General features: G+C 42.1%; 2 protein-coding genes across 2 annotated transcripts; one reads left to right on the forward strand and one right to left on the reverse strand.

Moving 5' to 3' along the window:
* The first annotated feature begins 21,548 nt into the window (after positions 1-21,548).
* Positions 21,549-41,870, forward strand: adgrd2 (adhesion G protein-coupled receptor D2). Its single transcript, XM_020465064.2, has 26 exons — positions 21,549-21,868; positions 22,118-22,185; positions 22,447-22,507; positions 22,703-22,939; positions 23,099-23,728; positions 24,817-24,942; positions 25,098-25,192; positions 25,418-25,717; positions 26,595-26,706; positions 27,989-28,123; positions 29,581-29,689; positions 29,950-30,055; positions 30,209-30,264; positions 30,382-30,508; positions 30,637-30,740; positions 30,990-31,092; positions 31,335-31,488; positions 31,809-31,942; positions 32,169-32,284; positions 33,523-33,643; positions 34,218-34,259; positions 34,404-34,457; positions 34,610-34,757; positions 37,577-37,629; positions 37,765-37,795; positions 38,785-41,870. Exons 2-26 carry the CDS (start codon positions 22,141-22,143, stop codon positions 38,790-38,792), a joined length of 3,207 nt encoding a protein of 1,068 aa, XP_020320653.2. The 5' UTR covers positions 21,549-21,868; positions 22,118-22,140; the 3' UTR covers positions 38,793-41,870.
* On the reverse strand, positions 41,859-58,007 carry nr5a1a (nuclear receptor subfamily 5, group A, member 1a). Its single transcript, XM_020470067.2, has 7 exons — positions 57,817-58,007; positions 55,634-55,758; positions 55,390-55,531; positions 53,848-54,506; positions 50,329-50,448; positions 45,046-45,193; positions 41,859-43,855 (listed from the first exon to the last, which is right to left on the reverse strand). The coding sequence occupies exons 1-7, from the start codon at positions 57,836-57,838 to the stop codon at positions 43,602-43,604; spliced, it is 1,470 nt and encodes a 489-aa protein (XP_020325656.1). The 5' UTR covers positions 57,839-58,007; the 3' UTR covers positions 41,859-43,601.
* Between the last annotated feature and the right edge of the window lie 14,082 nt (positions 58,008-72,089).

The raw sequence follows: 72,089 nt of genomic DNA on the forward strand, positions 1-72,089 counted from the left end.
TCAGCTCCTGGAAAAGAATAGGACATGGCGGTGGACAGAGCAGTGTGAAAATGCATTTCTGGAGGCAAAACGGCTCATAACATCTGAACAGGTCCTAATGCATTACGACCCTGAAATGCCAGTGAAGTTGGCTTGTGATGCGTCCCCTTATGGGTTAGGGACAGTCCTTTCACACACACTGAAAGATGGGTCAGAGAGGCCAGTTGCATTTGCGTCACGAACATTGAATGATGCAGAGAAAAACTACTCACAAATCGACAAAGAAGCACTGGCACTAGTGTGGGGCATCAAGTAATTCCACGCATACCTATATGGCAAGCGTTTCACACTGGTTACAGATCACCAGCCGTTGCTTTCCATTTTCAGTCCAAAGAAAGGCATTCCGGCAATGACAGCAGCCAGGTTACAGCGATATGCCCTGTTCCTTGCCAGTCATATGTATGACAATAAGTTTACGCCGTCATCCCTCCACACAAATGCAGATGGATTATCTAGACTGCCATGTACAAGAGAAAGACAAAGGAGGGTGGATGCAGTGGACATGTTCCATATCGCTCAGCTCGAGGCACTACCAGTCACAAGCACAGTTATCAAACAGGAGACAAGGAAAGATGTGACCTTGTTAAAAGTGTACACCTACACCATGTCAGGATGGCCAGCCAATGGCAGAAAGGAGCTGACTCCGTATTTCCAGCGGAAAAATGAAATTACAACGTACCAAGGAAGTTTGATGTGGAGAATGAGAGTCATGATACCCCAGAAATTCCAACATCTAGTCTTGCAGCAACTACATGAAGGTCATGTTGGAATCGTCAAAATGAAGCTGCTCGCAAGGAGCCACTTCTGGTGGCCAGGTCTGGACCAACAGATAGAAAACATGGAGAAGAACTGTAGCGGATGTTTGGAAACCCTTCACATGCCTGCTCCTGTCCCAGTCCACCCATGGGAATGGCCCGCAGAGCCATGGCAGAGAATTCATGTGGACTACGCTGGTCCCTTTGAAAAGCACATGTTTCTGGTTATAGTTGATGCCCATTCCAAATGGCCAGAGGTGTTTTGCACTGACTCCTCCACCTCAGCTCAGATGATAGAGTGCCTCAGAACAACGTTTGCACGCTTCGGTTTGCCGCTGCACCTGGTAAGTGACAACGCACAAGCTTTTGTAAGTGACGAGTTTACAAGATTCATGTCAGTAAATGGAATCAAACACTCAACCTCAGCTCCGTACCACCCTGCCATCAATGGGTTGGCAGAAAGCTTTGTGCAAACCCGAAAGCAAGGACTCCGTGCAGCAAAACGAGACAAAGGGACTTTGCAAACAAAACTGGCCAAGTTCCTGGCCTCCTACCGAAACACCCCACATGCCACGACAAATGAAAGCCCAGCCGCACTGATGTTCGGGAGGCCTCTCCACACACAGCTGGACATCATGAAGCCAAACAGGCGTAATGAAGTGCTGAACAAACAAGCCAAGATGCTCTCCGGTGGCCAGGAGCGCCATCTCCAAACAGGACAGGAGGTGATGGTGCGAGACTACAGAAGAGGAGGGAGAGGAGCCTCTAGACAGTCCGAGGCATCATCCAGAACGAAGGCACTGTCCACCAGACAGACTAGACTTATAAACAAACAAACAAAAACGAACTGTTCGAGTTCAAATTAAAAGATGCAAAATAACTGCAACAAGTTCTGGGAAATGTTTCAGTTGTGGTTTGGTAAAAGTAACTGATTGTATAAGAGAAGGAATGTTATGTTCTGTTAATTACTGATGTCCCCTTTAAGGATGGAGCACCCTTGGTCATGCGCAGTGTTGTTCTATGTTATTCTGGTACTAACTCGTTTGAGTAAATGTGAAGCTCCAGTTCAATTGCTTGTATTCAGAGTCTTTCTTATTGTATAAATAAGTACTAAGTGTTAAGACACTACAGAATCAAAAATGACTTTAGAAAACTACTTTGACGCCGCCTCCTAAAGAAAGTACCACCGTACACAGAAAGGCTGGATTTAGGCAGCACTACAAAGACAGGGCAGGCCAGGGCTCATGTTTGGAGTATTCATTGCAGTGTGTAATGCAGTGTAGCCTCGCTTGTTTTACACCATCCCAAAAGGGCAAAAGACTCTGGCCTGAGACAAAATCATTCGGGGCTGAAGTCCCGAAAGCCCGGGTCTGGTCATGCCAATGGGTAGCACATCTGGTGAACAGGTCAGTGTTCAATAGCCACAGGCAAAACAGCAGAAACTGGATCAGTAGCACAACCAGGTAGACTGGGGACAGCCAGGAATCATCAGGCCAGATAGTCCTTAGGCATGGTCCTAGTTCTCAGGTCCTTCCAGAGGGAAGAGAGAGCGAGAGGAGAATTAGAGGGAACATACTTAAGTTCACAAAGGACACCAGATAAGACAGGAGAATTGTACCAGATAGGACAGACTGACCTTAGCCCCCCAGCACATGCACTATTTCAGCATAGATACAATGTAAAAAATGAGTTGTTGAATATATTTAAAATATTATAGGCAACAAAATGACACATAATATTACTGAGTAGATACTGTATTTCCCTTTGTTTTTGTGAGTAGATAAGCTTGAGTAAGTTGTTTGGATGGGGTCAAATAAATTGAGTAAAGATTATAAAAATAAAAATAGTATATTAAGTTGATTGAACTCAAATAGATCCATGAAATTGTGTTATTGTAACTGAATGATTAATCCTATTATATACTTATTGTTACATGATATATTGATCTAGACCAACTCAGAAAGGTTATCATTTTTACTTTGGCTTTACTCGATCAGATCACTTAAGAGAAAACATCAACGGTTTGCAAAACTGTAGAATTAGGAACTAGAACACTAACACCAGTAATAATAGGATCTCTGTGGGCAGAACCATCTACTTAAGAAGAGAGAATGGAACTTCAACTTCATAGACCTCATAAGGACCCAAATATTATCATAGTAACCATAGATAACTAAGCAAATGGGGGCTCATGGAGGCTTAAATAGCTCACGTTTGCACTATCTCAGCCGGGTCGCCAGGCTCCCACACCTCTGCCGGTTCGTCAGGCTTCTACGCCCCAACTGGCTTGTATGGCGCCCATGCCTTGGCCGGCCCATCAGGCTCGCCCAGTTGGGACGCCGGATGGTGCTCCTAGAGGGGGGGGGGGGTACTGTCATGCCTGCTCCCTCTCCCGTTCCCCCACCCTGAAGCTCCAGGGCGCCAGGCTACCCGTCATCATACACACCTGTTACCAACATTACAGCAGCTGCGCTCATTGGACTCACCTGGACTCCTTCACTTTGTTGATTACCCCCTGTATATCTGACTGTTCCTTGGTTGTGTTCCCTGTGTCCGTATTATACCGTATTGTGTTTGTTATGTGTTCCTGTCCAGACGCTGTTCCTGTTCCGTTTCATGTCCGTCAGCTAATTCACTCCCTGTACCTGCTTCTCATCTCCCGAGTCACTCTTTTTCAGAGTAATAATGCACTTTTTACTCCATACATTTTCCCTGACACCCAAAAGTATTCGTAACGTTTTGAATGCTTAGCAGAGCAGGAAAATGGTCCAATTCATGCACTTATCAAGAAAACATCCATAATCATCCCTACTGCCTCTGATCTGGCGGACTCACTAAACACAAATGCTTTGTTTGTAAATTATGGCTGACTGTTGGAGTGTGCCCCTGGCTATCTGTCAATAAAAAAATAAAAAAATTGTGCTCTATGGAATTTGAAATGACTTATACTTTTGATACTTAAGTATAGTTTAGTAATTACAGTTACTTTTAGACTTTTACTCACGTAGTATCTTACTGAGTGACACATTTACTTGAGTCATTTTCTATAGAGTACCACAGTGTGATTCATAACACCCATAAAACCTAGTGGTCAAACAGGGAAATGGTTCCAATCGTTTTTCCACTATTCATTTTTCCCATAGAAGATTTTAGAAACAATTAAAATAAGGTCTGTGTTTTAGGCTTACCCTAGCGTGACGTTTTGATAACCGAGTAAATCTCTCTCGGACAAGGTGACTTTTATCAACATATTTGCCTGTGTTTATCCCAAACAAATGAAATGCTAATTAGCTGCTCATGTGGCAGCTGAAAAACTACAAATACCATGATGATCTGAACGAGGTTGCCGAATCGAGGCAAAGGTAAGAATCTCTGCATTAACTATCTAATCTTAGCTAAATATAGCAATGAATAAATTGGCAAAATTTCTTTAAATGTACCTGTTAGCAAAGTTTCCAGCTAGAGATGATGTGCAGGAGCTTGCAGGGATTTGTAGTCTTGCATGATGTCTACTCTGATGTTAATTAGCATTTTATAATCTGAGTAAATAGAGCCGAATATATTGATAAAGGTCACCTTGTCCGAGAGAGATATACATGGTTATCAAAACGTCAGGGTAAGGCTACCCGAAACACAGACTTCATTTGAAGTGTTTCTAAAATCCCCTGTGAGAAAATGAATGTTTGACCGCTAGGTTTTATGGGTGTTATGACACCTCCACTGTTGGGCTCTGTTAATTAAGGTATCTTTACTTTTACTCAAGTATGACAATTGGGTACTTTTCCCACCACTGCCAATGGTAAATAAAAAATGTATGTTCCAACAACTTCCAAGGAACCAAATGTGCTAGCTGGGTAGGGATATTATTATGACGCATATGTTATCATATTTTCTTGACTCTCTGTCATGTGTTGGTTAATCCATCAATGCCCACATGACAGCTGTCTTAAATCTCTAACCAGGGATTTCTGTTGACTGTTCATTTGGAATTTGTATTGCAAGTTTGGAGTTACGTCAAGCTCCCCATTCTCTATGAAGTAGTACAGTCAGCTGTGGCTGAATGTGCTGTGCATTTCAGCATTACAGCTCATCCACAACACAACACTGGGGAGTCCAGGAGATCTGAAGGCCCAGCGCTAACAGCGTCCTGTCACTGGATCCTGGAACCTGGGCTGGAACAGATAGAGCAATTAGCCCTGAGAGAACATGTTTATCTGTGACAGCAAAGCAGACTCCCAATGTATGTATCCTAATAGGCTATTTCATAGAACTCATTTTGGGGGAACGTGTGTGCTTCCGTTTCTCTATCCAATTAGGAGAGGATATCCTCTCTTCAGCATTTATTAGACCTACTCAGTATTCTTTACGCTGCTATCAGTTTCAATAACTAGACTGCACAAAGAGCAAATGCTCCATTTGGTGTGATTTGTTGCCTCGCTTGACCACTTCTTTGTCTGGGGCCGGAACGAGGGCTGGCTGGTTAAGCGGTATGGAATGGGGTAGCCCCGCTGTTTTATCAAGTCTGCTGAATCTGTAATGAAATAAGTGGGGATGGTAGTGACGCGGGGAGTGAAGGAGGAGAGGGAAAGCAAAACAGACCGCCTTATTTCAACCTGGTCTCAGAGTATTTTGTATTATTCTGTATGTAAATCTGTGTCATTTAGTATGATTTGTTATGTTTCGTTTGCTATGTATTCATTTGTGGATGTTCATCACCCATGATACGTTCCTATGATACGTTACGATTTCCAATTCATATTATATGTTACGAATTTGCAAAACATATGAGTATGTTATGAATTCTAGCTAGCTGGCTAGGTGGCTAATGTTATCTACTGTAGGTGGCTAACATTAGCTAGACTAGGGGTTAGGATTAGGAGTTAGGGTTAGGGGGAGGGTTAAGGTTAAGGTTAAGGTTAGTGTTAGGGGAAGGGTTAGCTAATATACTAAGTAGGTGAAAGTAGGTAAAAAGTAGTAATGAGATGAAAAGTTGCTAATTAGCTCAAATTGTCCGTGATGAGAAAACCTATGGGTTGCTAGATGTTCGTGTTATACGGCCATTCATTCATCTCGATCAACCACCCTACAAAACTTAACATACTGTATCATGAGTGTCCCAGATTTACATTTACTATGTTACATCTTGTCTATGAGACCAGGCTGCTTATTTGAATCATTTAAGCAAGACCCAATTATGGCAGGGCTTCATGTGTAGGAAATGGCCCATTTTAAAGGCAGCATAAATCAATGAGCATAGTGATGTGTTTGACAGAAATGCCTGTTAGTGTGTATAGCAGCGCACGAGGATCATTACACACCCTGTATCCAATACATTATCACCAAAATGGAGGAATGAAAATAAAGAGAAGTGGGGAGGCAGGGTGGGAGCACTGGACCATCTGTATCATGGGCTGTGACTGCTCTTTTTCAGCCTGATAGCAGCACAGAAACTCTATTTCTAGCCCTTTAACTTCCAAAATGCCTGCAACACTCTTAGGAATAATATACTAGGATTCTAGCATCTTATTTGCATGATTCTGCGACATCATATTTAATCTAATATCAAATTACAAATGGGGATGGTTTCGAGAATTGGCTCTAAACCACCTGGGAGTGAGAGCAAGCTAAAACCTATTAGATTTGATCAGGCTAGAGCTCATGATACTCTACAAAGCCCCTTGACATAACTGCCAAAATCCTCCAGTTTGTCATTGCATCAAGAAGCATTAAGACCCATCTGTAATGTTTTGGATGTAATAACTCTGGAGATTTCTCTCAGTCGTCCAACTCTGGGCTGCCTGAGTTCAGCACCAGTGCTCCCCCCTGGGCACATACTGGTTGAATCAATGTTGTTACCACGTCATTTCAATGAAATTACGCTGAACCAACTTGGAGTAGAGGTTGAATTGACGTCTGTGCCGAGTGGGCCCTCTCCCTCCCTCCCTGCCTGCCCGAGGAGGCCAACTGGCCCAGCCACTGTCTGGCTGGTGACTGGCGCCATTGGGCCAGCGTGTCGAACACATCGCTCTGTATTGGCCTGGGAGCCCGTTGATCCCCTCAACAGAACATTTCCACTTGTACAGACCAGCTGTGCAGACAGGCCCAATAAGGAGCATCATTAATAAAATTATCATTTCAAATTATACAGTATGAGGCTGAGATGAACTATGGTGGAAATGATCCATTGCTGTGTTTGTCGGCCGGCTTGGCCTTCAACTCTGAGAGAAAGGACACTGGAGATTGAGCAGTAACTGTGAGAACTTGTCAGAGTGAATTAAAGAAGGTTTGGGGCTACGGACTTACTGCCCGGGAACCAGAAATGAGAGGAGCCTCCAGACTCCAGACCAACTGGCTGGTGAAAAAACATACCACTCAATTCAGGGTCCACTGGCCTGTTCTCTTAGCTTTACTGATCACGAGACCTGCAGACTACAGCCGAAGAAAGAAGTCAGGAACGTTCACTGGGCTACTGTACCTACAGTACCTACCTACCTACAGTACCTACCTAGAGTACCTACCTACCTACAGTACCTACATACAGTACCTAACTACCTACAGTACCTAACTACAGTACCTATCTACAGTACCTCCCTACCTACAGTACCTACCTACAGTACCTACCTACAGTACCTACCTACAGTACCTTCCTACAGCACCTACCTACAGTACCTACCTACCTACAGTACCTACCTACAGTACCTACCTACCCAGTACATACCTACAGTTCCTAACTACTGTACCTACCTACAGTACCTACCTGCCTACAGTACCTACCTACAGTACCTACCTACTGTACCTTCCTACAGTACCTACCTACCTACAGTACCTACCAAAAGTACCTACCTGCCTACAGTACCTTCCTACAGTACCTACCTACCTACAGTACCTACCTACAGTACCTACCTACAGTACCTTCCTACAGCACCTACCTACAGTACCTACCTACAGTACCTACCTACAGTACCTACCTACCTACAGTACCTACTTGTAGTACCTACCTACAGTACCTACCTACAGTACCTACCTACCTACCTACAGTACCTACCTACCTACAGTACCTAACTACCGTACCTTCCTACAGTACCTACCTACCTACAGTACCTACCTACAGCACCTACCTACAGTACCTACCTACAGTACCTACCTACAGTACCTACCTACCTATAGTACATACCTACCTATAGTACCTACCTACCTACAGTACCTACCTACCTACAGTACCTAACCTCCGTACCTTCCTACAGTACCTGCCTACAGTACCTACCCACCTACAGTACCTCCCTACCTACAATACCTAACTAAAGTACCTTCCTACAGTACCTACCTACATTACCTACCTACCTACAGTACCTAACTACCTACCTACAGTACCTAACTACCGTACCTTCCTACAGTACCTTCCTACAGTACCTACCTACCTACAGTACCTGCCTACCTACAGTACCTACCTACAGTACCTACCTACAGTACCTACCATACCTTTCTACAGTACCTACCTAACTACCTACCTACAGTACCTACCTACCTACCTAACTACCTACCTACATACCTACCTACAGTACCTACCTACAGTACCTAACTACCGTACCTTCCTACAGTACCTACCTACAGTACCTACCTACCTAACTACCTACCTATATACCTACCTACCCTACCCCTCTGTGGAGAAGCCTGGCTGGCCATTGAGCCCCAGCCCGGCCATCCCCTCATCTATCAGTGACACCACTGGCTGACAGAGCACTTATTCACACTCACTCATGAATATTCAATTTACTCCCACTTCAAGGGTACAAAATATATATCTATACACAAGAGAGAGAAGGAGAGACATCCCTCTTTCTTTCTCTCTGTCTCCCTCTCTTCCCCCCCTCTTTATACCTCTCTCTCTGTCTCTCTCTCCCTTCACTTTCTCTCTCTCTTGCCTCAGCTTGCATAGCCAAAACACAGCAAGCAAATGTGGGCTCTAATTTCATGTGCATGTTTCATTAGAGGTGTCGACCAGTAGACATTTTTCCTGACACTTTGAGCAACTCCACACAATCCTGCACCATTTGCTGAAAAAAAAATCCCATTTGTCCTTTGTCAGCACAAACACTTTAATTTGATGCTTTCACTCTTGAGTAAGCAGCAGATCTCCTCAGAAGCCCTCAGAGACACAGGAAATGCATGTGGGTCCTTTCCTCTACCTCATCAGCAGCTCACCAAATACTACATGGCCTCTATGTTTTATAAATCATTTGAATCATGCATAAGTGGAAATACTGTAGAGGGCAAAAGTGCAGGTGTGTCAGTTTTCAAGTGGCAAAAACATCACAATAACTATGTCTTACTTTATAAAATGGCCTTTGGTATGCTTAACTGGATTCAGTAAAAAATATATATGGTATGCTATACTGCATTCAGGAGAAGAAAAAATGGTATGCTATAGTGCATTCAGTAAAATATATATATATATAGTATGCCATACTGAATTCAGTAAGATGTATACAGTATGCTTTGCTGCATTTAGTTAAACGAATATATACAGTATGCTATACTGCATTCAGTTTCAAAATATACTGTATGAAAGTAATAATGTACTGTAACATGTCTTATATTTTTAAATGAGGAAACATTGACATACAGTACTGATTGTAACAGTGATTGCATTTATGATCTCAGAAAGACTGAGCTGTACATGTTTGGTTTTTCTCATCATAGGAAGTATACGACTGAGATGTGAGCCCACTCCATACTCTGGGCTGATCCCTGCCAGGACCTGCAGTCTGAGAGGAGCTCAGATACAGTGGTCATCAGGTTCATGAAGCTGCTCTCTGTCCATCTTCTCTCTGTCCTTCCTTCCCCTTTAGTGTTTCTACGATGACTGGAACACTGTGCTTCTGAAACTCTTAAGAAATGCGATCATTTAGCAGACGTTTTGATCTGAAACAACTTCCAATTAACAGTAACTCATCCAAACCATCCAGATGGTATATTTGAAGTGTAGCCCATATGGGAATCAAACCCATTGCCTCGGTGTTGCCACTTGCCAGCGCCGTACTCTAACCTACTGAGTCCTTAGGACCATGAACCATGTTCAATGTACAGTATATTCACACACACAGGGCTTATAGTACAGTATATACTGAAACCTCCAGTAGGTCTATGGGGAGTCGTGGATCTGTCACAGCACACTGAGCTGCCAAGCCCCCGATGCCCCCTCTGCCCTATCAGACACAGCCACAACATAGCAAGTGCCACTGTCTGACACAGTTCCACCACACAGCCTGTCAACCACAGCCAATCACTTCCACTGCGTTATACATAGCATAACGTTACACAAAGAGTGACAGAGGGTGGGGACATACTCATCAGCTGATATGTAATAACAGACCTACTATACAGTACCTGAACGAGAGATTCAGTACCATTCAGTACCATTCCTACCAACATCAAACATTGTATAGCTTGCCTGGACTATTAAGGTTCTAGGATTTCCTCTGTAATGGATATAGCAATGAGGGGTAGATGTTTGGCATTATAAAACTTGTCAAGGTGTGCAGAATTGAAATATCCCATTCTGACATGTATTTTATGGAAATCAGCATGTTACTCTCCAGGTGTGATGAGGCCTTAATTAGCTGTTTGTGATGGCTGCTGTGCTGTGGGTTGCAGCACGAGGTGAGCCACGTCACCGGGGCAATGAGCGGGCGAAGTGCAAACCTCTGTTCTCAGTATTTGCACAGCTGTTTCACAGTGTTGGCGAAAGGTAATTGTTTCCTCCCCATCTCATTCATATCCGCAGTAGTCTGTGACTGCAGGTGACACAGTCAGAGCAGGTAAACCTGAACAGGGAAACCTGTCTCTCCTGTGATCTCCTGAGAAGTCTACAATAATATCTCATTATTGACTCACAAGCCAGTGCCACTGAGCATTGAGTCCTTACACAACAGCAGCACCTAGTGGACATGTGCATAATTTTAGCTGGGAATTGGTGGCTCTGAGGTAGTATAATATTGTCTGCAGTTAATCGTAAATTTCTTAAGGTGTGGGAATTTCTTTCATAAATTTCTATCAAATCAGCGCTCTTCGATTTCTCAGTCAGAATTGATCATTTGTAGTGTATACTGTAGGTGGCAGGTGCTGGTCTTGTGGCCATGTATACAACGTCCTGCCACTTGGTGTCAGTGTGTCAATAGGAATTGCTGTCATGCTCTGTGACTGTCCCTTGCATAGCTCAGAGTTTAGTGATATCCTTATCACATGTTATATCTCGTAATGTTTTTTACATCCGCCAAGCCTGCAGTGACAAACTCAGTTCAGTGTAACTTTTCTTGACAATAGAGATTTACTGTACCTGATAACTAGGAATAATAGTTCAAAATTGAGGGTGCAGTTAGAGAGTGACACATTTGATCATTTTTCTATACATTATCATGTGCACAAAATATTTTATTAAAACGCCAAAAGCCAGTCCATTAATCAGCTGTAGAGATCCCCACAATTTGATGGGAGAAATCTGCACTTTACTAACTCATTCAAAATACGAAGTATCATGTGTTTTACTCAAGTGGGGGCCTTGGGGTGCCTGAAAAGTGGACAGACCTTCACACATAACATCCACATACCTCTCCTTTCTAACTACAGCTCAACATATTATCATCCAGGAATCCTCACAATGACAGTCACCTCTTTACTGTAAGAATTTGTTCTATTTTCAATACGTTCTTCAAGAATGCAATTTCCAATGGGAAGCCTTTCATTTGGAGTGGCAGAGCGCACTAAATGTATGATAGATGTGGACAGAAAGACACAATAGTTCACATTCAGAGAGAGAGAGAGGGAGAGAGAGAGAGAGAAATGTCATAGATTAACAGATTACACCATTTCAATTGTTCTCAGACCATTCATCACACATCTCTATTGTGTATCTGTTTCTTAGCTATTCTACCTCAAAATCCTATTAAACCTTCCCATAATAGGTTTGTATTGAAGTGGCATAGGGAGGAAGTGGCTGAACATAATGTTTTAACGCTCCATGATTAGTTGCTGAGGACCACAACCGCCAGTTGAACAAGCTCACCACTTTTGGTTTTCCTTCATACAAAATGCGAAGGAAGCATTTCTATGAATTCAGGAAGTGGCCAAGGACCAAAGTTTGAGTTCAGTTTTAAACTTTAAAGTTTGTCATTTAAGTTTAGAATGTACGGTAGTCTTTATCAACAGAAGTTGGTTAGCTCTACCACTGACTGAGTGAGTCCACAGTAGAGTCCAGCACAGTTTACATTATGCATTGGTGCGTTTTAGTGAAAAAGAGGTCTGAAATGAGCAGCGGATATGTATAAGAGGTAAGTAAGGTCAAGCACGTCAGTGGCAGAGTGCTCTGAGATAAAGCTAATAGCTAATGTTAGCCTACACCAAGTGACTCCACCCCCCCCACCCTTCTGTTTTTGTCTCAACCTAATGCCCGTACAACATTTATGGCGCTGCTTTTAAAGGCGGTCTCCATAGCGACGGTGTGAACCCCTCTCCAACACTGACCCTTTCCCCAGCAGAGGTTCTGATTGATGGTTAAAGGGGCGGTCATCAAGACTATCTGCTCTGGCCAGATTAGGCCGGACAAACATGCCCCCGAATGGCCGGCCAGGCAGGAATGTTTGTTAACGAGGTGAAATTCCACCATTTTCTGAACCGCAGATTTACAGACATGTACCCTTTAATAATTGCATAAATCTCATCTGAATGTATTCTTGTCTTGAGGTTATTTTTTAACCTTTGAATCATCGCTTAATCTGAATACAGGTTTGTCTTGTCTGTCAGAGGACTCACACAGTCGTTGTTAGAATTTGCCATATGGGCTCCCGAGTGGCGCAGTGGTCTAAGGCACCGCGTCGCATTGCTCGTAGGCATCACTACAAAGCCCTGATTCGATCCCGGCTGTATCACATGATCGAGAGTCCCATAGGGTGGCCCACAATTGGTTTAGGGGAGGGCTTGGCCAGGGTAGGCTGTCATTGTAAAATAAGATTTTGTTCTTAACTGACTTGCCTAGTTAAATAACAACAAATGCAAGTAGCTTTGTAGAGAATTTACTGGACTCTGGATGGTTAATTTACTGCAGAGTGCTAAATCAGGGACACACAGTGTTTCTTGGTAGTCTTAAACAAATCTACTTTTTTTCAAGTATACACTCACACACATGGTTATGGGCTTACAAAAAATAAGACACCTGTACCATGTCAGATATAGAGATAAAACGTATTAAATTTTGAGTTTACATCACAATATTACACTTTAAATATATCACAGAACACTGAAATATAGCAAAACTGTTTGACATATAAACACCGGATTTTCTGTGGGTTTTTTGAAGTAACGTTTATTCATTCTGAAAAATATGAATAACGTTCCACCCATGAGGCCACTAGGTCATTTGACTGCAGGAAAGGATTACAGTGATCTGTCCAGACATTCCTGAGCAAAATGTCCAGACTCCTTCTGTATCCCATGGATCTACCACTTCTATCACCTCTTTGGAAGATATCAGTCAGCAGCCCATTGTAGTAGAAATCACTCTGTAATGGAATGGCACAGCAAAACTGTGCAGGTATCCCCTCAACTCTCAACACATTGTTGCCCATTTTACATTCAAATCAAATCAAATGATATTTGTCACGTGCTTCGTAAAACAACAGATTACTCATGGGTCCTTTTCCAACAAATAAGTCATTTGACACTTTGTTGCAACTCCAGGTAGCTTTACGTATTACAGGTATGTGCAGTTATGTAATACCATTCAGCTTCATCATATAGAATCTTATTGCTGAACAAGACAAAGACTTTGGGGGTGTCAGTATCCCAGGGTGCCTGGGCATGCAACTGTGGGCTGGTGCTTCTGGGAAAAGTGTTCATCCTCTCACCACATGTAGCTCACTGGCTCTTTGTCTCCTCTGATGTGAGCCTGCCGAGCCCACTGTTTGACGTTTCCATGCCGTTCTTACAACCCCCAGGTTGTCATGGAAATACACTGGGTGGCAGTTGCCACAAAGTTAGAGTGGGGGAAAGGGGAGAGACAAGATGGTGAAAGGGGGGGTTCAATTATTCCAGGCTCTTTTGTGTACTTCTGCGACATCATAGTCAAACGTTGATTAAAAGAAGCTGTTGACTGCTTTACTATGGATATTTGTTGACACCAAGCTAAAGAAGGTGTGTCCAGAATATTCCGTGCAGTTCAGAAGTCTAAATGTTGTACTTTATTAGTTTTATAGTACATGGATGTCTTAATGAAGGTAAATGTTTAATGTGATTCAGTCGCATAGATAAAATATGTTTGATTTAAGTGTTGTCATGGACTTCTTGACGTTGTAAAACAGAGAAACTTGAATAGCCTCACAGTCTCTCTATCCCCATCCTAGTCTCTCCATCTGTGTAGAGCAGTGTTGACTTTGTTTGAAACAAGGCTGCTCTGAGGAAAAGCCCACAGTGGCCAGACTGAACACGTAGGCGCTTACATAGGGAGCCCAACACAACCAGCTTACAAAGCCTTCAAAAACACAGCATTCGGTACAGTGTAGACCAACAAACAACATAACATCTATTGTCTGTGTTGGTGTTATGTTTGTACTTGACGTGTATATGAGTGGGTAGATGTGCTTGGGATGTACTGTATTTTCCCACTCCAGACCACAAGACAGACAGATATTTCTCCACCATTTCTAGTGTAATTTAGAACTGTAATCATTATGTCCTTCAGTTTGCAACATTCCAATAACAACATCACTGTTTTCAGACCTTCTCAGGTTCCTAACCTTGTCTGATGTATTGTACAGTATCTGACTAATATCGATTGGGAGGTTACTGAAATACTGTCAGCAAATCAGTGACACTCTCGTCCCCATATCTACAATGACAGTTATGATCTGACATAGCTTATCAACCACAGTTTGTGTGGATAGGATCAGAATCAGGGTACACAATGTCACATAAAGTGCATCGGAGCCTCATCCAAAGTCCTAGGCTCTTTCTTTACCATGAACATGCAGCTGTTAGAGAGGCGCTTTTTCAACCACACGTTTCTCTCCTTGCTCCTGATGTGGTTAGTCTGTTGCTCTGGGATCCCCCGGACAATGCTGTGGTTAGTCTGTTGCTCTGGGATCCCCCGGACAATGCTGTGGTTAGTCTGTTGCTCTGGGATCCCCCGGACAATGCTGTGGTTAGTCTGTTGCTCTGGGATCCCCCGGACAATGATGTGGTTAGTCTGTTGCTCTGGGATCCCCCAGACAATGCTGTGGTCAGTCTGTTGCTCTGGGATCCCCCGGACAATGCTGTGGTTACTCTGTTGCTCTGGGATCCCCCGAAAAATGCTGTGGTCAGTCTGTTGCTCTGGGATCCCCCGGACAATGCTGTGGTTACTCTGTTGCTCTGGGATCCCCCGAAAAATGCTGTGGTCAGTCTGTTGCTCTGGGATCCCCCGGACAATGCTGTGGTTAGTCTGTTGCTCTGGGATCCCCCGGACAATGCTGTGGTTACTCTGTTGCTCTGGGATCCCCCGGACAATACTGTGGTTAGTCTGTTGCTCTGGGATCCCCCAGACAATGCTGTGGTTAGTCTGTTGCTCTGGGATCCCCCGGACAATGCTGTGGTTAGTCTGCTGCTCTGGGATCCCCCGGACAATGCTGTGGTGCCTCTTCCACATTATGTGTTCACCAGCACTGCTTTTATCACTCTGTGAATCATTGCATTGTAGTTGACATACCAGCGTACCAAGGTAGTCATGCCTCCACTGCATCCCACAACTCCTACCTCAGTCCTACTCTGTTAACAAGGCCGTCTCCTACACACCACATTCTCCTCACACTCTCAGCGTGGTTGTCACGCTGTCACCCTATAGTACATCTCATCTCAGTACCTTTTCAACAAGCCCTGCAGTTAACCCAAATTATATTAAGAACAATATGGATTGAAGTGGAATAAAGATTGATAAGTGTTGCTCATTAGTTGGTATGAGTAAACCATCAATCAATATGTTTTTGAAGGGTATATAACCTGTCTTATGCATACAGAGACATTTCTTTAATGCAGTCAACCAGGGTAGAGATGGTTATCACACCCCTGTCTCCCCAACACACAAGATCCCTTCTCTACCTCTCACAAACATAACAATGGGGTTGACTCATAAAATGTAACCACCATGTTAAACGTACTACTTGTTTTGTAAAGCCAAATGACATAATCAATACTCCTCTAAAGATCATGAGTTTCAAGTATCTGCTTGTGTGTCCTTTTTCTGACACACTGAGTCGGGGGAAACATCACAACTGTACCCATTATTTTTGTCAAGTCAGTGTGTAGAGCGAACAGGTGGTAGTTAAGTTTTATACGTCAACCCCTAATGTGTTTTACTGCATTGAGTCAGCAACACAGGGCTTAGCATTATGCTCTAACTATACCGTTTACACAGAAGGTGGACAGAGACACACACTTAGAACCACATTAATAGTCTTCCTAAAGCCTGTTGAGAATTATTAATAGTCAATACAGATGATGGTGATCTACACTGTACATTTTCTTCAATGAACTGAGTCATTTTAATTATCTGAAGGTGAAAGAAGTATCCTGTTCTACTTCTTCAATTGATCAGTACAGATGTAGGATCTTAACTTGATCACCCTGTTGCAGGAGGAATGTTCTGCAATGTAGGACATTTAAAACTTGTAGTGTGTTTTAAACCTCAAAAGGCTTCGGAAGTTTGTCATTTCCACTTTGACATTTCAGACTTGATTTACCCTTATGATGTGTCAACTCCTACAAAATGTCCATGAATTATAATCCACATAATTATTCACATTTCCTGTTGCTGCAGGATTATTTTCCCACTGTAGCAAAGTGGCTCAAAATAAGATCCTAAATCCACACATTTAGTTTACACAGGATTGGTGGATCCCCCGTGGGATGGTTGAGCTAACATGGGCTAATGTGATTAGAATGAGTTTATAAGTAACAAGAACATTTCCCAAGACATAGATATATCTGATATTGGCAGAAATCTTAAATGATTGTTCATCTGACATACCAGTAAATGTAAATGGTAAATGTACTTTCCAATTAACAGTAGCTATTACAGTGAAAGAATATCATGCTATTGTTTGAGGAGAGTGCACAGTTATGAACTTGAAAATGTATTAATAAACCAATTAGGCACATTTGTCACGCCCTGACCTTAGTTATCTTTGTTTTCTTTATTATTTGGTTAGGTCAGGGTGTGACAAGGGTGGTGTGTTAAGTTGTTGTATTGTCTAGTTTTTTTTGTATGTCTAGGGGTTTTTCTAGTCTAGGGGTATATGTCTATGGTTTATATGTCTATGGTTGCCTAGGTTGGTTCTCAATCAGAGGCAGCTGTTTATCGTTGTCTGTGATTGGGAACCATATTTAGGTAGCCATATTCCTTGGTTTATCTGTGGGTTATTGTCTATGTATAGGTGCCTGTGTCAGCACTAGGGTTTATAGCTTCATGGTCATTTTGTTAGTTTGTTTAAGTGTTCTTCATTTAATAAAGAGGAATGTATTCTCATCACACTGTGCCTTGGTCTCCTCATTACAACGAACGTGACACATTTGGGCATTTTGAAAATAAATGCAATGGTTCATTGGATCAGTCTAAACCTTTGCACGTACACTGCTGCCATATAGTGGCTAACATCTAAATTGCGCCTGAGCTGGAATAATACATTATGGCCTTTCTCTTGCATTTCAAAGATGATGGTACAAAAAGTAATACAAAAAAAACCATGTTTTTTTTCTTTGTCTTATCTTTTACCAGATCTAATGTGTTATATTCTCCTACATTAATTTAACATTTCCACAAACTTCATAGTGTTTCTTTTCAAACGGTATCAAGAATATGTATATCTTTGCTTTAGGCCCTGTGCTACAGGCAGTTAGATTGCAGTATGTCATTTTAGGCGAAAATTGAAAAAAAAAGGGGCAGATCCTTAATTAAATAGTTTCAAACGCAAACTTGCAAAAGATGCTTACATGTTTAAACCAATGTGTATGGTCTGGGTGAAGGGAGAGGCCGCAGGCTGCTGTTCAGACAGCAGATTAAGGCGAGTGGTGCCCAGTTTGGTGCAGCAGCAGGCTTTGTTAATCTGGGTCTGTGGTGTGGCTTTCAGTCTGTGTGTTGGTTGGTGCTCAGGGGAATACTAATGCAGCTCTTTATCTTCCAGGGCATTAGTGATTAGTGGCTTTTGTGTGGGGTCTTACACTCAAGCACATGTGTGTGGGCTTGGGGGCACACGGGAGGCTACCTCTACTAAAACCAAAAACTGAGAGTGGTCCATACTATTTATTTCATTTCATATACAGTAAAGGAATGTATTCTGGTTGTAAATGTCTATGTATGCTGTTCACTTATGTGCATCTAAGAAGAAAGTATGTGTCACATGCAGTATGTTAAACGCTCAGCATACAAAACATTAAGAACACCTGCTCTTTCCATGACATAGACTGACCAGGTGAATCCAGTTGAAAGAGACAAGATTGTGTCGAGGCACAGATCTGGGGAAGGGTAACAAAAAAAGGCTGCCTCATTGAAGATCCCCATCACTCTTAAATGGAAGAAGTTTGAAACCATCAAGACTCTTCCTAAATCTGGCCTCCTGGCCAAACTGACCAATGCTGCCTTGCACACTCTTAACTGCATCTAGCTGATAATGGGTGTAATCATTAGTTGAGCCGTTGCAAACGAGAGTTTCTATTGGACATATTCAGGTATGTTTATCCCCTTTTTGTTCCGTTTGCTTCTGTTTAAGAAACGTTTTTTCAACAGAATCGTCAGAATGAATACACCCCTGATCACCCTTAAACACAGTTCACTGTATCCACGTTGTATTCCTTCTCGCGTCTACGTTATGCGCTCTCCTCCTTTCACCTATTCCGTTCTATTCCCTTCAATGCACAACACATCAGCTGTATGTGACCAGGCGAAAAAAACTTTCCAAGACATACAGCCTACAAACCCTAACCTGGACGACACTGGGCCAATTGTGCACTTTTTGTGACTCTCAATCACTGACAGTTGTGATTCAGCCTGGAATCCAACCAGGGTCTGTAGTGATGCCTCTAGTGCTGAGATGCAGTGCCTTAGACCGCTGCACCACTCGGAAGCATCTCTGGAGAGACCTGAAAATAGCTGTGCAGCGACGCTCCGCATCCAACCTGCCAGTGCTTGAGAGGATCTGCAGAGAAGAATGGGAGAAACTCCCCAAAAACAGGTGTGCCAAGCTTGTAGCATCGTACCCAAGAAGACTTGATGCTATAATTGCTGCCTAAGGTGCCTCAACAAAGTGCTGAGTAAAGGGTCTTAATACTTATGTAAATGTATTATTTATTATTATTTACATGTTTCTTTTATATAAATTTGAAAACATTTCCAAACAACTGTTTTTTTATTTGTCTTTATAGGGTATTGTGTATAGATTGATGAGAAAAAACAAACATTTAATCAATTTTAGAAAAGCGCTGTTGTGTCACAACGTGTGGAAAAAGTCAAGGGGTCTGAATCCTTCCCGAATGCACTGTATGTGTGCCATTCAGAGGGTGAATGGGCAAGACAAAAGATTTAATGCCTTTGAACTGGTAGTAGTATGGTACTAGTGCAAGGTGCGCTCAACAGTTTCCAGTTTTATTGTGTATCAATATTGGTCCATCACTCAAAGGACATCCAGCCAAGTTGACACAACTGTGGGAAGCATTGGAGTCAATATGGGCCAGCATCCCTGTGGAACGCTTTCGACATAGTGTAGAGGCCATTCTCCAGCGAATTGAGGCTGTTCTGAGGGCAAAAGGGAGGGTGCAACTCAAATTTAGGAATGTGTTCTTATTGATTATATATATACAGAGTAACCTAAATAAAATAGATGATGCTCTATGGTTTACCGTAGAATTGGAAGTCATTCATTATCATCATAATATTTTTTAGTATGTTTTTTATTTAACCTCATTTATTGTGTTAGTTTTTATTTTTTATTTTGGTTTATTTAGAAAATATTTTCTCAACTCTATTTCTTGAACTGCATTGTTGGTTAAGGGCTTATAAGTAAACATTTCACGGTAATGTCTACAACAGTGGTATTTGGTGCATGTGACAAAAAAATTTGATTCGATTTTTGACCCAATCTAACTTTATTTTTTTACCTTTATTTAACTAGTTAAGAACAAATTCTTATTTACATTGACAGCCTAACCCAGCTAAACCCTAACCCGGATGACGCTGGGCCAATTGTGTGCCGCCCAATAGGTAGTAAATGACGTCTCATTGACTATGTAATGTACTGATACACTATATGTACAAAAGTATGTGGACACCAATTCATATTGGTGGATTCGGCTATTTCAGCCATACCCGTTACTGTCAGGTGCATAAAATTGAGCACACAGCCATGCAATTGCCATAGAAAAGTATTGTCAGTACAATGACCTTACTGAAGAGCTCAGTGACTTTCAATATGGCACAGTCATAGGATGCCAACTTTTCAACAAGTAATTTCTTCACATTATTGCCCTGCTAGAGCTGCCCCCGTCAACTGTAAGTGCTGTTATTGTGAAGTGGAAACATTTAGGAGCAACAAGGTGAAGAGGTAAGCCACATAAGCTCACAGAATGGGGCCGCAGAGTGCTGAAGCAAGTAGCATGTAAAAATCGTCTGTCCTTGGTTGCATCACTTACTACCGCATTCCAAACTGCCTCCGGAATTAGTCGGGAGCTTAACGAAATAGGTTACAATGGCCAAGCAGCCGCACACAAGCCTAAGATCACAATGCGCAATGCATTGGTCCCCGCTTTGCTGCTCTAACAGCCTGGAGTGGTGTAAAGCTCACCGCCATTGGACTCTGGAGCGTTCTCTGGAATGATGAATCACGCTTCAGGCAGTCCGACGGACGAAATAAGGTTTGGTGGATGCCAGGAAAACTCTACCTGCCCCAATGCATAGTGCCAACTGTAAAGTTTGGTGGAGGAAGAATAATGGTCTGAGAAAGGATTTCATGGTTCAGGCTATGCTCCTTAGTTCAAGTGAAGGGAAATATTAACGCTACAGCATACAATGACATTCTAGACAATTCTGTGCTTCCAACTTTGTGGCAACAGTTTGGGAAAGGCCCTTCTTTTTCAGCATGACTATGCCCCCGTGCACAAAGCAAGGTCCATACGTAAATGGTTTGTCGAGAACTTGACTGGCCTGCACAGAGTCCTGACCTCAACCCCATCGAACAACTTTGGGATGAATTGGAAGGCTGACTGCGAGCCAGGCCTAATCGCCCAACATCAGTGCTCCACCTCACTAATGCTCTTGTCGTTGGATGGAAGCAAGTCCCCGCAGCAATGCTCCAACATCTAATGGAAAGCCTTCCCAGAAGAGTAGCAGCAAAGCGGGGACCAACTCCATATTAATGCCCATGATTTTGGAATGAGATGTTCGACGAGCAGGTGTCCACATACTTATCGTCATGTAGCGTACCTTGATGTATACAGTAAATAGCAGAAGCAGCAGCAGACAATAAGAGTGGTGCAGAAATGCTTGCCACCATGCAGGTCTTGATGAAATCTCCGTGCCAAACACTTGGCACTGCTTGCGTAAGTAGGGTTCTTAAAAAAATGGCCCGATTTGCATGACAAAGCATGCTACTGATTCAAGGGTGCTGAAGAGTGTGGTGGTGGTGTTGGTGCTGGGGAGGGGGGGGCTGGCTGAAGGCAGAGGTTGACTGTTGGACAGAAAGGCAACGGACAGATGCTCCTCACAACGCACAGCAGAGACTTCTCCATAGAGACCAGTCAGGCAGGAGATACTGGAGGCTAAAGCGGCTGGACAGTGGATGAACTGACTAGACTGGACAATGGTCAGAGCACACGCAGGAAATCAGAATAGTGATCCTCAAAATTTAAGGAGAGTTACAGCAGCCTTGGAGTAGCACTAGGCAGTAAGAGCTGGAGTCGAAGCAGTCTGTTCTCTACGAGTCTACAGTAAGCCCAGTTACACAAATAAGGGGACATCACCTGTTGCAGTGTGGGTCTAGGGTAACTTGGATGTGTGTTATACGGTAAGATAAGTAACCTATCGCTATTTTATTTGAAGTGGTTCTCTTTGAAATATACACAAAATATAGTATAATATCTATAACACTTCAAATATTGTTTATACAGTATGTTTTTGCACTGTGTTAGTCATTGTATTGTTGAACAGAGGTGTATTGGTCTTTGATATGAATAGAGGCTACAGTATAATCCATTGAAGAAACCTCAGTGTCTCCTGAAAGGCAGAGACCAGTTAGCATTGTGTTTTGTTTCAGCTGTGGAACACTGAGACATAGAGATGACTGGAGACCTCCTGTCTGGGCTTCTGCTCTGTTGCATAGTGGTAATGTCTATTCCTTTCTTATATATAAAATTACATGATGTGGAATATGAATCCATTCATTGTTTTCAGCGTTTTACTGTAGATATTAATTAATTGATTATTAGATCTGATACGTTTCATAGGCTAAACACAACTATTCATTTGACTCCATGGTTCTGCTTGTTTCTATACTGAGTTCATTGGATAAGTACATATAAGGATATTACATGTCTATGCACTAGCCAACAGAATAAAGCAGAGTAAATGTTTCCTCTATTGTAGGTGCTGTGTGAATGTGAGCCAACACAACCGGGGCCAGACAAAGGAGAGATGGACTCAGGTGGTGAGTTCTGGAACTGTCAATCACTTTCAATATGATGGCAGCAACTCTTACAACCTGATGTATGATGCTAGAATGTCTTTAGGATATCATGTCATTTCCCTGTTGTTTCCATAGAGATTTGCTCAAAGAGATGATAGAGGAGTTCCTGTAAAGTGTGATCCATGCCTATTTGTGGTTTTGTGGTCATAATGACAGAGGGCAGTCTGGTCCATCAAACATCAGACTGGGTGTTCCAGCTGGTCAACGTATCCCTGGACCTCTCCCAGGCAGAGAGCTTCTGCAGCGGCCAGTTCAGCTCCCTCACCACCCTGGGCCAGCCTGAAGATGAGGAGGGAACCCTGGCGCTCCAGAGGCGGGCAGGCCTGCATGGACCCATGTGGGTCAGGGACCCCAACAGACCAATGAGCAGGCCTCTGGCACTAGCCAAACAGTGTGAGTTTAGCAACTACAACACCTATGTCTTGATGCCATATTGCATTAATCTCTTCCACTCTATCAAGTTGTCTATAAATGATGATCGATACCTTGGCATTGTGTTGTGATCAAGGCCAGCATAGAGAGTGATGATCTTCTTCTGTCTCTACCTGTTAGACATGCTCTTCCAAGCCCTGAACTTTCCCAGGGATTCTCAGGAGGGCTACGGTCGTGTCAACATGATGTTCCCGGCCCTGCCAGCGGTGAGCGTGTGTGTCCGAGTGCAGTGGGACCCCCAGTGGGACCAGGTGTCCACCATGTACTCCTACGCCGCACCTGTCTTCACCAATGAGTTCCAGCTGCGCGGGCAGGTGGACAGAACAGGACGCATACTGCTGGCGCTCATTGTCCACGGGCAGCACTTCCCCTACAAGGCCTCCTTCCTCAACGATGGGGCCTGGCACCACCTCTGTGTTACTTGGCGCAAGGCTGACGGCCACTGGGCCATCTATGTGGACGGGGAGAGAGGGGCCATGGGCTCCAGGACTAACACCCCCAGGGACATACATGGAAAGGGCATACTTATCCTGGGGCAGGACCAGGACTCATTTGGAGGGAACTTCACTGAACCCTTCGTAGGGAATATCACAGATCTGAATGTCTGGGACACATCCTTGGAGCAGAGGCAGTTCCGTGCCCTGGACGGCTGCTCACCTTTGACTCAGAAAGCTATCTTTGCCTGGAGTATTGAAAATATGACCCGTCACCCAGTAGTAAAAGAGGTGTCAGCCAATCTGTTCTGCCCAGGTGAGACTGCACCAACACTCACACAACAATGAGAGATCCCTACATAAAATATAGCTGTAATCTGATCTTTATTGGATGTGCTTTTTATCAGTGCTTTTGATTCAAGGTTGATATATTTTTTGTTTGTTTTGATTGTCATCTTAGCAGTTGAATCTTGGCTGTTTAAACTTACTGTCAGCCATTTTGTTTCACATGCCCCTTGTGGTCTCTTGGTCCGAGTTAGGTAGCCTACTTTCCATTGAAGAAGGATTTGTTCACACAAAAAATTCAGAATACATTATTGGGTGGACTCCAGCAGATTTAAAATCAGAATGTAGGTATTTTGTTTCTTTCACATAGCTTTTTAATTCTGATATGGTACCTTTATAGAGCTTTCTATTGCAAACCTATTGTCCTTCTTCCAGATCAATCCATAGCTATTACTAATCCAATACTGAGGCAGTGGTGATTGTTCCCAGTCCCCTGTCAGTTGGTTGTTGAATCATTCTGGGTGATCTACCTCAAAAGAGGCCAGTTAAACCAATGGCTGTCTGCCTGAACACATCCAGTATGTCTGTCTGAGAGAGAGTCATGGGGGAGAGGAAACTGGTTAGCGTGGTTCACTGGCTAACGGCCATGTGGAGGGCAGAGGAGGGGGATTCACACAAGTATGAGGTATGTGCTTTACGAAGAGAAGGGAGCTCTACTCAATAATGAAAAGCAACAAAACGTTAAACCGTCACGAAAGGGATTCCATTTCTGTAAGTAACAAGTTGACTGGCTTTTTGTTGGCAGCCATTTTCAAACACGGTTAAATTAATTGCAAGTAATTGTCTGTGTTTTTCAAAGGTTGTTGAATATGAATATGAAAATATGATAGTATTTTACTTATACATGTAAATTGCTTTAAAACATGTTATGCTATAGCATGCTAAATGAAACCAAATACTTAGAGGACCATGGAGTAAACAAAGGTGTTACAAAATCAAGAGCTCACTTGACGCAAATAAGTCATTTAAATATATTTCCATTAACTTTAGTAGAATAATACACTGATTATGTAGTTACTGTAGCTGTCTCATGCTGTATGTCTGTGTGTTGTGTTGCAGGGGTCCACAGGCAGAGGGAGATGCAGGGCTGCAGGGCTCTAGAGGGCTGGTCTAGCCAACAGCTCCCCTTGTACAGCTCTGCAGACTGCTCCACCACACTCCCCTTCATCTGCAGGACCAGCAGGGGTGAGTCAACTACTATCTAGACCGCCAATACATAGGCCTAGACCATTACTTACGTACTGTAACAAACAGAGCAAACATAGTTTGTGACTAAATAACCTAACAAAACATCAGAGAGGAACCATGCACTGTTTCTGACACATGGCTCTCTGTTACAGAGCGCTATGTTAAGATGAAGGGGTTGAGTGAGTTACAGAGCTCCCATCCCAGTCCCTTCATGAACCTCCTCATGCAGCTCTCCAATGGAACACAGGTAAAGACTGATTACTATAAATCACTGGTTGCCTGTCAGGATTAGGACATTTATGATTGATCTCTAACTTATTTAAGTTGACACAGCAATTTAACTTTGTTCTGTCAGAATATGAAGTCCAATTTTCTTTGATCTACAATTTTTGATTTCCTTTACATCCTCTGCTCTTTTTGTGTGTTTGTGTGTATTTGTGTGTGTGCGTGCATGTGTGTGTGTGTTCATCAGGGTGTGGAGGGTGTGATTGGGGAGCAGTCAGGGGGTCAGATGAGCTGGGGTCAGGTGTCCAGTCTGCTCAACATGTCCAGGCAGGCCCTGGAAGACACCAAAGAGGGGCTGCAGCCTAGAGACATGCTGTCCCTGGTCCAACTGCTAGTGCGGTCTGCAGACGTGCCCACAGACATGGCCACGGAGGGGAACCACAGCCGGGCCACCAACAGCGCTGGGGAGCTCAGCCACACCTTCATCACTGTGGCTGACAGCATCATCAGCCAGGACAACGTCCCCAAGTGGCAGGCCATCAAACAGGTATCAATCAATTATTTAAAGTGATTTACGAAGCCCTGTTTACATCAGGTACCAGAGTGGCAGACTACAGCAATGACTGGGAACAGGAGGAGGCATAGACAAGGTGTTAAGATGTAGACATGACTACTGGAGTATGATTTTAGCATTTCTCCACTAGAGGACAGTAAGATGTATACTGTGAATGACCGAAAAACTATCAAATGAATGGTTACGCTTGGCTTAATTAGTTAGTGTACAGAACACGTAAGGCTGAATCTTGATAAAGCTTAATTGCACATACACTAAATGTAATCTCCTCTAAATCCATGAATATCTAGTGTAGCAATAAACAGGTCTAATTTATATATTGCTGCAGCACTTTTTCACAGACTATTATGATCTCTGAACAATTTTTATTTAATATCCAACAAAGACAATATTGAATGTTCTTTAAAGGAAGCACTGTGTGCTTTTATGGTTAACAGACCCATCCAAAACAATTACGTACAACATGTTATATGTCTATGTATCCTAGTGGTAGCCATATGATAAGTGTTCATATTGATGCAGCGCTCGCCTCCCCCACTTCACCCACCTCCCCTCTCCCAGGCCTTTCTACCCTTCAAGGTCACAGCAGCACAGCACAGCCAGACTGAATGTATTAGAGCAGCTAGAGGACTGAAACACTGTGGCTTTCCTCACCCACGTAGCACTGCTTCACTCACAGTGTCTGCTCTTCTCCAATAACTACAGCCAGGAGTCTCTTGACCAGCTGACCAAACTCTGTGTCCTAGTTATAGGCTTAATATCCTGGTCAGGTCACGTGGTCAGGGCCCTACCAATGACCAGTATGTTGCTATGATGAACCCCATACCCTTATCCCTGCCCCGTGCCCCAGGTAGTGAGTGGACCGATGACTGTGGTCAGGAGTATTGACCGCATGGTGACCAGTCTGAGCACTCGGCTGATGGCAGAAACCGACCATCTGCTCATTCACAGCTCCAGCATCAGTAAGTCACTTAGTACAGTACATTCTCTAGACTGTTACAGTGTGTTCTGTGTGCTTCTGAAAGGCTGAGAGAGTGGGCAGACATACTACACAAAGCAATATTGAAACAATAACATCTTCCAGTGGCTAATTCAGAATTAGCCACTTAACATTTTTATTGGTTCGATATTGCTTTGTGTACCCACATGAAAAAAGACTTAAGTATACTATAGAATATTACAATACTTACTATAGAATTCTGTAGTAAACTTAGTATACTGTAGAATACTATAATACTATACTAATTAGTACATACTGTACCCTGCCCATTCCCCAACCCATAATCTCAATTTGTGCCACCCATAAGTGAGAAACCTACATGCCAAGTATAGACCATATATTGTGTTACCTACAGGTTATAGAAAAGAGCAGAAGCTCTGAACTATCTGCTCAGACCCCACTCTACCTACCTACAGTACCAGCCTACCTACAGGTTCTGGACATGTTGCTCTTTTAGTAAAGTCCACAAAAGCACTACAGTGAATACTGTAGTAGTTATACCATAGTATACTTAAGCAATAAGGCACGAGGGGGTGTGGTATATGGCCAATATATCACAGCTAAGGTCTGTTCTTATGTACGAGGCAACGAGGAGTGCCTGGATACAGCCCTTAGCCGTGGTATATTGGCCATATACCACAAACCCCCGAGGTGCCTTATTGCTATTATAAACTGGTTACCAATATAATTAGAATAGTCCAAATAAACGTTTTTGTCATACCCATGGTATACAGTCTGATATACCATGGCAGTCAGCCAATCAGCATTCAGGGTTCGACCCACCCAGTTTATAATATAGTATTTTTTCATGTGGGTAATGCATCTACTGCTATTCAGAGAAACCTGGACCTCTTTGGATCCCGCCACATGAGCTTCATACTTGTTCTTTCCTTTGTTCTTCTAGACCTACTATAGCCTAACACAGGCATCTTGCTACAATACAACGTAATTTACCAACCGCTATGGAGCACTTAGCTGTTCCTCTGACTATAATACAAAAAGGACAGCTAGGCCTGCCCAATACACTATGTATGTTCCTTATACCACCTTTAATGACAACCTTCCTATCCACAGTGGACCTGTCTTCATCAGGTCACATGTAGGAGCATACAGTGTACAGGCCTTTCTGTCCTTTGCATGTTTACTCATTAGCACTTTTTGTAGGATGTGCTGCTGTGACTACAACCCTTTCTCTTCCTATAGTTAATTCCACTGTGAATAGTTATTTATTGTATGTCATTCAGAGCTGGAGGTCCAGCAGCAGAGTCTGGGAGAGGTATCCAGTGGGTCTAAGTTCTGTGGGCCAGTGGTGGACAGCAACACCAACATAGACTGCATCTCAGTCCCCACACAGAACATGCAGGATCTCCATGACAACGGTGAGAGACATCCCTGAGAGCGCTGTACTGTCTGTAACTGTGCTGTCTGTAGCTGTATTGTGTCTAGATGAGAATATGCACTCCTTCAATCATAGCCAGCCGACTACTTTACAGTCTCAACCATGCATTCCTCTAACAGTAAGAACACCTACAGTAGTAAAGCAGGATGTTAAAATACATTCCAAGAATTGATCAAGTACTGTTTGAACACTGAGTGTGCAAAGCATGAAGAACACACTCCTCATACTGAGTTACAAGTTGCACCCCCCTGTGTTTGCCCCCAGTACAGCCTTTCGTGTTGAAAGCATTCCACAGGGATGCTGGCCCATGTTGACTCCAATGCTTCCCACAGTTGTGTCAAGTTGGCTGGATGTCCTTTGGGTTGGTGGACCATTCTTGATTCGCACAAGACACTCTTGTGCGTGAAAAACCCAGCAGTGTTGCAGTTCTTGACACACACCAGTGTGCCCAGCACCTACTACCATACCCCGTTCAATGGCACTTAAATCTTTTGTCTTGCCCATTCACCCTCTTAATGAACGAATGGCACACATACACAATCCATGTCTTAGTGGTCTCAAGGCTTAAAAATCCTTCTTTAACCTGTCTCCTCCCCTTCATCTACACTGATTGAAGTGGATTTAACAGATGACATCAATAAGGGATCATAGCTTTCACCTGGATTCACCTGGTCAGTCTATGTCATGGAAAGAGCAGGTGTTCTTAGTGTATGTACTAGTACACACTTGTCAATGCATGGTACAGACATTATGTTTTCATCCATTCATAGTACCACTTGACTTCATACAACTATTCACAATCTATATTAGCTGGTTATTGTGAGACATAATATTGCTCTGTTTCCACTTTGTGCTGCATTGTTAAACTGTCTAGTGTTCTTAGAGGTGTTGTTTATGTGGATGTTGTTGTTTATGTGGATGTTGATGTTTATGTGGATGTTGATGTTGTTTATGTGGATGTTGATGTTGTTGTTTATGTGGATATTGATGTTGTTGTTGTTGTTTGTGTGGATGTTGTTGTGTATGTGGATGTTGATATTGTTGTTTATTATGTGGATGTTGATGTTTATGTGGAAGTTGATGTTTATGTGGAAGTTGATGTTTTTGTTTATGTGGATGTTGATGTTGTTGTTTATGTGGATGTGGATGTTGATGTTGTTGTTTATGTGGATGTTGATGTTTTTGTTTATGTGGATGTTGATGTCGTTGTTTATGTGGATGTGGATGTTGATGTTGTTGTTTATGTGGATGTTGATGTTTTTGTTTATGTGGAAGTTGATGTTTATGTGGAAGTTGATGTTTTTGTTTATGTGGATGTTGATGTCGTTGTTTATGTGGATGTGGATGTTGATGTTGTTGTTTATGTGGATGTTGATGTTTTTGTTTATGTGGATGTTGATGTTGTTGTTTATGTGGATGTGGATGTTGTATGAGCAGGCTTCCAGATGGTGACTGTGGTGAACACGTGGTACAGTTCCCTGCGGCCTCTCTTCAACTCAGAGGAGAACATCACCATGTTTCCCATCGTCACCGATGGCATCCAGAGGTAGGGAAGACGAGAACTCTGAACTGTTTTAGGCCATGGTGACACTGAGTAGGCACGAAATGTGAAGAAATCATTTGAAACAGGACAATACTTTTTTTCATGAATTACTGTAGATATGAATCAGTCCATTAAGAACATTACTTTAAATTTTCCAGTAAGACTTTTTTTTCCATTAGTGCCTACTGAGCATAAGCCAGTGTTGATATCCAGCCTTATGTGTGACTGTCCCTATACGGCCGGTGCTTTGCTATGTGTGTCAGGTACCTGGGCACCATCCTGGGCTCTTCTGTCATCTCTACTACAGTCCTGGGTGACGGACAGCCTGTCAGCATGGCTGTACGCTTCCAGCTCCAACACAGAGCTCAGGTTAGTCTCACACTCACATGGAACACATTCCTCTATACACTATATACCTCTGCCTCGCTCACAGAGAATATGATATATGCCCCTTGTTCTCCTCCATACGTCTGTCCTTTACTGTAAGTGTGAAAGGATGTCCTGTTCCACTGATTCCTTTAGAATCCTGTAGGGACCGTGTATGACCCAGTCTGTGCATTCTGGGACTTTGATCTGATGTAAGTATAATGACAGCAAATGTTCTGCCATTACATCAATAGAAATCAGTGTTTGAATCATTAGTGTAAAGGTTACCGTACATTGCGATGAAAGTGTAAACTGTTGTCCCGCTCTAGGCCAGAGGCAGGGGGGTGGTGGTCTACTAGAGGATGTGAGGTCATCTCTAAACAATACGACTCCACTGTCTGCTTCTGCAACCACACCACCAACTTTGCCCTGCTGATGCAAGTCTATGAAGTCCAGGTAAGGTCCATTCTATCCTCCACAAGTCCTCACATTCCACATTGTGAAATAGTGCACTCAATAGAGAATAGTCAACAGACACTTATAGTCAGTTTAGTTTCTGATAAATACATATGTGTGTGTGTCAGAGGAGTCCAGAGAATGAAAAAGCCCTCCAGGTGATGACGTTCATTGGCTGTGGAGTGTCCCTGTGTGGCCTACTCTTCACCTTCATCCTCTTCATTGCTTTAGGGTGAGTGGTGCTCTGCTCCAGGGAATAATCTACTAGCATGTGAAGGGTACAAGACATGTGTTTGTTTGAATGATTAGCTCTGTTTGTACAATATGTCTTCTTTACCATGCTGAGCAGACCTATTGCTGCTGTGTTTAGTATTTATGTATGATTACTGACTCACAGACGAGCTGCATGTTGGTCTGACCTTGATCATCTCTCTGTGTCTGTCTCCCCTCTCCCCTCTGGCCTGGTGTGGTGTGGGTTCAGAGTTCCTAAGTCTGACCGCACCACTGTCCATAAGAACCTGATCGTGGCTCTGGGAATAGCTGAGCTGCTGCTAATGTGCAGTGACTGGGCCTCTGCTAACGAGGTGGGAGTCTTTACGTACAGTAGCTCTGTCTGTCTTCAAACATCTCATTCTCTGTATGGTTATGGGTACTATGAACTAGAGGAGGGCATAGGGTCAGAAATCCATGTGCCTGTAGGCTTTTATCTGCTTTTGTAATTGAAAGTATGATAGGACTCCCTTCTCTTCTCTAGACCACGGTTCTATATGTGTGTTACTTAAATGGCTGACAAGTGTGTCAATGCTTTGTCCCTCCTGTCCACTAGGGGGCATGTCTGGTGGTGACGGCCCTGCTGCACTTTTTCTTCATGGCCTCCTTCTCCTGGATGCTGGTGGAGGGACTGCTGCTGTGGAGTAAGGTGGTGTCTGTCAACATCAGCGAGGACCGGAGGATGAAGATGTACTATTCCATCGGCTGGGGTAAAACCCACTACAGCAATAACACTGATACACTCCACACAGGACTCATCCAGTCACACAAGACACTGGCCTATATCCTACAAGCCCAGTTTGTGCACAGTGCTGTCTGGAACACAACTCATCTAGACCAAAGGCTGTGTTATAAGATGCTCATCTATAGGCCAGCTGTCTGAGGTGTTCACTTTATTCAGAATAAATAGAACGGTTGGTGAATGATGTCTACTGCAGTGCCTGTAACACAGCAATGTCAACTCTCTTCATTAAAGACATTCCTGTGTTATATTCCTTTAAAAAATCATATTGTTGCTTTCTTTTTGCAGGTCTACCTGTTGTGATTGTTGGTGTAACCTTGACGATATCCTTGGACAAGTACAAAGCAGACAATCACTGCTGGCTCAATGTGGAGACTGATATGATTTGGGCTTTTGTGGGACCTGTTCTATTTATCTTGGTTGTATGTAGCTTTGCTTTACCTGTGTTACTTCACTTTACTGTGTGTGTGTGCATTTGCATGTGTGTGTGTGTGCATTTGCATGTGTGTGTGTGTGCATTTGCATGTGTGTGTGTGTGCATTTGTGTGTGTGTGCTCACCTGTGATGATTATTCATGTGTCATACATGTGTCATGCAGCAACAATATGGCATGTCCATCAGTTGTTCTAAGACTTTGTGTACTCTTAGGTCAATGCAGTGGTGCTTTGCCGGGTAGTCATAGTGACAGTGTCCAGCGCTCGTCGTCGCGCAAAGATGCTCACTCCCAGTTCGGCATCTAAACTCCATACCTTCGACCTGACCTGGTGAGTCACCACACTATAGCTCTCTCTCTCTCTCTCTCTGTCTCTCTCCGTCTGTCTCTCTGTCTCTCTCTTTCTGTCTCTCTCTCTCTTCATCTCTCTCTCGCTCTCTCTCTCTCACTCTCTCTCTCTCATTCAATCTCTCTCTCATTCAGTCTCTCGTCCTCTTTCCCTGACTCTCCTGCTCTCTTACGCACATGCAAACCTAGGACACATACATTGTATTTTGATTCTGAAACCCAACATCCAACACTTGGTGGCTTTTCATGGTATGTTTTATACGTGCGATACAACGAGACAGAGAGCTGTCAGAGGAATTTTCCTTTGAAGCACAATCTGTGGAATAGGTGATTTTCAAATCCACAAGTGACCGATCCACACAGCCAAACTTAACGGAACTAAACAGAGAGACTGTAACTGCATGAGAATGAGGTAGTTTGAGTCTGAAGTAGGGGGAGTTGTTAGAGGTCTTATCAGCCTAACACCTGGTCCTAGAGAGACGGAGAGGCAGACTGTGTGGGTGTGTGTTGGTCTGTGTGCTTTTCACTGAGCTCATTGTCTGGTCAATGTGGACTCTAAAACAGGGACCAGGGCATAGGGTTCAGTCCTGTCCCAATATAGAAAGGGTCTAAACATGCCATACTCATATTTAGCTGCCTACATGCAGATAAAACAATGATATTGTGCACACTGCACATCTCTGAACACCAAGACAGTATTTCATTGAGATATTTATTTTCAATCATCACCTCTTCATTTCCTTGTAAAGAGAGTGAAGGAGTAAGCAAGCCATCTCTGCCCCCTCCGCAGTCTATCTGTTCCCCTAAGAATGTGATGAGATGTCACAAGTTTGGAAAAAAGACTCAATATTGAAAAAAAGCAAAGGAAGAGGAATTGCTCACTTTGTCCTTGTAGACAGAGTTCAACGTGAACTCAATCTCCTGGCCCAGGTGCAGCAGGACGACAACAAATCAGAGACACAGAGCATACATGATAATAATGTAATGTGATTATTATTATTATTTTACTCATTTCAATTGAATACACTCGCATCAAGTATAGCTGTGGTTGTCAAATAACTACATTTTGTGTGTGTGTGTGTGTGTGTGTGTGACAATAGGTAGACCTCATAATGGACATCTATTCAGCATCAGCTGAGTCCTGCCAGGAGAGTGTGTGTGTGTGGGGGTCGGTGTGTGTGAGTGGGTGTGTGTACTATACTGACAGTCTGACGTCTGCAGGGCTGTGACGCGACCAGTCCTTATTCTACTGCCAGTGCTGGGCCTTACCTGGCTGTGTGGAGTCCTGGTGCACCTATCCATGATGGTGGCCTATGTCTTCATCGCTCTCAATGCTTTCCAGGTGAGCAAAGCCATTCTTTCAAGGATCATTGTCTGTAAAAGTTTGTAGAGAGCGAGCGAGCGAGAGAGCGAGATGGGCTAGATAAGCCGATTGGTGGGCCTCGGGAGCAGTGTAGTGTGTGGGAAAGGGTGGCTCAGTCTGCACCTTTGAAGGACAGGTCATGGCAGGGCTCAAGGCTGGCCCCTCGCCAGATTCACCTCCACCTCTCTTCCCATCACACTCCTGATAAGACCTATAAATCAAATGGGGGTACTCTGCACTTCCCCTCGATTTTTCTCTTTCTACCTCTACCTCTCTTTCGCTATCTGTCTCTGTGCGGTCTCTCTCTCTCTCTCTCTCTCTCTCTCTCTCTCATATAAGCTTCCTGCATGGTTGTTAATTCATGTGAATGAGCTGGCCATGGCCCCGGAGGAACCCTCAGAGAGCTGCTAGTTCTTTTAGATTTATTGTGAGGCTTCATCCGGAGAAAGGGGAGGTAAACCTCATCATCCTCAAACTATACGTAGGTTGTTGAAGGGTCCATAGAAATAACTCACTATATTGTACATTGTCTTCTGTCTTTTCCTTCCTGTAGGGCCTGTACATATTCCTGGTGTATGCGGTTTACAATAGTGAGGTATGTTTTCTAAGAACTCTGTTTCAGCGGGGCTTCTTTCTCTCAGAATGCAGTTGTCTATCTGTGGCATGCCAACCATTTGACAATGCCAAACACGTTAGTGGCAGTACTGAGTACTGAGGGTATTGTCTGCTTTTCTTAAAGGTGAGGAATGCCATAAAGAGGATCAAAGAGAAGAGGAAAGCCTTGTCTTTCACGGTGAGCCAAAAAGCATTCAGCGACATCCGTACTAACATTTTGATTATTCTCAACCTGGAGAAAAACATTATGCTAATTCAGGGTGAACATGCATTGAATACACAATCAGACAGCGTCATGTAAACTTCTCAATGCAATCTCATTGGTTGTAGAACTGTTCCCAGCCAATCAGCTTTCTGCCGTCCCAGAGGGGTCCAGCCCAGACGTGGACCCACAGTCTGCCACCTCCCTCCAGCCCAGAGACCAGCGACATCTCAGGCCCCGGCAGCACCACCTCCACCTCACTGGTCATCAAGAGCGGTAGGAGAGGCTGGCCAGAGTGGGGTGGGTGGCTCTGGGGTTGGAGTGAAGATTGGGGCTGTGGAGGGTTGGGGTGGGTCAGGTTGTCTGGTTTTGGGTAGGCTGGGTTGGGTTGGGTTAGGGTTGGGTTAGGGTTGGGTAGTGGTGGGTTGGGTTAGGTTGGGTTAGGTTGGGTTAGGGTTGGGTAGGCTGGGTTGGGTTGGGTTAGGGTTGGGTTAGGGTTGGGTAGTGGTGGGTTGGGTTAGGTTGGGTTAGGGTTGGGTAGGCTGGGCTGGGCTGGGTTGGGTTGGGTTGGGTTGGGTTGGGTTGGGTTAGGGTTGGGTAGGCTGGGTTGGGTTAGGTTGGGTTAAGGTTAGGGTTGGGTAGGCTGGGCTGGGTTGGGTTGGGTTGGGTTAAGGTTAGGGTTGGGTAGGCTGGACTGGGCTGGGTTGGGTTGGGTTGGGTTAGGGTTGGGTAGTGGTGGGTTGGGTTGGGTTAGGTTGGGTTAAGGTTAGGGTTGGGTAGGCTGGGCTGGGTTGGGTTGGGTTAGGGTTGGGTAGTGGTGGGTTGGGCTAGGTTGGGTTAGGTTTTTTTTGGGGGGGGTAGGCTGGGCTGGGTTGGGTTGGGTTGGGTTAGGGTTGGGTAGGCTGGGCTGGGCTGGGCTGGGTTGGGTTGGGTTGGGTTAGGGTTGGGTAGTGGTGGGTTGTGGTGCAAGGAGTCATGCAGTCTGGATATTACACTTAGGTGTTCAACATACCTGACATGAATGACATTAAAGGCATTAAAGGAAAGTTGACCCAAAACTCTCAAATGATTCCATACATTGAAACTAGTTTAGTTTGGAGTTTGCCCTCTCCCCCTCTCTCTCCCTGTAGTGCTGTACTGAAACAGCTGCAAAAATGGGTCACATGACTTGTGACTAGCGCTGGATGCAGGCCTCACTCTACTCCGTTGCCAGTGAATTCATTATTCAGAAATGTGTTATTTTATTGAAAGCGTACTGCCGAATGAGCTATTTTTGTCAAAAGTTCTATCGGTTTTGAGTCAGGAAAGTTGTATATTTCAACCTAAAATATTTGTGATTATTTTATATTCTTATCTTATCTAGCCGACTGCCACAGCAGCGGAGATGTCTAACAACTGCGCACGTGCATCCTCATGGGGTAGACCGTGCTATGTAAAAACATCACAATATACCCTTATATGGAGCTTGACCTCACAAATTCAATTCTTTAAGGGGTGAGAAAGAACCTGGTGCGAAAGTTAATAGTTAGAAAAATCATAGGTAAAGTTAGTTACATAAAGTGGAAAAATACATGGCAGCAAGAGCAAGCTGATGTCCGGTCCCTGACTGTACTTTATAGTAAATCAAGGGAAGAAGCCACCAAATGTCACAGTGTTCTGATAAAAGATATGGAGTGATGCAGAAGAAGGTTAATAGCAATTCAAAAATAGTCCTGCAGCCAACCTTGCATTGCTACATGTGTGTAGCAAGCACTTCAGTGGGGATGTATATGAATAAGATATGCAATCTGAAATTATGGGGACAAGAAACTGAAGGATACTAAAAGATACAGCTGTTGCCACTATGTTTCCATGGACTGGATATGGCACAGTGCCAAAATACAAAGGCGCATTTGAGAAGAGAAGGCGACAACGCAAGCTTTTGGAGGTAGGTAGACTAGCCTGTCCGAAGTGTTCTTATTGTGTTATTGCCATTGCATCATATCATGTAGACATATAGACCTGGGTTCTCTACAGGTTAGAATATGTATTTATGACAGGGCGGGTTGAGAAACAATACACCTAAAATCACCTTACATTGCAGAGTATAATATCCCAAAAATATTTTGATAAATAAACATATGATATATAGTGTTTTGGGATAATGTAAAACCCACTAACGGTCTTGCTCATAGAGGTTTATTATAAGCGGTGATGCAATAAAGTAAAGTTTAGCTACTAGTTAGATAACTCTCCATTTGGCACATCTGAAACATATTTGTGCTCCAATTTGTTTTTTGAATACATTTTTTTTTCAGGACACCAGAGTTTATAAGGGCAGCAAAATCCCTCTGGTCACAAAAGCAAACCAAAAGCAAATTCTCATTTCTGTAAGAATTGTAGTCATTTATTTGAATTCTCTCTGCAGCACAAACGTTCTTTATTTGCAGCATTGGAGCGAAATTGCCACAACTGCACCACCGTCTGTGTTGATCCTGGAGATGGGTTGGGGGCTGTGATCCAGCTACTGCTGCAATTTGCCTCAATTCTCCGTCCGAATACTCAGGCGACGACACCATCAGCACCCCTCCAGTAGCTTTTTTTTGGTCGTCAGACATTTTTGGAGGTTGTCGTTTACTTTGTATAACTAATGTCTAACGTAGTCTTCACTTCACTGTCCTGATTACGGCACCCATCTCCGCTGCTGTCAGACGGATATATCAAATTATGATGTAAAATAATCGCTAATGTTTTGGGTGGAAAAGTACACATTTCCTGATTCAAAACCGATGATACTATTGACAAAAATAGCTAAATCCGCAGTACGCATTCAATAATACAATGAATTTCTCCACAATTTGCAGATTTCTGTATCATGAATTCATTGGCAACAGCGCAATGCGAGGCCTGCACCCAGCAACTTCACCAGTCAGATGAACTGCTTTTGCAGCTGTTTCAAGTACAGCACTACAGGGAGAGAGAGGGGGAGAGGGCAAACTCCACTGAACTAGTTTCAATGTATGGAATCACTTGGATTCATGATTTTGGGTAAACTTCTCCTTTCGTACCAGGTGAATAAATGCATCTATGTGAGATTTAGCCTTTTTGTCTTTCAGAGAGTTTTGGAAAAGAAAGTAGTTTCTCCTTGAAACCTGCATCAGGAAACCAGGTATGTTTGGTATTATGCATCTATAGAGACTCTATCCTCTCATTTGGCCTACCATCACTCCTAAATGGTTCATTGTGTATTTTACGAATTCTGATCCATCTCCCAGACATCAACACGTCTGTTTTACTTTACCAGGTGGTTCAACTGACTGCTTTCAAGCCCTCAGGTATTTTCACCATTTCCTAGGCAGCTGAATCTGACTTTTATTTAATCTTGCTTTATTAAAAATAATGTGGCTGGCACACATACAATAAGGAACCAGGTTACATTGTCTACTGACAATTTGGTCATAATTTAATCCCCTTCTGTTAGTATCTATATTTTCTTCAGATTTAAATGATTTTTGATTGGACAATTATTTTGACTACATGTAATAACATCAGGTGTGTGTTTTGTAAACATATTGACAGCTCTTTTTTGGTTTTTGAAGTGGGCCAGGTCATTTCACCATGTCGAGAGCCTGGAACTATAAGGTTCTATCTGCAAAAAAGAGGATTCTGAGATAATTGGCTTTAAAGTTCTGAATCCTAATCGGTTTGAATGGTGTCAGCAATTTTTATTGTGTATTCTTTTGAACATAGCAACATGAATTGGGTATCTAGAGTACTATATGAGTTGAGAACACTGAACAGAACAAGGCTATATCAATAACTACATTTTGACAAAAAATGCAGATGGAACATTATAGTGTCAATCTAATCATCAGAAAGGAGAGAGGTGAAAGTTTGTCCTTTGATTTGCTGAATGTTTTCTCTTTTATGGCAAACACCTGATCGGTGGTGTGTGAGTGGCACTTGGGGTCCGATGTTGACAGTCAGAACAATAGGAAACATCATTTTTTCCGCAGTAGTTAGACAATCAGGCCGCTCATCCACTCAAACACCTGCTCCCACAGCTTGACTGTGTCACACGCATGTATGCACACACACACATACGCATTCACGCGCACACACAAACAAACAGACACACACACACACACGCAGGCACGCACCCACACACACTCAATCCACCCAATATGTTGTGTTGGGGCAATAGTGAATGTTTTACAAGGTCTAGTCTGTAGTTTTCTTTTTTGCAAAGAAAGAATAATCTATTATATTGAACATAATGTGTTGATAGAATAATACATTTTGTGTTACTTTTCTGTTACAACAGGCTGCTGATGGAATGTTTGGAATTGGACACAAAGGCACATTTATCATATAACCTGGTGGGAAGAAAGCGGAATTGCACAGTGAATACCACAAACAGATACACACAATAGATGCATCCTCTCTCATACAAATATTGTAGATGATGTAAATAGACACACACTCAAAAACTGCACATATAGAATACACACACACACATATATATATACACCCCACATACAGATTGAAAGACTCAAAGATGTGCACACACACACACACACACACACACAGAGCGTGTGAAGCAGGAAGCGTTTTTTTAGGGCGACAGCTCCTCCTCCACCACAGTGTCCCATTCCCAGGGTCAGGAACCATCTGCTGTTTAGGAAATCGCTGTTCCAGAGAGGCAACACAACATTTGTCGTGTGCGTACAGACCTCAGTTTCATTCTCTTTTGCTGAGTGGCTTATCACACCTTCAGTCTTTTTTTTACAGTCATCTTTTTGTGTATGTGTCATTTTGGTTTTTACAGACATAACTAGACAGTAGACGTTACTGTTTTTACAGACATAACTAGACAGTAGACGTTACTGTTTTTACAGACATAACTAGACAGTAGACGTTACTGTTTTTACAGACATAACTAGACAGTAGACGTTACTGTTTTTACAGACATAACTAAACAGTAGACGTTACTGTTTTTACAGACATAACTAGACAGTAGACGTTACTGTTTTTACAGACATAACTAGACAGTAGACGTTACTGTTTTTACAGACATAACTAGACAGTAGACGTTACTGTTTTTACAGACATAACTAGACAGTAGATGTTACTGTTTTTACAGACATAACTAAACAGTAGACGTTACTGTTTTTACAGACATAACTAAACAGTAGATGTTACTGTTTTTACAGACATAACTAGACAGTAGACGTTACTGTTTTTACAGACATAACTAGACAGTAGACGTTACTGTTTTTACAGACATAACTAAACAGTAGACGTTACAAGTTTTACAGACATAACTAGACAGTAGACGTTACTGTTTTTACAGACGTAACTAAACAGTAGACGTTACTGTTTTTACAGACATAACTAGACAGTAGACGTTACTGTTTTTACAGACGTAACTAGACAGTAGACGTTACTGTTTTTACAGACGTAACTAGACAGTAGACGTTACTGTTTTTACAGACATAACTAGACAGTAGACGTTACTGTTTTTACCGACATAACTAGACAGTAGACATGACTGTTTTTACAGACATAACTAGACAGTAGACGTTACTGTTTTTACGGACATAACTAGACAGTAGACATGACTGTTTTTACCGACATAACTAGACAGTAGACGTTACTGTTTTTACCGACATAACTAGACAGTAGACATGACTGTTTTTACAGACATAACTAGACAGTAGACATGACTGTTTTTACAGACATAACTAGACAGTAGACATGACTGTTTTTACAGACATAACTAGACAGTAGACATGACTGTTTTTACAGACATAACTAGACAGTAGACATGACTGTTTTTACAGACATAACTAGACAGTAGACATGACTGTTTTTACAGACATAACTAGACAGTACACGTTACTGTTTTACAGACATAACTAGACAGTAGACATGACTGTTTTTAGAGACATAACTAGACAGTAAACATGACTGTTTTTACAGACATAACTAAACAGTAGACATCACTGGAAACACTGGAAACTTTGAATCAAGGATTAAAGGCCTATACTACTGTAAGATATTATATGACCAGACAACAAGATTGTGTTGTCAGTGTGAGAACGTGGATAGTAGGATGACAGATCCTCTCATAGATCAACAGCATTATATAGTAGAGATATGCTGCTAACTCACTGTGCACTGTCTGGGCAGCTCATAAAGAGACTTTAAGAAGCCTATCACCTGTTGTACAGTACTGTATCACCAACCAACCACTATGTGTATTGGAGGCTGTGCTAGCTACAGCTTGGCTATCTCCCCAAGCCTTTCCTCCCTCCCCTGCCCTGGCCTATCCTGACTTACAACAAGCAACAGAAATCCTGGCCTCTCCCTATCTCCACTGCAGGAAGGTGCACTCTGAACTGAGACACATTATTCAGTACAGCTCAAATGATCGCATGAAACTCTTTATTGTCCCAATAGAAGAATAGGCTGGGCAAATATAATGTACATTGTCGTTTGATATAATTGTATTTCTATACATATATTATTATGAGATGGGGGAAGGTTATTGTTAGGACAAACACACAACCACACACTTCCACACCTCATCCCCAGGGGGCAGCAACAACCTGGTTCAATTGCTTAGCCAGGAAGTCTTGTGGAGCCTTATGAAGTGTTGATTGGGCACAGGTGCAAGGAAATGAGATTGAGACAGCTATTAGAGCCGTTAGGCTGATGTTTTTTCTTGGTAACCATGTGAGCCCTTGGTTTTGTTTAAAATCTTTTGCTTGGGAATGTTTTTAGTTTTTTGCATATATTTATTTTTGTCACCTCTGAACAATCAAAAATCTGCTTGGACTGGCTAACCAAGAGGTCATGGAGGAGCTGGCCCTAGACCAAAGGTAAGGTTGCTGTCTTCTGGGTACATGTACATACAACACAGTCCTTATACTCTGATTTCTCACATAGGTGCACATCTTAAATCAGGTTATAGACCATGTAACTAGGACTAAGACCCCTAGACTTAGAGTGCAACAGTATTAGCAGGCTAGTCAATCGATTTTGTAACAATACATTGTAAGATTTGTATGAAAATGATAGCTTTTCCAAAGCCCTTATGCTTCGTTCCTTAAATGAGTTGTTTAATTACTGTTAATGGCCTCCAATATTTGCGCTCTTTGTAGCCATTGGCTGAAATGTACATTTACATATGCATTTGTGAAGTAGCACTGACTTGTCAGCCCAAAACCATAGACTTTCACATTAATATGAATTGCTTTGTCATGACTCATAAATTGCTACCACTATCCTGGATAGCCTCCAGAGTATTTGAAAAGAATGTATTATGTATATATGACCCCCATGGTCATTGAACAACAGCGGGATGGTTCAAAAGAAATGGACAGAACATACGTAGCGCTTTACTTAATTGCATTTATTGATTTGATGCTATTACAATAAAATATATTTAAAGAAAAGTATGTTTTGATTGTTTCTGTTTGAAAAGCATTCATATTTCTGACAGAGGTAACCAAGTGGACCATCACAGACAGTTTGAGAATGAGATCTTAAACAGACCTCATCACTTCACCAAAACATCCAAGACTGGGACTGCACAGAATAAGGTGAAACTCAACAGAAGCAAAAGCAACATACAGAGAACCAATTACACATTAAGAAATAGAAAAGTATGTGTGGTGAAACATCTGAGCTTATGTATTCCTCACTGTGGCGTTTCTTTTCCTGCTTCACAATATAAATGCACTGTACAAAGAGGTACAGATGACAGTCATTTCAGTTAGAAAAAGGTCAATATATTCAGACAGACAGGCCAGGGTTATCTTAAGGCAGGTGTTCTGATTGTCTCCAAGAAGTTAAAAGAGCCAACCCTGCCATGTCTGTATGCGAGAGACAATTCAAACATGTTGCTTCATGTGTGCTATGTGCTGGAATTACGCAAAAGGATATGTGGGTGTTACATGTTATTGATGTTGATTTCATTCCTTGCCGTCCTGATACTCTATGTTTTGTGCTTCATCTGACAATTTTCCTGCCATTTCTCAAGTACGATAAGTCTATTTACTCTCTACACTTGAATCCAACTGGATTTCCCTAGATCTCTTTCAAATTTAGCTTGAAAAGCAACCATTCCATACATTGCCAATTGCATGTTTTCCTTCATTCTGCGAGTACAAAATGTCTGGAGCACATCCACAGTGCACGACCCCCTATCCTTGACCTGGCTCTGTAGTCCGGGTGGACAGAAGAAGCTAGAGGACTTATACAGTTAAGCTTACCAAGAACATTCATTTTTAACACATCTACTTAATAAGAGATTGCTTTCTTTGTTGTTCATTTTTCTGTCCACACACGTGGGTGTCTCTTTCTGGGGCCGTCCTCCATTAATCTGCTAATAAGAGACGACTGCAGCCAAAGATGTCTTTCATTCTCTCCCACACATCAGCGCCACATTCAGGGCTCTCTCCCTCCCTCTCTCTTACGCCATATCTACCCCCTCCCTCTCTCTCCTCTGTATCACTCTCTTTCTATCACTTTAAGTCGATCTCTCATTGGGGTAACAGATAGTCATTAAACGTAATATGAGTATGCAGATTTAATTCTTTAAACATATGTGTAGTTCATATATTAGAATATCAATATCTAATAGAAAAAAACTATATTGAACATAACATATTTTTCACATACCACATTTTTTGGTAAAGTTGGTGACAATGTACAAAGGAACAAGTGCTCAAATAAATGTAGTGCTTCCACTATATTTGAAAGGCTAAGACATGTCTTAATGGCGTGTTATAGGGCCTCTTTCATCTGAAAGAGGCCCTATAACTCTGATATAACGCTGATATAAGACCTCACTCTGCTGAATTCAACAAAATGTTACATTTACTACATACAGTATCATAGCATAGCTTTCTTTGTACATTTTATAACTATGTACATTTAAAGGACTGCCAAAACAATGAGTCAATATTCTGTTTACACACACCTTGGACAGAGGGGATACTCACGCATGCACGGAAGCACACACACAAACACACAACTCATCTTCTCCTAGCTGTAATCATAAATCCCCTCTTTGCTTCGACACCATCGGTCCCACAGACAGTCTGCTGGTGTATAGTGATGGTAGCGTGGTGCTCATATACAGGCCTTCTTGGCATGCAGCATCTCAATGAGCAGGTTGTTGCAGGGCACCTCCCCACTCAGGTGTTTGTAGCACAGGTAGTCCTCTGCCTGGGTGCTGAGGGCACGCAGCTCTGGCAGATGCAGCACCAGCTGGCTGAACTTGTCCAGATACAGGGGGTAGGTGCACACAGTGTACTCCAGCAGAGCCCCATTCACCTGCTCCTGAACACTCTCCACAAACACCTGGTTCTCCAACAGCTTCACATCTGGACAGGGACATAATAAAGAGATTTAGAGGGGATTAATTTACTCTGCAGATGTCACATAAATGGGAGAATATTGATATATTTATTTGAAACTGTTCCTCAAATCCCTGTGTTAAGGCTCAGCATCAGTTACTTGTTGAGATCAAGTGTAGGCCTAATCTTTAGCATTGAAATTGCAACAGTTTATTACTAATATTCCATTTCTGGTACATTGGATCTGTACAGCGTGGGTAGGTTGTGGGTTGGTTGTGGGTTGTGTGTGTGTGTGTATATGTGACAATAGCTAGACCCTATAAAGGACTTCTATTCAGCATCAGCTGAGTCCTGCCAGAAGAGCCATTCACACAGTAATTAAATATTTTGAATAATCTTTTCAAACCACTTAAGGGCAACTAAATTGCCCTGATAAACCGGACTCATTGATTGAAGGAGAGAGAGCAAGAGAATGAAACAGACAGCGGAGATGGGAAATATTTTCTGCATGTGACGAGTGCTCTCATTATTCTAAAGCCTTTTATTCCCAGCTCGCTGGCGCTAAATAGCAGTCGCTTAAGGGAATCTGGGCAACTGTCGTCAATACACACTCCATATGCAGAAGCCACAGGATGAATGTCAGTCAGATTATTGAATGCTAGACCCATCCATTAAGGTTCCATTGAATGCTATTAAAGAATAATGGGTGAGGTTGTCTTCTTTGTTAATGTTGCCTTTTGACAAGGCCCTATATTGAATTATGAGTATACCTGAAAATAAAGGACTGGTTCAGATAACAGTTGGAACCTTCTGGATAAAAAAACACATAGATCAATGGCTGTGACTTTTCCATTTAAAATGCCATTTCTGCCTTTCAAAATAAATGGGACTTGTCAACTAAAACCTATTTCCAACAAAAAGTTTGAAAAAGTTATTTGCTCATTCTTAAGTTATACAAACCACAGCTACGATACAAACAAGTATGAAGTACCTCAAACCTAATGAAATTCAAATCTTTGAAAGACCATAGTAGTTTTCAAAGATGATTATTCCATTCTTGAGCTAGCTGTAATGAGCTATACATGAGCTGTATGTATGCACGCATGACTGTAAGTCGCTTTGGATAAAAGTGTGTTATATTATATACATATTGTAAGACTAATAATCACTGTCTAATGTGGTACAGCATACAGCGTATGTCCATGTGGTCTACTCACTGGGATTGAAGAGGAGGAGGAACTTGAGGCAGGCAACCTCTCTCCTGTCTACCTGCAGGGCTAGTAGCCTCCCAGCCAGCTCCTGTCCTCTCTGGACCAGGCCTGACAGACTCAAGCCCGCCTGTGACCCCACGGATGACAGATCCATCTGCAACACAACACAAAAGGACAACATGAAGTATTATTCTATATACAGGGTTTAAAGGCCAATTCCAGCACTTTTCAACCTCATATACATTTTCTCCAGCACCGAACCAGTGTCTGCATATGTAAAAACATCGCATTTCTACGATCTATGGTTAAAAAGATAAGAAAGGTCCCAAAAATTGCTTCTCTGTGACAGGTAGCCTAGCGGTTAAGAGTGTCAGGCCAATAACCAAAAGGTTGCTGGTTCAAAACCCTGAGCCAACTAAATGAAAAATCTGTTTATGTGCCCTTGAGCAAGGTACTTAACCCTAATTAGTCTGGATAAGAAACTCTGCTAAATGACTAAAATGTAAATATACATCAAAGGGTAGGATTAAAAGTAAGAGTTTTCAAAACAGAGAGAGGGTATTTTCTTACTCCCCACATCACCGTGACTCTCATAGTGTTCGAAAATCACTGTTTTTAATGTCATGGGGTAGAACCTTGTAACTTCATATTTTTTTCTACAAAACGTAGAAATGTGCCGTTTTCACATATGTAGACACTGTTATTGTGCTGGAGATAATAAAAATGAGGTTGAAAAGTGGTGGTCTTGCAACTTGAATTACAGTACAGTACAGCTTCAGTACAGGTTCATAGATGCCATACATTGAGTCTGCAAATGAATGCGATTGGCATTTTATGTAACATATTGGACGTTAAATCCTCAAATTCCACAGTAGCTTCTAGAATGATACAGTGCAACTTTTAAGCTCCTCTTCCTTCTGTTCTCACAAACCTAGTACAGTTTGTAGATAAAAATTGCCAGTTTTCCATTGCAGTCTTTATGAGAAAAAAATAACTTGATTTAAACACGAGGCAAATAAATACCAGCGGCCATCTTTCACCTCTCCTCCCTAAACCCAGGAGTCAGTTACAAGCTGCAGAGACAAGCTGATGGTTGTTTTTTCCTTTTCTGTTCTGCATCTTCCAAGCATAAGAACAAGAGCAGGCAGCAGAAAGTGTTCTCACTCCTTGAATTTTTTTACTTTTGTGGTGTTATAAATTGGGATTCAAATGGATTTCATTGTCTTTTTTTCTCAACTATCTACAAAAAGAGCTTTGCACACCTGGATTTTACAATATCTGCCCATTATTCTTTTTTAAACTCTTCAAGCTCCGTCAAGTTGGTTGTTGATCATTGCTAGACATCCATTTTCAAGCCTTGCCATACATTTTCAAGCTGATTTAAATCAAAACTGTAACTCTGCCACTCAGGAACATTCAATGTCATCTTGATAAGCAAATCTGATGCATATTTGGCCTTGAGTTTGAGGCTATTGTCCTGCTGAAAGGTGAATTTGTCTCTCAGTGTCTGTTGGAAAGCAGACTGAACCAGGTTTTCCTAGGATTTTGCCTGTGATTGTAGCTGTATTCCATTTATTTTCATCCTAAAAAAAATCCCTAGTCCTTGCTGATGACGAACTGATCCAAACCACGAAGCAGCCACCACCATGCTTGAAAATATGAATGGTGGTACTCAGTGATGTGTTGTGTTGGATTTGTCCCCCAAAAATTGCTAACAGATTTTTGAATATTTTTATTCTGTACAGACTTCCTTCTTTTAACTCGGTCATTTAGGTTAGTTTTGTTTAGTAATTGCAATGTTGTTGATCCATCCTCAGTTTTCTCCTATCACAGCCTTTAAAGTCTGTAACTGTTTTAAAGTCACCTCATGGTTTCCTTCCTTTCCGGCAACTGAGGAAAAGGAAAGACGCCTGTATCTTTGTAATGACTGGGTGTATTGATAAATCATCCAAAGTATAATTGATAACATCACCATGCTCAAAGTGATATTCAGTGTCTGCTTTTATTTTTGTACCAATTTACCAATAGGTGCCATTCTTTGCAAGACATTGGAAAACCTCCCTGGTCTTTGTAGTTGAATCTGTGCTTGAAATCCACTACTTGACTCAGGGACCTTACAGATAATTGTACGTGTGGGGTACAAGAGATGGGGTAATGATTCCAAAATCATGTTAACCACTATTATTGCACATAGATTTAGTCCATGCAACTTATTATGTGACTTGTTATGCACATGTTTATTCTTGAACGTATGTAGGCTTTCCATACATAACAAAGGTGTTGAATACTTATTGACTCAAGACATTTCAGCTTTAAATGTTTTATCAATTTATAAACATTTTAACAACAACAAAAAAATCCACTTTGACATTGTAGGGTATTGTGTATAAATCAGTGGCACAAAATCTCAATCCATCATAAATTCAGGCTGTAACACATCAGAATGTGGAAAAAGTCAAGGGGTGTGAAAACTTTCTGAAGGCAATACACTGACCATACAAACATTAGGAACACCTTCCTATTATTGAGTTGCACCCCCTTTTGCCCTCAGAACACTCTCAATTTGTCGGGGCATCAAATCAGATTAAATTGTATTGTCACATGCGCCGAATACAACCGGAGTCGACCTTACAGTGAAATGCTTACTTACAGGCCCTTATCCATCAATGAAGTTTCAAGAAAATACCAACAAAAAAAGTAAGAGATAAAAATAACAAATAATTCAAATGCAGCAGTAAATAACAATAGTGGGGGTACAATAAAGGGGGTACAATAAAGGGGGTACAATAAAGGGGGTACCGGTACAGAGTCAACGTGCAGTGTCACTGGTGTCCAGGTAATTGAGGTAATATGTACATGTAGGAAGAGTTATTAAAGTGACTATGCATAGATAATAACAGAGAGTAGCAGCAGCATAGAAGATGGGATGGGAGGATCCAGTTGCAGAGGGAGGTGTTTATTCCCAGGTTCCTTAGCTTAATGATGAGCTTTGAGGGCACTATGGTTTTGAACACTGAGCTGTAGTCAATGAATAGCATTCTCACATAGGTGTTCAGTCCAGGTGTGAAAGGGCAGTGTGGAGTGCAATAGAGATTGCATCATCTGTGGATCTGTTGGTTCGGTATGCAAATTGGAGTGGGTCTAGGGTTTCTGGGATAATGGTGTTGATATGAGCCATGACCAGCCTTTCAAAGCATTTCATGGCTAAAGATGTGAGTGCTATGGGTTGGTAGTCATTTAAGCAGGTTACCTTAGTCTTCTTGGGCACAGGGACTATGGTGGTCGGCTTGAAACAAGTTGGTATTGCAGACTCAGACAGGGAGCGGTTGAAAACCTCAATGAAGAGACTTGCCAGTTAGTCAGCGCATGCTCGGAGTACACGTCCTGGTAATCCGTCTGGTCCTGTGGCCTTGTGCATATTGACCTGTTTAAAGGTCTTACTCACATTGGCTGCAGAGAGCGTGGTCACACAGTCATCTGGAACAGCTGATTCTCTCATGCATGTTTCAGTGTTACTTGCCTCGAAGTGAGCATAGAAGTTATTTAGCTCATCTGGTAGGCTTGTGTCACTGGGCAGCTCTTGGCTGTGCTTCCCTTTGTAGTCTGTACTAGCTTGCTAGCTTCCCTGCATTAAAGTCCCCGGCCACTAGGAGCGGCGCCTCTGGGTGAACGTTTCCTGTTTGCTTATGGCAGTATACAGCTCATTGAGTGCGGTTTTAGTGCCAGAATCGGTCCGTGGTGGTATGTAGACAGCTAGAAAAAATACAGATGAAAAGTCTCTAGGTAGATAGTGTGGTCTACAGCTTATCATGGGACACTCTACCTCACGCGAGCAAAACCTTGAGACTTCCTTAGATATCATGCACCAGCTGTTGTTTACATATATGCATAGGCCCCCGCCCCGTGTCTTACCAGAGGCTGCTGTTCTATCCTGCCGATAGAGTGTATAACCCACCAGCTGTATGTTCTTAATGTCTTCGTTCAGCCACGACTCGGTGAAACATGATATATTGCAGTTTTTAATGTTCTGTTGGTAGGATATACGTGCTTTCAGTTCGTCCCATTTATTTTCCAGCGATTGAACGTTAGCTGGCAGGACGGAAGGCAAAGGCAGATTAGGCACTCGTCGCCTGATCCTCACAAGGCACCCTGATCTTTTTCCGCAAAATCTCTGTTTCCTTCTCCGGCAAATGACGGGGATCTGAGCATGGTCGGGTGTCTGAAGTATATCCCTCCCATACGACTTATTGAAGAAAAACTCTTCGTTAATCTGAGGTGAGTAATCCCAGTTATGATGTCCTGAAGCTCTTTTCAGTCATAATAGACAGTAGCAGCAACATTATGTAAAATACAAGTTACGAACAAAGGGAAAAAACAAACAAAATAGCATATGGTTGGTTAAAAGCCTATTAGACGGCAGCCATCCCCTCCGGCGCCATCTTCAGATGAACTCTACAAGGTGTTGAAAGCGTTCCACAGGGATGCTGTTCCATGTCAACTCCAATGCTTCCCACAGTTGTGTCAAGTTGGCTGGATGTCCTTTGGGGGTGGACCATCAATGATACAAACGGAAAACTATTGAGTGTGAAAAACCCAGCAGCGTTGGCAGTTCTTGACATACTAAAACCGATGCACCTGACACTTACTACCATATCCCGTTCAAAGGCACTTAAATTTTCTGTCTTGTACATTCACCCTCTGAATAGCACACCTATACAATTCATGTCTCATTTGTTTCAAGGCTTAAAAATCCTTATTTAACTTGTCTCCTCCCCTTCATGTACACCGGTTGAACTGGATATAACAAGTGACATCAATAAGGGATCATACAGTAGCTTTTACCTGGATTCACCTGGTCAGTCTTTGCCATGGAAAGAGCAGGTGTTCTTAATGTTTTGTACACTCTGTGTAGTCCCACTTTATATTGTGTCACTAAAATAATGTGTGGTAATTCCGCTGGTACAGCGTAATAACAGTAATTACTGTGTAGATACACATTACTGCAACACATGGAGGTTGTGTATCTGTAATGACTACATGATGAATGTGTGTGTGTGTGTGTGTGTGTGTGTGTGTGTGTGTGTGTGTGTGTGTGTGTGTGTGTGTGTGTGTGTGTGTGTGTGTGTGTGTGTGTGTGTGTGTGTGTGTGTGTGTGTGTGTGTGTGTGTTTGTGTGTGCGTGCGTGCGTGCGTGATTGTGTGCGTGCGTGTGTGAGTGAATGTTTGTATGTCTGGTATTCATGAATGTATGATTGTATTAATTTTATGTTGGAACTGCAAGGCTGCTTACCTCCTGGCCAGTAACCAGCAGCAGGCTGCTCTCCTTCCCATGTTGCACTTGTCTGAAGACATGGTCCAGGACCAGCAGCTCAGACCAGCAGTTGTGAAGAAGCTTCATCTGGTCCCCCACCTTAAAGTAGAATCAGAAAACAACAGGTCACATCAAAGCTCAAACTCATTCCACACAGCTGGCCAAGCATAGGAATAGTGGAGAACCAATCTAATGTCAAACCCAATGTCAAATAAAACAGCCTACACTGATATTAAAATCTCAAGCAGGCATCAATCTAACATCAACCCCCTTAAAAGCTATCATCCACATGGGATAGCATGGTCCCACCTGAAACACACATAGCTACATGGACAGATAAATGGGGTGACCATAAAACCAAGAGAGGAAGATGAGGGTCCTTGTGCCATATTTCCAGCATCTGGGGCTGGTGTCAATGTCTCGCGCATCATCACCTTGTATTTACGAGCCACAGAGATGACCTCTCCCACCTCCTCACTGCTCCCTGTCCTCCGTCACCTCCCTTGCCCCCGCCCAACGGGGAGGGGGGGGGGGGGGGTGATTGGATGCTCCTCATTGCTAGCACATATTACCCTGGGTGCCGAAGGACGACACTGTCAGTAATTCTGCAGCTGGTGACACAGAGTGTTCCTGAAGCCCCCAAATAGCACCAGGACACACATTCATCTGGCATGGGGATGACAGAATTACTACCCCTTCAATGGAACTATATATCTGTCTAGAGGAGGAGTCCAATCTTGCTCCCAGTCAGAGCTACAGGACCAACACACAACATCTTGATTCATCATACAGTGCCTCTTCTCAAGGAGGATTCAGCACACAGACACAACATTTCACACACACACACTCACATACACACAGTGAACGTTCAGTCAAGGGACATTCAGTCTTGTCCCCCCTGGCTGGCAGAAACAGGGAAGCATAAACCTGCCTCACTCAGTGCCATTACATAACTGTCAGAATTTGGCTTTGAGACCAATACAGATGTTTTGGAGATCAGACAGACAGGTCTAAAACCATCGAACAATAAATATATATCTTTCTTTTCATCAACATTTAGTAAAAGGCTGCTATAATGCACCAACCCTGCATGCACGTAATGGTGTTTGATCAAATGCTACAGGTATGTCAATGTCAGATACTGTATGTAAAAACTCAAGTAACGGGCAGCTTCTGACACAAACATACTGGCAATGCCCAAGGTAAATTTAGCAGATGATAGCTCAATTTTTCCTGTGCAAATATGAACAATGAGAGACAAAATACTGGGCCGTGGAGAGAGAACTGACATTCCCATGTTATCGTCTGGATGGAATGTAATTACTCAGAGAGATAGCTCTTTCTGCAGGAGGCTCTCTCTCTCCTGGCAAACATCCACCGCTTTGTGCTCGCCTCGCACTGTTCACGCCTACAACCTCACAATTGGTTGCAATTTAGCCAGGATACATCCGAGGTACGTAACATGACTGAAATCCATGCAGTTCAAATTTTACTGTTGGCTTTGCACGATCAACATGCCGGAGGCAACACTAAAGTGGCTCTCCAATTTTCCATGATCCCATAGCTAGATTATATTACACACGATTACATCAAGTAATATATGCTGCCCATTTTCTCATATTGTATTTAAAACAAAACCCCATCACTGTCATTTATGCTATTTTTCAGACTGTTGTTTATCCAGGGGCAGAATCCTCCCCCCCAGTCAGGTCTAACTCCATAGTACTGATGATGCTGCCATAACTACTACTGGCCACTGATCACTGCATCAGACCATTGGTCCTCAGAGGCATATAGGCCTACCGATTATAAAATAACCCAGTTAAAAGAGTAAAGTGAAGAATGGGACCACTGTGTGTGTCCCCATGACACCGTCTTGACATAGATACTATGTTCCTATCTCACCACACAATGGACTCGCTGTCTCACAGATAAGGCTAACAGACAAATAACAATAATGTGACAAGAAGTTGCTTCTTGTCAGTTCAGATGGGTGCTAAATATTTTTCGAATAATACATGTCAAAGAGCAAACAATCTATTAGTACGTTCCCGTCGCCAGCCATTCTCTGGCCGATGACAGCATCAATATGAGCAATATCACTGGTCAGCCTTCATCAACACCAGCATGTACTGTCTCCTTTAGGCCACCTATCTGTAACATGCCCAGAGGCCCATACTACCAATCAGGTTTGAGGAGTTATCGAGGTAACATTGGTCAACCCTGAGTTCATCTCGGGATAACCGGTACCACGAAAGTGGCTAACCTTTTAACCAGGTAAATTTCTATGGCAACGAATCCTCAGAACTAACCTGCAGGTTAACTCAGAGCTTACTCCATTTATCCTGAATGAAGTGGCTGAGCTGCGAGTTGAGGACCAATGAAATCAGATACCCTCCCTTTCGCAAAGATTGCATCATCATCCCCTTCATATTTTTTATTTTATTTACAATGTTAATTTTAAAATACCTATCACATTACACATTTAGTAATGACAGAACGCATTTCAAACATCACGCACCGTAAAACGTTTGTAGTTATGACTTAATACAATTATTTTATAGATGGGAGTGGGGGAAATGTTGCTTGTGCACACCAAAGCCGGTATTAATGATAAGTAATCAAATAAAGACGGCCCTTCTAAAAGCCTATTTCACACCATAGCCTGCTGAATATGCTACATAAATTCTATTTCATTTTGATTTCTACACAAATTAAAATGTGGCACTGACTCGCCCATGGATTGTTGCTACAGCACAGTCTCCATGAAGAGTTTGGCATTCGACTAGCCACGTGGCAGATGAGCAATATCCACCGTCGTAGAATACAGATGAAGCCTTAGATGGAATGTGAAGCTAACTGAAGCTGGCTAGCTTTAGAAAACCCTGAGTAGATCTAGCTTCCTTTGTAGTTTACCCATCTGGTCAGACACTACAGTGTCAAACAACAGTATTGATTTCACTCTCCTCTTGGGGCTGGGGAGTAACATATGACTGGAGCCATAACTCCTGCTGTACAAGTGTGACACAACTCAATTACACCCTTCAGTTGACAAAGAGACTCAATGTATAAGGCCTATCTGACATGGACAGTGATGCATCCCAAATCATTACCCAGAGGGAGATACACTGGGTTATGATGTCACCTCTTTAACTGCGGCTCTATTTGAGGGCCTCCACCAGAAACAAGGAGGGACAGAAACAATGATCATTATCTGTCATAGTAAATCTAACATTTTTACACAGGCCTTTGTTCTTTACTGCCATAATGTGTGTGTGTGTGGGGGTGCAGGGTTTCAGAAAGAGGATCAAGAAACATTAAGATATCAAAGCTAAAATTGTTTATCTTCAATATTCTTGATATCACTTATGAATGAAGTGGAATAATAAGATCATCACAATGATAAGATATGATACTGTGATCATTATTCTAAGAATAATTTCTAAATGTGCATGTCTCTCCTATCATTTCTGTGTGGACAGGGACTGGGATGCTTACCTTGAGCTCCTTGAAGAAGATGCAGCTCCTGGCCCACTCCACTATGGAGAACAGAGTCTGGTCGGCCATGCGACACATGAGGCTGAAGGTGCTGAGCCTGTCCTGCCGGCCCCGGCCACTCTGCTCCTGCTGCAAGAAGGCCATGATCTTACTCTGCACCTGCATCTCGTCTGGGTCGCAGCGCAGCAGCTCTAGCACCAGGGGGGAGAGGGGGGGAGGCTGTGGGGAGCCTCCGGAAGGGTACACATCCGGAAAGGGGTACCCCACCAGAGACTCTGGGGAGCTTGTGTGATGGTCAGAGTACTCAGACTTGATGGCCCTGCTGGGGAATGCTGTGCACATGTACTGGGTAGGCAGGGGTCCATGGGGCTGCATGGCCACCCCCAGGGAGGAGGGTCCGTAGAGGCTGGCCTCATAGTCTGTGGGGGTGATGGAGGCTGGGATGGAGGGCATGAGGCCTTTGGGGACAGATGGGAGACTGTGCAGGGTGCCAGTGAAGCCATAGTTAGTCTGTACAGGGGAGAGCTGTGGAGGAGCAGACTCCAGCTTGAAGCCCGTGGAACGGATCAAAGCCTTCTTCTGTTGCTTCATGGCTCTGTCCCGCTTGTACATGGGGCCAAACTTATTCCTGCCCCCACGCATGCGGTCTGCACGCACAGCTGTCACAGAAAGAGACAAGTAGTGGGGAAACAGAACTATGTCAACAACAGTGGGTCTTTATATGGAAATTGTTACTATGCTACTATAGCGGGAAGGATATCATGGTAAAATGCTCCTCGTGAAAAATTATGATTTATTATTATTTTATTTTTCAAATATATATCATTGCAAATACAGCACAGGAAAAGTGCACAGGAAAATAGCCTAATTTAGTCAGGAATATGTGTTTGGCAGTTTCCTGAACCAAGTTTTGGGAAAAGCAATGTAAAAACAACCACACGGGTATCATACTACTTTATTCTATTACACATTCTCTTTTTGAAATTTTACTGTACACAACATGTGCTAATGCCTTTGCAATTACACAATGGTACCGTGTTGATGTACATATTAAGTATCCTTTTAAAACCACAGCGAGAAGCCCAGAGTCGTATTAGCAAATCAAGAATGTGTAATTTCTCCGCGGAAACAGGTGCTTAATTTTCGCATCACAGCCTGGGTGGGAATCACTGGTGTACTCCGCGCTCTCGCCACATCATGTTTTTGCGTCCCATAAAACCACGGACGCTAAACTTCTCTACTCTGTATATAGTCTGTCCCTAATTCAAAACAAAGTTAACACTACAACTTTTGCGAAAATATTTAACAATTCAGAAGCAGCTGATACTAAGACATTAGGCTATTGCATCCCTTGAGGCCTACAGGCCATATGTTGGACATATTTCGGGCATTTGGCAAATAATAACAAATGCATATAGATTCAATATTATTCAAATGGAAAAATATGCCAAAACATTAAAGGCTTATTTTTTTCTGGACAATAAGGTTGAAATCCACTCAATGATAATGTCAAATGAAGGGGTGAGATGAAGAGAACCATACCTTCTAATCTCATGCCAACATCGAGGCATTTCTGGAATCGGCAGCAGGGGCATCTCTTCCGCTGTGTTTTGTCTATTTTACACTCCTGGTTTTCTGCACAAGTATACCTCTTCTTGTTTTGGACTGTCCTCTTGAAGAAGCCCTGGAGAAAAGATCTATCCTATATTAGTTTGATGAGCCACAATACCCACAAACACAGGAAAAAAAGGAAATTGAAAAAAGGAATCGTTCCAAATGAAAATACCTTACAACTTTCACATGTAAGGAGTCCATAGTGGTATCCTGAGACCTTATCTCCACAAACAGGACACAATTCTTCCAGATCTTCATCATAGTTGTAGTCCATTACGCCTACCATCAATGGAACGCCTGGTTCGCAAATAAAAGCAAGGGTCAAGAAAAACGGATGAAGCAGGGATGTAACGAATAAATTAATTCAAATAATGTACAGTTTGTTAATCAAATTCATTTACGGCCCTTGACAAATTTGAAAATGCAGTACGAAATTGTAGGATTCTGTGCAGCTGTGAAACAATATCTGCTTTAAATCAAACTTCCAAAAGGCTTAAAAGCTAATATATATATATATATATATATATATATATATAGTTTCGCTAATAATAATCTTAATGTGGGTTAATATATATATTGCGAAAAATAGAAAAATACATGTATTTCCACAATAAATATGTTAGATTGATGATACGGTGATATTAGCGTTTTTCAGAGAGCTGATTGACAATAGTTTCACTCTATTTCACAAAAATAAGACCGACGATTCCATAATGCATGGAAGCAAACAAAAAAACATTGATATTTACGATTTATTAAAATCCAATGTAAAACCTTAAAAAAAAAATTATGATAAGATTGGCAAATGTTTAAACAGATTTGACCAAATATAACGTGTATTGGTTGATTACCTTTATCGCCCCTTTCTTCCAAGTGGTTATTCCTATTAATCAAGAAATGCCTCAGACTAGGATAGAATAACGCGTTTTATAATCCACCCCTACAACACGGTCGACGCGCGCTTCGACACGAGCACATGTCCTTTACTCAGGGCTCTCTCACCTTCTACTGGGAGGTTGGCCAAAGAGCGGTGGATGCGACCACCTATCTTGAGAAAACAACCTAAGTGTGGTACAGTACACCCTTTCTTGCAACATAATAAACGGAGATGTCCCATTTTAAGGAGAATATCTTTAACCAAAACAGTGTCAAATAGGAACGGAGGATGATCGAAAGTGATAATAGCCTATCCATTATTATGATTATTAATACTGTTATGATGATTATTATTATTGTTATTGTCGTTGTCGTTGTTATTATTATTACTGCTATTATAGCATAGTTAGGCTATAACGATTGTTATTACATTTTTGTTATTATTCATGTTGTTTGTTGTTATCGATATTATCATAATCATCAGTCGTTTTGTTTTCATAATTATGATCCAGAGTTAGTTTTAATTATGTGACTAAGTTATGACTTTAGGTAATATGAATGTGAACAGCAATAACTTAAACAAGACATTAGTAGACCTATAGCTTACGAATCAACGGTCCTTTGGCGTATTATTTCACATTTAGTCCTTACTCTTTTTTTATAATAATTTTTCGTGAATCAATAGACTCGATCTATAATAGGAAACGCAGACCCAATGCATGAGTTAATTATATTCCAAGGCCGTTTAAACAATAGCCTACATTTCGAAAAGAGGTGTTAGGCTAACTAGCTTTTATAATTATTTTTGACAAAATAGGAAGATAATATCCAATAAGTAGGCTTAATTGTTTTGTTTTTCTATAGGCTATTTTGTAGAATTCATTTCGATTCACTACTTCACATTGGACTATATTTGCTGTTTTGGCAATTACTTTAGATGCAAACGGCTTAAAAATATATATCTACATCTATTAGCCTAGGCTACTCTATACCTCAAGGTCAGACATCAAGGGGAAGCATTTCATTTAGTACCATTTTGATTTCAAATGCAGAATAAAACTGTATTTTTTTCTTATTATTTCCTTTTTTCTTATTATTTCCTTTATTCTCCCCCCAAAAAAGTTTGCAAGGAGAAATAGTTTGGAACCTATCGAATAGCTTTCCTTGAATAGACTGCTGAATATGCCAGGTTAATATAATATTTGTCTTGCAATATGGTTAAAGGCTTCAACATAAACAAATGAAGTGCAGACTGAATATCTTTATTTAAATGTTGATCTATGTGCTTACTAAATTATTTTAAATAGGCTATTCTACATGAACGTGCAACAACAAAATAGAGGCATATTACAAAATAAAAGATTGCATAAGCCTACAGTATCTGTGGGTTTACAAATAGCAAATAACTAAAAGTTCATGTAGGCATATCCGAAGCTTCAGACAATTCTACACATTCCGCTAGCGGATTTGTTTACTTACCTTGTGCCTTTTCTCCCAACATGGTATTACCTATGAGGCAGGCTAGACGTCGACGACAATAAAACCTATTAAAGAAGATGCTGCAAAACTTTGACCACTTTGTATGTCATATACAATCCGAATCTGCAATACAAATTCGTAGCTAAATAAACAAATAATTCAGGATAATGGTGATCTCCACGAATAACTGCAGTCATTTCCAGCGTTCTCTTTGCTTTTCTTTCTTTATCAAATAGCAAAAAAGTTACTAAAGTTCTTATTGGTCATCGTCATGTGACGACCACGGAAACGATGATGCGCCCTTTTTCCATCCAAGCATGCAGATAATAACTGAGATGCACATATACATGAGTAGACAGACACACAGTGTATCGTATGGGTCTGTTATGCCAAATGTATTTGTAAAAAATATAGCAGATTTCAAACATTTATATTATTCATCACTGATAGGCCTGTTATGCTTTCAGTACTCATATTGTAAGACACAATGCATTTGGAAGAAATGTATGTAAAACAATCAGAAAACATTTACTTTTGATTTACATGTCATATATATTTCATGCATGGTATTTCAGACATTTTTCTGAGAGATTATTCCAGTATCAGTACCTGAGAGGTTGTACCTGCATGGTCCCTGCAGGAATGAGCTCTATGAGAAAAATGTCAGTTAAAAACGTCTGTTGTCACAAGGACTCTCTATCCATATGATATGTCTGTCCTTAACCACTGTGTATGCCAGTTCAATAAACTCATGTCATTATTCATGGAAACTGGCATACTGTGGCTATGAGACGAGAGGTCTTCAGTTGTATAAAATGTGTATTCAATATGCAGTACCAGTGAAAAGTTTGGACACTCATTCAAGGGGTTTTCTTGATACTTACTATTTTCTATTTTCTATGAAATAACACATAAGGAAATATGTAGTAACCAAAGAAGTGTTAAACAAATTACAATATATTTTATATTTGAGATTCTTCAATGTAGCCACCCTTTGCCTTGATGACAGCTTTGCACACGCTTGGCATTCTCTTAACCAGCTTCATGAGGTAGTCACCTGGAATGTATTTCAATTAACAGGTGTGCCTTGTTACAAGTTAATTGTGGAATTTCTTTCCTTGATGTGTTTAAGCCAATCGGTTGTGTTGTGACAAGGTAGGGGTGGCATACAGAAGACGGCCCTATTTGGTAAAAGACCAAGTCCATATTATGGCAAGAACAGCTCAAATAAGCAAAGAGAAACGACAGTCCATCATTACTTTAAGTCATAAAGGTCAATCAATCCGGAAAAGTTTCTTCAAGTGCAGTCACAAAAACCATCAAGCTCTATAAGGAAACTGGTTTTCATGAGGACCGCCACAGGAAAAGAAGACCCAGAGTTACCTCTGCTGCAGAGGATAATAATGGCACAGGGCTGGATGAAATGCCAGGCTGACTTCTTGTCCCAGTCCGGCCCTGCCACCCATTGTTTATGGTCATACAGTTCGAGGACAGAATCAATGCAGGAGTTTCCACTATTACATTTCTGTTACATTATTCACATACGGTTCACGGTTGCAAAGACGTAATGAAAATAACTCAAATTGGTCATTATTATATCAGCAGCATTTTAACAGAAACTCAGTAACTATAATAGGGAAATTAGCTCTTTGGGACTAAGGCTAAGGAGACATCTATCCATCACTCTATGTTGTATGTATCCTAAAGTGCACTGTCCCCATTGCAGTGAAGGATCTTAGTATGGAACGGTGACCCTTCAAGGTCTCTGATTAGGCACAAAAAGGTCCTTGAATAGGTTCTCTACACATCCATTTATTATATCCAAGAGGCAGAAAACAAACATTGAGCCCACTGTCAGGACGGGGTGATGAGGAGGAGGAGGGCCCGCAGTTGCAGACACCAGGCCTCTTGTCAATGAATCACAGAAATATGGCCTATCTAATGTTTTTCTCCAGCACTCTTTTGTTTTGCAAGTGTGCTGTGGCTACAGGTCAGTGGTGCCCCAGCATCAGAAGTCCTGTGTCTCTGTCTCTGAGATATATTAGTATAATAAGTAAAGAGCAAGATTGGGACTGGGATATTGTTTTGACTTCATCGTTTATATTTTACTCATTGTGCCCTCTGCAGCTATTTTCTGCCAAAACAGCAGAATCTCTGCAATAAAAAATGATAGGAAAACAATTGCTTTATAGGTGAAAGTGCATTCATGTTAATCTGTTTTACATGTAATTGAAAAAAGATGAAGAGTAAATATGTCACAAAAAAGTTGAAGTATTATATTTTTAGAACAGTTAATTGAATTTATTTTTGATATTATTATGCTACAGAAAAGATGTGCTGTCTGATGGTTCAGACATGGATGGAATTACAATAGGACAGACTGACTGGGTGTAATGTGCCTTCAGAAACTATTCACACCCTTTTTCCACATTTTGTTGTGTTACAGCCTGAATTTTAAATGGATTAGATTTAGATTTTCTTGTCACTGGACTACACACAATACCCGATAATATCAAAGTGGAATTATGTTTTCCTAAATGTTTACAAATTAATAAAATATGAAAAGATTAAAGTATTCAACCCCTTTTGTTATGGAAAGCCTAAATAAGTTCAGGAGTAAACATTTGCTTAACAAGTCATATAATAAGTTGCATGGACTGCACACTCTGTGTGCAATAATAGTGTTTAACATGATTTTTGAATGACTACTTCATTTCTGTACCCCACACATACAATTATCTGTAAAGTACCCCAGTCGAGCAGTGAATTTCAAACAATTCAACCACAAAGACCAAGGAGGTTTTCCAAAGCCTCACAAAGAAGTTGGTAGATAGGTAAAAATGTAAAAAGCAGACATATCCCTTTGAGCATGGTGAAGTTATTAATTACACTTTGGATGGTGTATCAATACATCCAGTCACTACAAAGATACAGGGGTCCTTCCTTACTCAGTTGCCGGAGAGGAAGGTAACCACTCAGGGATTTCACCATGAGGCCAATGGTGACTTTAAACAGTTACAGTGTGTAATGGCTGTGATTGGAGAAAACTGAGGATGAGTCAAAAACATTGTAGCGTAGTGGTGGCTGAATCATATGCATCTTTTTTTAACCGTTATTTAACTAGACAAGTCAGGGCAGAACAAAAAGTTATTTTCAATAACAGCCTAGGAACAGTGGGTTAACTGCCTTGTTCAGTGGCAGAATGACAGATTTGTACCTCGTCAGCTCAGGGATTTGATCTTGCAACCTTTACAGTTACTAGTCCAACACTCTAACCACTAGGCTACGCTGTCGCCACTTGTAATCGTTAAGGACCGGGGAGTTTTTTAGATAAAAAAGAAACAGAATGGAGCTAAGCACAAGCAAATTCCTAGAAGAAATCCTGCTTCAGTCTGCTTTCCACCAGACACTGGGAGACAAATTCACCTTTCAGCAAGACAATAACCTAAAACACAAGGCCAAATCTACACTGGAGTTGCTTACCAATAAGACAGTGAATGTTCCTGAGTGGCCGAGATACAGTTTTTACTTAAATCTACTTGAACATCTATGGCCAGATCTGAAAATGGTTGTCTAGTAATGATCAACAATGAATTTGACAGAGCTTGAAGATGTTTTTAAAGAAAAATTGGCAAATGTTGCACAATCCAGGTGCGGAAAGCTCTTAGAGACTTAACCAGAAAGACTCACAGCTGCAATCACTGCCAAAGGTGTTTCTACAAACTATTGGCTCAGACATGTTAATACTCATGTAAATAAGATATATGTAAATAAGATGTTTTTATTTTGTCATTATGGGGTATTGTGTGTAGATGGGTGAAGAAGAAGAAAATATTTAATACATTTTGAATTCAGCTTGTAACACAACAAAATGTGGATAAGTCAATGGGTATGACTACTTTCTGGAGGTACTGTAACATGTAGAACATCAGCCCACGTATAACCATCTCAACCCATGGTGTAACAACCTTTACAAGTTATTGATGGATCAATTTTGCCTCAATGAGGAACTATTGGAAAATTACAGAAGAAAGTGTAAGGAGACTGCTTTCTCGGAAGAAAGTGGAGACCGCATTCGAAGAAGAACATATATGGAGCGACTGCATTTTGTACTTGACTAAAACAAATGACAAAGCAAGCTTTAACAGTATAGGAGAACCTCAGGCTTAATACATATGCCAATGTATTCCATCTATCCTTGGGGTAAGGGTACTACACAAACTTAACAAAACACTTAAAGAAGGAAAATAGATGGTTTAACTACAATAGCATCTTAAAAGAAAGCAAGCGTGCAAGGGTTTTCCCCAAGTGTCTTGTCACAAGGTCAAACCATACACAGTTTTCTAAGAGCTATAATTACTTTGGAAGACAAATAATTATATATCAGTATGAATTCCATTTAGAATAGACCATGTTGTTTGTTGAAATGTGATGGATTAGATGAATATGTGTTTCTGAATTATGCCCTCTGCTGGTCTACTCTATACTTTGTATTTTGATGCATAAAGACTACCAAGGACTACAAACCATACAATCTTTCAGTAGTGGTTGAAGCACGTACAGCAGGCCTAAAGTGAGCATAAGGGATTGTATTAGTTACTTATTTTTATAATAAGGCAGTAAGTAAGTAGTAATAATAAGGTAGTAGAAATAGGCTAATTGTGAGAAACCAATAAAACAATGCAGCGTTTTCAGTATTTGTAAAATGCTTAGCCTCATTTATACTCAAAGCTGGGAGATGTAGGCCTACAGCATAGATGGAGGAGCACCAAGATGGATTACCACCATTCCTTGGCCTTGACTGATAACTGAAATCTAACAGATGTATTCCCGTTAGTGCGCCTTTGAGAAGTCAGCTTTGTGCTCAACAACAATAGAAAAATGGTTATCATCAGTTGCAACCTTGCACACAATTAAATATATCCCAATTTTTCATGTTGTATGATAATCCATTATAACAGTCAGAGTAATTTCACGCAGTAGAAACTTGGTGTGCATCAATAGGCCCGAAATATATATAGTACATTGTTACATCTCTATTCAAAATGTTATTCTTCTGTCACTTTAGTCCAGAAATTATTTGTCCTTCACATTTGAACATGCCGCAAATCTTTTGATGTTTAAAATAACAGTTGTTTGGCAAAACATTCAGTATTAGAGAGACAGGAGCTACTCAGTTGCACAGAACAGTGTATGGAGGTCTGTGGTGGGCCTGTCAATATGGACTCCACTCTCTGGAGACTTTAGGGCGGCGGGTGGTTAGTGGCGTTGGTCAGTAACCAAAACATTGCTACTTTGAATCCCTGAGCCGACAAGGGGAAAAATCTGCCCATGTGCTCTTGAGCAAAACACTTAACCCTACATTTTCCAGTGTCATCGTTGATAATGGTAGACACTGGCTGTGACAAATCACCTTGCATCATAAATAACTACTCATTCCAAGGGTGTTTCAGGGAGAGTGGGATATGCAAAACATTTATTTCCAATTAATGCAATTGTATTAGGACAAGCATAAGCACCCACCTAATTATTATTTTATTATAATAGGTACAGTAAAAATATTACTGTTACTTCCTGACAAACCTCGTGGAGCTGTCCTTGACCAAATCTCTCCTCTTACAATTTGGAGACTGATCTAAAAGTCCTCATTCCCTTATGCCTCCAAAGTATTATAGAGACTAATTTGTTTCTAATTTGTTTTCCTTCAATTTCATTTCCTGGCCCTGAGAATCATGGTTACAGTGCCTTGTGTAAGTGTTTACCCCCCTTGGCATTTTTCCTATGTTGTTGCCTTACAAACTGGAATTAAAATGTATTTTTTTGGGGGGTTGTATCATTTGATTTACACAACATGCCTACCACTTTGAAGATGTAAAATATTTTATATTGGGAAGCAAACAAGAAATAAGACAAAGCGTAACCCCCCAAAGTCAATACTTTGTAGAGCCACCTTATGCAGCAATTACAGCTGCAAGTCTCTTGGGGTATGTCTCTATAAGCTTGGCACATCTAGCCACTAGGAATTTTTGCCCATTCTTCAAGGCAAAACTGCTCCAGCTCCTTAAAGTTGGATGGGTTCCGCTGGTGTACAGCAATCTTTAAGTCATACCACAGATTCTCAATTGGATTGAGGTCTGGGCTTTGACTAGGCCATTCCAAGATATTTTGATGTTTCCCCTTAAACCACTCGAGTGTTGCTTTAGCAGTATGCTTATGGTCATTGTCCTGCTGGTAGATGAACCTCCGCCCTAGTCTCAAATCTCTGGAAGACTGCATTTTTTTTGTTATCTTGGATTTAATGCCCCATGGGATGTTCAAAGTTTCTGATATTTTTTTATAACCCAACCCTAATCTGTACTTCATCACAACTTTGTCCCTGACCTGTGGAGAGCTCATTGTTCTTCATGGTGCCGCTTGCTTGGTGGTGCCCCTTGCTTAGTGGTGTTGCAGACTCTGGGGCCTTTCAGAACAGGTGTTTATGTATATACTGAGATGATGTGACAGATCATGTGACACTTAGTTAAATAAAGTCCACCTGTATGCAATCTAATTATGTGACTCCTGAAGGTAATTGGTTACACCAGATCTTATTTAGGGGACTCACAGCAAAGGGGGTGAATATATATCCACGCACCACTTTTACGTTTAAATGTAAAAATATATATATTTTTAAACAAGTAATTTTTTTCATTTCACTTGACCAATTTAGACTATTTTGTATATGTCCATTACATGAAATCCAAATAAAATTATATTTAAATTACAGGTAGTAATGCAACAAAATACTTTTGCAAGGCACTGTATATCGCTCTTTGTTTGATATGAGAATTTATTCAAATGCTGTTGCCATTTATGATCATGCTCTAGTGAAGGGGATCAGGTTGAAGTGAATGGCCATGTTTGAGAGCAAAAAAAAACGTCATATATCATGGGTAAGTTATGACTGACTGACCTACAAATATGAATAAGTAGTTAGTTATGATGCAAGGCGATTTGTAGATCAGTCAGTTGGCAGCCGCCTGCACTATCAACTGTAATATTGAAAAAAGTCCATTAACTGGACAAGCAGATATTAAAACCTACCAGCCTGGTAGGTAGCCTATTCATTAGGGGGCTGATTCAGACTTAGGAAACGTGTGCCTTTCTTACACCTTTTGATTTAAGCACTTCTCAGTATTTGTTATTCAGACACCCTATGGATGTGCTTAACGAGGTTTGTGGTGTGGCTCCCTCAGCAACAACCACACAAACGTGATGGTGTTTACAAAGGAAGCAAATGAATGTCAACAAAACAATGGAATGATATGAACTGTAGGCTATACTGAAGGGAACTAACAATACATTGGCAGTAAAATATGTATGTGTCTAATATTTAACATATAATATCTAACACACACATACACCAACTGACACTCAGTGCCTGATTGACTGACTCTATTAGTCAAACAATGTTTTATGTCTATCTCCGATAAGCTACCCAGGAAAGTGATAAGAATACCCCATATTATTATACTGTATGTAGCCTTAGAAATAAGGTTTATGAAATCAATAACTTGCTAACATCGGATAACATTCAAATACTGGCCATCTCTGAAACTCACTTAGATAATTCCTTAGATCAGGTATTCCCAAACTGGGGTACACGTACTTGCAGGGGAACGCACAATGACGTCGGAGGTATTCCAAATAAAATGTGATTCACATTTAAACAATTTTGGAAAACATTTTTTCTTCACATTTTCAAACAGTCCATTTATATTTTGCAAAGGAGCTATACATTTGGGTGAGGTTTTTTCTCGCCTGAGTAGCCTCGTTTTACTGCCAAAAATCATATTAAACCATCTAGTGTTCAGCGAAATAACAACACAACGTGAAATACAGGTAGCCTAATCAAATAATGAACATCCAATCGCATTAACCATTACTCTGTCGCAGGAATTCCACTAACGGTCTGTACGTAGCCAAACGTAGCTGCTGCTCATGTTGGTATCTGTACTGATGGCGCAAAAGCCATGACAGGGAGACATAGTGGAGTGGTAACACGTGTGCAAGCAGTTGCTCCAGACACCACTTGGGTACACTGCAGCATCCACCGAGAGGCTCTTGCTGCCAAGGGAATGCCTGACAGATTGAAAGATGTTTAGGACACTACAGTGAAAATGGTTAACTTTGTTTGTTAAAGCAAGGCCCCTGAACTCTCGTGTATTTACTGCACTATGCAATGATATGCGCAGCGACCATGTAACGCTTTTACAACATACATAGGTGCGCTGGTTATCAAGGGGCAAAGTATTGAGACATTTTTTTAAATTGAGAGCCGAGTTTAAAGTTTTCTTTACTGACCATCATTTTCACTTGTCTGACCTCTTGTATGATGATGAGTTTCTCACATGACTGGCCTATCTTGGTGATGTTTTTTCTCACCTGAATGATCTGAATCTAGGATTACAGGGACTCTATATTCAATGTGCGGGACAAAATTGAGGCTATGATTAAGAAGTTGGAGCTCTTCTCTGTCTGCACTAACAAGGACAACAGATAGGTCTTTCCATCATTGTATGATTTTTTTGTATGAAACTTATGGACAATGTCAAGTGTGATATAACGAAGCACCTGAGTGAGTTGGGTGCGCAATTACACAGGTACATTGCACACTGCCCTAACCCATCTGGACAAGAGGAATACCTATGTGAGAATGCTGTTCATCGACTACAGCTCGGCATTCAACACCATAGTACCCTCCAAGCTCGTCATCAAGCTCGAGACCCTGGGTCTCGACCCCGCCCTGTGCAACTGGGTACTGGACTTCCTGACGGGCCGCCCCCAGGTGGTGAGGGTAGGCAACAACATCTCCACCCCTCTGATCCTCAACACTGGGGCCCCACAAGGGTGCGTTCTGAGCCCTCTCCTGTACTCCCTGTTTACCCACGACTGCGTGGCCACGCATGCCTCCAACTCAATCATCAAGTTTGCGGACGACACAACAGTGGTAGGCTTGATTACCAACAACGACGAGACGGCCTACAGGGAGGAGGTGAGGGCCCTCGGAGTGTGGTGTCAGGAAAATAACCTCACACTCAACGTCAACAAAACTAAGGAGATGATTGTGGACTTCAGGAAACAGCAGAGGGAACACCCCCCTATCCACATTGATGGATCAGTAGTGGAGAGGGTAGCAAGTTTTAAGTTCCTTGGCATACACATCACAGACAAACTGAATTGGTCCACTCACACAGACAGCATCGTGAAGAAGGCGCAGCAGCGCCTCTTCAACCTCAGGAGGCTGAAGAAATTCGGCTTGTCACCAAAAGCACTCACAAACTTCTACAGATGCACAATCGAGAGCATCCTGGCGGGGTGTATCACCGCCTGGTATGGCAACTGCACCGCCCTCAACCGTAAGGCTATCCAGAGGGTAGTGAGGTCTGCACAACGCATCACCGGGGGCAAACTACCTGCCCTCCAGGACACCTACACCACCCGATGCTACAGGAAGGCCATAAAGATCATCAAGGACATCAACCACCCGAGCCACTGCCTGTTCCCCCCGCTGTCATCCAGAAGGCGAGGTCAGTACAGGTGCATCAAAGCTGGGACCGAGAGACTGAAAAACAGCTTCTATCTCAAGGCCATCAGACTGTTAAACAGCCACCACTAACATTGAGTGGCTGCTGCCAACACACTGTCAATGACACTGACTCAACTCCAGCCACTTTAATAATGGGAATTGATGGGAAATTATGTAAATATCACTAGCCACTTTAAACAATGCTACCTTATATAATGTTACTTACCCTACATTATTCATCTCATATGCATATGTATATACTGTACTCTATATCATCGACTGCATCCTTATGTAATACATGTATCACTAGCCACTTTAACTATGCCACTTTGTTTACATACTCATCTCATATGTTATACTGTACTCGATATCATCTACTGTATCTTGCCTATGCTGCTTTGTACCATCACTCATTCATATATCCTTATGTACATATTCCTTATCCCCTTACACTGTGTATAAGACAGTAGTTTTTTTGGAATTGTTAGTTAGATTACTTGTTCGTTATTACTGCATTGTCGGAACTAGAAGCACAAGCATTTCGCTACACTCGCATTAACATCTGCTAACCATGTGTATGTGACAAATAAAATTTGATTTGATTTGATTTGACTTCCCGAAACTGATGACACAAACAACTGGATTCGTTATCCCTTTGATGCCCTGCCTCCAGTCCACTTACCGATTTCTGAACAAGAGAGCCTCATCGAAATTGCAACAAGTGGTTATGTGAAAATGTAATTTAATCCGAAGCCACTGCCAGATTTCTGGATAGGGCTGCGCTCAGAGGATCCTGCCTTGGCAAATTGTGCTGTTAAGACACTGATGCCCTTTGCAACCACATGGATTTCTTGGCCCTCACTAGCATGAAAATTAAATACAGGCACAAACTGTGTGTGGAAAATGATTTAAGACTGATACTCTCTCCAATACAACCCAACATTGCAGAGTTATGTGCATCCTTTTAAGCACACCATTCTCATTAACCTGGGGTGAGTTATTCACAATTTTCGATGAACAAATAAGGTTTTTGAACAAATAAAGATGGTTAAATAAAGAGAAAAATAATTGATTACTATTAAGAGATCACTATTTTGTGGAAGATGTAAAAATGTATGTTTGTATGATGTGTACGGGGAAGTGAATCCAGATGCAGCACTGGAAGTATTTGTAAAATCATTCATGCCAATTGTTGACAACCATGCACCTGTTAACAAATGAACTGTGAGAACTGTTAGAGTCCCCTGAATTGATGATGAATTGAAAAATGTTACGGTTCAGAGAAATTATGCAAAAGAGACAGCAAACAAGTCACGCTGCTCAGTTGATTGGTTGACATACTATAAATTGAGACCTGCCTCCGTCCCATCTGAGCCAGTCCGTGGAATTCCTCTGTCCCTACCGGGGCACTTTGACGCACCAGCGAGATGCAAGGGATTCCTTCTGCAATGCAACCTGTACCTCGCTCACTACGCCGAGGCTGTCTCCGGGAGAGACAGGGTTGCTACCATCATCTCGGCAATGACCCGGACGGGCCCTGAACTGGGGTGCCGCACTCTGGGAAACGGGCAGACCTGAGGTCGAGTCCTACGAGCACTTCACCCTCCTCTTCCACTTGGTGTTTGATCATCCTGTGGATGGCCGAGAGGGGGGTGAGCGCCTACTCTGACTACGCCAGGGATCTCAGACCACGTGGGAGTTCGCCCTGGAGTTCCGGTCCCGACGAAGTCCTCGCAGAAATCCAGAGCACATAGCTACAACTGCTCCATGGCCAGAGCCGATGGAGGTGGGCTCTGCACGTTTGCCTGAGGCAGCGCGTAGGAGGAGGAATCTGGGCCTGGGCCTGTTTTCCCATTAAATTCCCTGAATATCCTAGCCCCTCACTCCTGTTAGCTCAGATTGATTCCGGAGCTGCCGGGAATCTTTTAGATGGTGGATGCCTCCCAAGTAGGAGTCGGGGCAGTGCTGTCCCAGCACACCGGAACCGTTCCAAAGCTGCAGCCCTGCACCTTCTACTCCAAGCAGCTGAGCCCCACCCAGAGGAACAATGATGTAGGAGACTGGGAACTATTGGTGGTCAAGAAGGCTCTGAAGGTGTGGAGGCACTGGTTGGAGGGGTCCAAACACCCTTTCCTGGTGTGGACGGACCACTGCAACCTGGAGTACATCAGGGCAGCGAAGTGACAGGCCAGGGGGGCTCGATTCTTCGGGAGGTTTCAATCGACACTTTCCTATAGGCCAGGCTCGAAGAACGTGAAGGCGGACGCACTGTCTTGCCTCTATGATGTAGCGGAGAGGCAGGGAGAGGAGACCCCCATCATCCCTCCATTCTGTATCATCACGCCAATGGTGTGGGAAATGGATGCCGACATACGGCAGGCCCTGCGTATGGAACCCGCACCTGCACACCGTTCTCGTCATTGTGGACCTGTTTTCCAAAGCCTTCTTTTTAGGCACACCCTCCGGCACTACAGGATCAGGCCGTGGCCCTCAGTTCAAATCACGCGTATGGAAGGCGTTCATGGAACGCCTGGGTGTCACCTCCGGGTACCGTCCTCAAGCAAATGAGCAGGTGGAGAGGGTCAATCAGGAAGTGGGCAGGTTCCTGACATGTTACAGTCAGGACCGGCCGGGGGAGTGGGTGGTCCTGACTGTCACGGATTCCTCCGGTACCGCTGCTCATTCATTCCGTTCACCAGCTCCGGAGGTCTACATCACCGGAATTCTAGGCATTACTGGACTGGATCATTACCACCAACTCCGGACTGTCTTGTCTCATTACGCATACCTGGTTCCCATTCCCCCTGATTAGTATGTGTATACATGTGCCCTCTGTTCCCTATTGTCCTTGATGATTATTGTTCCATGTAATTTCGTCTTGTATCTGCTTTCGTGTTTCTGTGTTAGTGTGCACTTGTTATTAGGGGTCTCATCCCGTGTATTTATTAGTGGTTTACACCTCGCTCTTTGTTTGGGTTACAGCCCTGTGTTACATACAGTTGAAGTCGGAAGTTTACATACACCTTAGCCAAATACATTTAAACTCAGTTTTTCACCATCCCTGACATGTAATCCAAGTTACAATTCCCTGTTATAGGTTAGTTAGGATCACCACTTTATTTTAAGAATGTGAAATGTCAGAATAATAGTAGAGAGGATGATTTATTTCAGCTTTTATTTATTTCATCACATTCCCAGTGGGTCAGAAGTTTACATACACTCAATTAGTATTTGGTAGCATTGCCTTTACATTCTTTAAATTGGGTCAAACATTTTGGGTAGCCTTCCACAAGCTTCCCACAATAAGTTGGGTGAATTTTGGCCAATTCCTCCTGACAGAGCTTGTGTAACTGAGCCAGGTTTGTAGGCCTCCTTGCTGGCACAGGCTTTTTCAGTTCTGCCCACAAGATTTCTATAGGATTGAGGTCAGGGCTTTGTGATGGCCGGTCCAATACCTTGACTTTGTTGTCCTTAAGGCATTTTGCCACAACTTTGAAAGTATGCTTGGGGTCATTGTCCTTTTGGAAGACCCATTTGTGACCAAGCTTTAACTTCCTGACTGATGTCTTGAGATGTTGCATAAATATATCTCTATAATTTTCCTTTCCTCATGATGCCATCTATTTTGTGAAGTGCACCAGTCCTTCCGGCAGCAAAGCACCCCCATAACATGACGCTGCCACCCCCGTGCTTCACGGTTGGGATGGAGTTCTTCGGCTTGCAAGCATCCCCCGTTTTCCTCCAAACATAACGATGGTCATTATGGCCAAACAGTTCTATTTTTGTTTCATCAGACCAGAGGACATTTCTCCAAAAAGTACAATCTTTGTCCCCATGTGCAGTTGCAAACCGTAGTCTGGCTTTTTTATGGCGGTTTTGGAGCAGTGGCTTCTTCCTTGCTGAGCAGCCTTCCAGGTTATGTCAATACTGGACTCGTTTTACTGTGGATATAGATACTTTTGTACCTGTTTCCTCCAGCATCTTCACAAGGTCTTTTGGTCGTTCTGGGATTGATTTGCACTTTTCGCATCAACGTACGTTCATCTCTAGGAGACAGAACAAGTCTCCTTCCTGAGCGGTATGAAGGCTGCGTGGTCCCATGGTGTTTATACTTGCGTACTATTGTTTGTACAGATGAATGTGGTACCTTCAGGCATTTGGAAATTGCTCCCAAGGATGAACCAGACTTTATGAACCAGAATTTATTTTCTGAGGTCTTGGCTGATTTCTTTTGATTTTCCCATGATGTCAAGCAAAGAAGCACTGAGTTTGAAGGTAGGCCTTGAAGTACATCCACAGGTACACCTCCAATTGACTCAAATTATGTCAATTAGCCTATCAGAAGCTTTTAAAGCCATGGTGTAAACTTCTGACCCACTGGAATTGTGATACAGTGAATTATAAGTGAAATAATCTGTCTGTAAACAATTGTTGGAAAAATGACTTGTGTCATGCACAAAGTAGATGTCCTAACCGACTTGCAAAAAACTATAGTTTGTTAACAAGACATTTGTGGAGTGGTTGAAAAACGAGTTTTAATGACTCCAACCTAAGTGTATGTAAACTTCCGACTTCAACTCTATATACGTGTTTGTTTTGGGTTTAGTCCCCGTTATGTTTATGACGTACTCTATTTTGGATAGAGAAAAAATAAACTATTTCGTATTCATATGGATGTCTGTTTGAAGTGGATGCAAGAAGATTA

The sequence above is a fragment of the Oncorhynchus kisutch genome, linkage group LG3, assembly GCF_002021735.2.
Source record: "Oncorhynchus kisutch isolate 150728-3 linkage group LG3, Okis_V2, whole genome shotgun sequence".
Taxonomy (NCBI): Eukaryota; Metazoa; Chordata; class Actinopteri; order Salmoniformes; family Salmonidae; genus Oncorhynchus; species Oncorhynchus kisutch.

Excerpts from the sequence above, each read along its gene's own strand:
- nr5a1a (XM_020470067.2), bottom strand. The coding sequence starts at position 57,838 with ATGTTGGGAGAAAAGGCACAAG. Across the intron at positions 55,532-55,633 it reads TTACATGTGAAAGTTGTAAG|GGCTTCTTCAAGAGGACAGT; the intron begins GTATTTTCATTT and ends TCTTTTCTCCAG. Across the intron at positions 45,194-50,328 it reads TGCTGGTTACTGGCCAGGAG|ATGGATCTGTCATCCGTGGG; the intron begins GTAAGCAGCCTT and ends GTTGTGTTGCAG.
- adgrd2 (XM_020465064.2), top strand. The coding sequence starts at position 22,141 with ATGACTGGAGACCTCCTGTCTGGGCTTCTGCTCTGTTGCATAGTG. Across the intron at positions 25,193-25,417 it reads AGCTCTCCAATGGAACACAG|GGTGTGGAGGGTGTGATTGG; the intron begins GTAAAGACTGAT and ends TGTGTTCATCAG. Across the intron at positions 34,758-37,576 it reads CTCACTGGTCATCAAGAGCG|AGAGTTTTGGAAAAGAAAGT; the intron begins GTAGGAGAGGCT and ends TTTGTCTTTCAG.